At 49.2% G+C, this 65,240-nt stretch overlaps 1 protein-coding gene across 5 annotated transcripts; it reads right to left on the bottom strand.

Annotated features, from left to right (window-relative positions):
* Nucleotides 1-31,384: 31,384 nt before the first annotated feature.
* BRPF3 (bromodomain and PHD finger containing 3) lies at nt 31,385-64,899 on the bottom strand. Of its 5 annotated transcripts, none has more exons than XM_033099061.1 (13): nt 64,881-64,899; nt 59,126-60,581; nt 56,088-56,244; nt 54,579-54,710; nt 52,090-52,218; nt 51,489-51,801; nt 50,530-50,832; nt 48,438-48,944; nt 45,577-45,670; nt 42,044-42,141; nt 39,082-39,179; nt 35,093-35,247; nt 31,385-33,748 (listed from the first exon to the last, which is right to left on the bottom strand). In XM_033099061.1, exons 2-13 carry the CDS (start codon nt 60,574-60,576, stop codon nt 33,565-33,567), a joined length of 3,621 nt encoding a protein of 1,206 aa, XP_032954952.1. In that variant the 5' UTR covers nt 60,577-60,581; nt 64,881-64,899; the 3' UTR covers nt 31,385-33,564. The 5 variants fall into 5 exon arrangements, 4 of the variants coding, with proteins under 4 accessions (XP_032954952.1, XP_032954936.1, XP_032954944.1 ...); XM_033099045.1 differs by lacking the exon at nt 64,881-64,899 and adding an exon at nt 64,537-64,560; XM_033099053.1 differs by lacking the exon at nt 64,881-64,899 and adding an exon at nt 63,540-63,715.
* Between the last annotated feature and the right edge of the window lie 341 nt (nt 64,900-65,240).

The following is a 65,240-nucleotide window of genomic DNA, read 5'->3' as shown; positions in this document are numbered from 1 at the left end:
CTCCTCTCCATCCTCACCATCTTTTCTCCCAGGCCCTTCACTGACCCAGTGACCCTGAGTCAAGTGCCCTCTGACCAAACCCCAAACCTTCAGGCTATCTCCTATGTGTTTGGGAAGAAATCCATCTGAAATCTAGATCATTCTAAGTGTTCATGGCTTCGTGTTGTATATTCTTCCTACTGTGAAATTAGAGGTTTGAGATAGCCCTATTTAACCCCAAGAATGAACAGCTTGGGAGACCAGATATGGAGGCATCAGGATCAAGTCAGGCATGTTTTGGAGCCCAGAGGTGACGGAGGTGGTGTACGGAGACCAGGGTAGCCCCGGGGCACCGGTCACTCCCCCTTGGGAGTTGTGCTGTGTGGCCCTGGAGAGGAGGGTCTTCCTCACAGCCTATGAACTTCACAGCCAAGTAGCAAGTTCACCCCAGACCATCTGGAGGCAGGACCAGAGTTACAATCGAGACGCCAAACCCCCTGCCCAATGGTCAGTCCGGCTCCGTACTCTGTTAGGATGTGATATCACTATGCCTCTCCCATCCCAGGGAGCTCCACCAACTGCTGGCCTCACCGATCCATATTGGAATTCCACAACGAAGGCCATGTCCAGTATGCAGGTAGGAGGGAATTCTGTCTCTTGGGTAGGTAGTTCCAGGTGTAGAATTGCCTCCCTGTGAAAGAGGACTTTTGATTAAATGTGTGTGTAACAGAAAGTGTGTGTATGTGCATGTGTGTGTGTGTGTGTGTGTGTGTGTGTACACACATACATGCAGAGATTTGAGGCTTACCACTGGGGTGGAGGGTGGGGTGTACCAGGGTGGAGTCTAATCAGCGTTTGGAGCACTGAGATCCTGCCTCCTTCCTGGGAAATCAGGTCAGCTACACTGAGTGTGCACCCGGCTCTGTGTCAGGGGCCCTTGGGCACTGTCGTGAGTGGCAGCACTCTCCTGTAACCCAGACACTTCCAGGCCTCTTGGGAACAAGACAAGCAGATGTGAAATAAGCAGAGCACCAGACAAGGTGCTTATAATTAAGTACCAGATTGTGAAGGGCTGCGATTCTTGCCAGAAAAGTTGAGAGAGGAGGGTGAGCAGTGTGGGCTGGAACCATCAGCAAAGCTATGCAGTAGAGCTGTGGGTTGGGGGATTCCAAGAAGCTGTAGAGAAGAGGGAGGGTACTGTGGCAAGGCACAGTGCAAGCTGCTTATAGAGAAGGGCATGGGCATGACGGGTAGTAACACCAGAGGAAGGGCTTTGGATCAGACAGGCATGGGTTAAATCCCAGCTCTGCTATTTACAGGCAACGTGACTTCTGTAACCTCTCCAGGCCTCAGTTTTCCTCATCTATAAAAGGGACAATAATACCTATGCCACATAGAAGTTGTAAAAGTTAAAGATATGACTGTAAAATGCCTGGCATGTGGTATGTCTATTATTATTAAAGGGAAGTGAGGGCCAAGGCTTCTGGAATAGATGGACCAGGGAGATAGAGTGGAACAGAAAAGTGGGGTCGGAAGAGGAAATCTTTATCCATTTTTGACATTCAGGAGGAGCTGGAAGATTCTCAAGCAGGAGAATCCTGAAAGGGCAATGAGACCGGGGCTGGAGAAGGAGGGAGGAGGATAGCTCTGCATCCTCCTAGGGATGTTGGTGGCTGGGTCAGGGCGGTGCCCGAAGGAAGACACATTAATGGTTAATGAAGTGATTGCTGCAGAGACTCTCAGGACCAGGGGACTGTCTGGATGGGCAGGATGAGTCACGGCTGATGCCTCATTTTCAGCTTGAAGGCTGGGAAGGTGGGGCCTCTTTTTGCTGACTTGGGGAAACTGGGTGGAGGAGGAGTTAACTTTAAGATGAGTCTGAGATGACAGCAAGACATTGGAGCTGGGTGGGAGGGGACAGTTGGGGGAGAGACTCCAAAGAGGGGGACAGAGACCCCTGCCATTGAGGCAGCAGAGAAGGGTAAACAGCTGGAGGTGGGCACAGGGTCATGTTGAAGGAAGACAACCTTGGACAAGTATTCTCCTTCCATGTCATCTCACTGCTCCCAGTGAAACAGGAAGCAAGCCCACCTTGCTCTACATGGGCTTTCGGGGTCTCGAGAAGCCTGGGGGCCCCCACCTTTTCAAGGACAGCGCCTTGTCCTGACATGGCCCCTAGCACCCCCTCTCCTCAGGTCTGGCTGTCAGATTAGGCCACGGTCTTCACTGAGAACATATTCTTCAGTTCTGTGGGAACGGAGACAATGGAGACCACAGCAGGTGCAGCACAGTTTCTCTGCAAACAAGCGAACTAGAAATTCATGATTGCAGATGAGAAGGTCCCACAGGAGCTGTTAACGTGTTCACCGAGCGCTGCCCCTGGCAGAGTGCTCTGCGCATCTGACCACAGGGCCACAGGGCTCCCCTGTCCTGTGCCTCGATGTTAAACAATTGAGAAGGTTCATTTCATTTCCCCTTGTTTCTGACATCATACGTAAAGCCCTAAGAACTTCAAGTGGATGACATCATGGAAGGAACACGTTCCAACATTTCTGCATTTGATTTGTAAAGTCCGCTTATAATCCTCTAAAGTGTTTTAAACTAAGTTAACCCTGCTCATATAAATCATCAGCCCCTGAAAAAGTCACGTGCAAGAAACTGAGACTGCTTATCACATACAATTCCGACAGGACAACCCAAAATGAATTTATAAAAGAACGCAGAGTTTCCATAAGTGTAAGATAAGTGAAGCCTCCTAGGGCACATCTCATCCGGATTTCGGGTTAGTCTTTTCATTGATATGCACCACCCTCTGCTTAAATCTTATAAAATGTTTATGTAGAGAAGATGCTGGTTGCTACTTGATGTGAGAGGGTATGAAGGTCACAGCATTGCCCATGAGTAGTCTTGCCGATAATATTTAACCTGAATCTAACTGAGGTCTAACTTCCAGTTTACTTTCAGTGCATACAGAGCATGAAGGAACAAGTAAAATGATGCCCTGGAAAAACAACCAGACAAATTGAAACTTCGGGAAGGGCTGGCAGATACTATTGTTGCTACACAGCTGAGATTCCCAGCCCACTTCCCTACAAATCAGCTGAAAGACCCAATACTCTATTTCCCAGCTTCCCTTGCAGCTAGCTAGAGGTGATTGTGAGACCCAGTTCTGCCTAATGAGAAGTAAGGAGAAATCTGCTGGGTGACTTCTAAGATTTTCCTCCTTGGTAAAAGAAGAAAGGCACATAAAGAGAGCCCCTTTCTCCCCCTCCTCCTTTCTTCCTGCCTGAGATGCTGTCCTGTGAAAACATGGTGTTTGCAGCTCTGGCAGCCCTGTTGCACCCATTAGGGGAAACATAGCAGATACACTGCGTGTATTAGTTATCTATTGCTGTGTCACAAATTACCTAAAAATTAATACCTTACTATAACATTTATTATCTCACACAATTTCTGAGGATTAGGAACCCAGAAACGTCTTAGCTGGGTAGTCCTGGCCCAGGGTCTCTCAGTAGTCAACCTGATACAAGGGTTCTCGTTATTTCAAGGGTCACTGTGGTGGAAGAATCCACTTCCAAACACACTCTCATGGTTGTTGGTCGGCATCAGGTCTTAACTGACCGTTGATAGAAATTTTCAGTGCCTCGCCACATGGGCCTTTCCACTGGGCTGCTCACAAGATGACAGCTTGCCTTTCCCAGATTAAGAGAAGTAAGGGAGTAAAAGAGAGTGAAAGAGAGTGGGGAAGAGAAAGAGAGAGAGAGAGAGAGAGAGAGAGAGAGAGGGAGAGAGAGAGAGAGAGAGAGAGAGAGAGAGAGAGAGCCCAAGATGGAAGCCATAGTCTTTTTATAACTTAACCTCAGCCCTTCTGCCATATTCACACCCCTCTCACATTTACCAGGGCCGAGGCCACACAGACAATCCTGGTAAAATGTGGAAGAGGTGTGCATAACAGAAGGTGGGGATCTTTAAGGGCCGATTTAGAGGCTGGCTACTCGCCAGAAGAGAAAGAAAGAAAGAGCCTGGGTCCTTGAGGAGATTGTGGAGTGACTATACCAACCGCCAAACCATCTGTACCCTTCCTGTTACATCAGGTAATTGAATGTCTTTATTGTTTAAGCCATTGATCATTTGATATTTGCTGCTGAAAACCTCATGATTAATGCAAGGACTATTACATATTTCTAGTAAAATGTAGAAATATCATCTTGATAAGAACAAATAAAATGTCCTTTGCTTTTACTAAAAACAAAAGAAATACTTTAAGGTGTAGTTTGTTATTATAGGCGAAATAATTCTGATTCATGAAGATTCTGAAAAATTTAATCTGAAAAAATTTCAGAAAATTTTTATTATACCTTTAGAACTTGTTTAACAACTATTAGTTTTGTTAGAAGAAAAATAATATTTTTCTCTTACTTATTCCTCCTGAAAAATAAAGTGGGTTCTACTAATTAATTGAACAGCTTCCAATATGCCTTTTGAGGTGTGTGATATAATTTTTGAATACTTGATAAACATATAGGTATATCCTTTGTGGGATACAAGTGTTTACACCTTTTCTAAAAAGTCGGCAATTTTTAAAAATAAGACTTAAGGAGAGAGGAGAAAACTTGACACACCTGAGATGGAGACAGAGCTGGCTGGCATTCTTTCATGTTGTCCTTTTATATGACTTTGAATTCATTCATGCAGTCTAAGTCATGTCTTCTTCTCATTATGACTTGGCTCAAACATACAGTAAAGTATCAAAACTAGAACAGCAAATATCCATGTACCTACCAGGCAGATAGAACAAATCTTAACATTTCATCACATCTAGGTCAAATATTTGTTTGGTTTTCAAAGAAATAAAACATCACAGATAGAGATAAAAAAGAAATGGAGCATCACAGATGGAGGTGAAACCTCCCTGGAACTCTTCCCTAATCTTACCCCCGCCCTCCCTCCCATGGGAAACCATGTCCTAGATTGGAGAGAATCTTTTCCTTCCATGTTTTCATATTTTTGTTATATGAATATGTTTTATTAACAATACACGGTATCGTTTTATAAATATGTTTACGTTTCATGTAAGCAAATGCATTGCTATTACGGAAAATGGTTCCGTAATTTGCCATTTTCGTTCAGTGTTGTGGTACATGGCTCTAGGCTTTTCCATTTTACTCCTTTTGGTAACCTATTATGAGACCATGGGACAATGTATTCATCATTCTCTTACTGATACGTTTGTGTTGTGGGACGTTTGAGTTGTTTCCAATGTTTCACTATAACACACCAACCTCGTATGCAGCTCCCTCTGCATCATACAGGAATTCGTCAGGTCACAAGGTGGGTGTGTCAGTTGTACCCACAAGATTTTAATTTATGGAGGTGAGTAAGTGACGACATGATATGGAGAGATTAATGCCATGGAAAGATTTTGATTACTTCCGTTTCTGGAGACAAGGAGGCGTGCCATGGCACGCAGGGCCATGTGAGGAAGCACCACGTCTGGGCAGGAGGCAGAGGGGATGAGGGGAAAGCATGTCCCAGAGTCTTCACCATGTTTCCTGCGAGAAAGGCAAGGCAGGGCAGAGGAAATGGCTTAGTTTTGCTGGAATCAGCTTAGTGTGGCTGCTTTGAATAATGTCAGCTGGCTCTGGACTATCGGGGTGGTCTCTAGTTGTCTGGTACCTGGCCCTGGATGACTGGGGCAGAACAATATTGACACCTGTAGTATAGGCACCAGGCTGCCTGTAGTATAGGAGCCAGATGAGGAGGAGGTTGAGAGTAGGGCTCTGGATTGGTTAATGTGCATATGAAAAGGATGCTCCCAGCCCTTTTCTGTCTCTAAGAATTGGCTAGCCCGGGGAGGGGTAGGCTCTCCCCAGTCAGGGAGGCCATACATGGCGGAGCATCAAGAATATAGAAAACAAGCAACTATACTTCATGCAGTAGGGCCCTCCTTCAATTTCACTAGGTGTTGTCAAGTTGCTCTCTAGATTGGTCGTGCCAGTTTACACTCCCACTGAGAGTTTATAAGAGATCGACTCGCGTTACTTCTCTTGGTGTTACCAGAATAAAAATATTTGCTGATCTAAGGGATATGAAATGCTATCCCACTATTGTTTAATAGAGATTTTCCTGACTAATTGTGAGGCTGGTATCATTTCATCCATCCATTGGTCATTCCAGTTTCTTCTTCTCTGCATTGCTTGTTCTTAGCCTTATCCAACTCGGGTCGGGTCAGGGTAGTGTTTATCTTTTGTTCATAATGTGTAGATATTAATACGTCTACTAGCTAATATTAATAATGCTGATAATACGAATATTGGCAATTGAATGCATTGCAAATATCCTCTCTCAGTTTGTGGCTTGTTTTTTAACTTTTTTCTTTTTTATTTTATTGGGGAATATTGGGGGACAATGTGTTTCTCTAGGGCCCATCAGTTCCAAGTCATTGTCCTTCAATCTAGTTGTGGAGGGCGCAGCTCAGCTCCAAGTCCAGTCACCATTTTCAATCGTTAGTTGCAGGGGGTGCAGCCCACCATCCCATGCGGGAATTGAACCAACAACATTTTAAGAGCTCACGCTCCAACCAACTGAGCCATCCGGCCACCCCTCCTGCAGCTCAGCAGCAGCTCATTGTCTTCTATCTGGTTGTGGAGGGCACAGCTCACTGGCCCATGTGGGAATCGAACCGACAACCCTATTCAGAGCTCGCGCTCCAAGCAACTGAGCCATCTGGCTGTCCCATCTTTTATCTTTTTAATGATGTTTGTATGGTACAGAAGTTTAAAATGTATCATTCTTTTCCTTTTTGATGAATGTCTTTGTGTCTTAAAGTCATAAAGATGCTCTCCCATGTAAAATAGAGTCTTGGTTCCTTAAATGATTTAACCATCAAGCATAAGCTATTTGTTCAGTCTCCACTGAAAAACCGCAGTCTGGTAGACAATTTGGCACCATCTATTTTAGAATGAATACTTGTAGGACTTTATCCTGCAGAAAATCTCACAGAAGTCCCCCAAAATACAGGCACAGGGTTGTTAAATATACCACCAACTGTAGTAGCAAAAATCTACCAGTAACCTAAATATCTATCAGTGGAAAGCTGGTTAAATGAATTACAGCATAGCAATACAATGTAATTCTCTGTAGTCACAGAAAAGAATAAGGGAGCTCTGGGTGTGCTCATATGGAAAGTCCCCTAAGATGTATTGGTAAGTAGGAAAAAAATAATAAAAAAAACAACAACAAGGATCCAAATACTTAGTATGCTACCATCAATGTCGAAAATGAAAAAGAGATTCCCTACGTATGTGCATGTAAATTTTCAGAAATAAAATTACTGAGGGTAGTTACTTCTAAGGAGGGGGACCAGGGTGGGAGAAAAACCCATTTTTCATTGTCAATCGTTTGTGCTCTTTTCATGTACTGCCATTACAGCAAACAAAGCAGCATTGCTGTGGATGGTCCCATTGGCTATAAGCTGCTATTTGTTTGGGCATTTGAAATATTCTGAGGTGAAGAGGGCCTTTTGTTCCAATAGCTGAGAAGAAATTGAATTATTAGCAATGGGGCAGGAGACGGGGCATCAGCTGGACAGTTTCATTCATTACACGTGCTCTGTAGCCGGCTCTGAAGGCAGAAAGGGCAGTGCTCACAGCAGCACTGGTTGATGAGATTCAGGCTTGCTGTAGTCTGGGGGCTGGGTGGGTAAGAGTAGTGGGGGGAGGTGTCTGTGAACGAAGGGGAAAGGTTGGGAGAAGTGGGGGATGGGGAATTGTTTGTGGGGTGGGAGGACAGAGGACAGAAAGGCAGGGCTGGTCTGAACCAAGAAGTTCCCTCCAGGTCCCTGCCGCCCCAAAACCAGCTGTCTGTGTCCCGTGGGCTGGGACACTCTAGGCTCTGAGCCTCCTTGGGCTGTGTGGCTGTAGGGTAGGAAGAAACTCTGCACCCCTCCCCTAGTGGAGGAGGACAGCCCCACGCCCTGCCTCAAAGCTTCTAAGAGGCAATTCTCTGGAGAGGAAGGAAGAACAGAAAAAAAAAGCCATGCTCAACCTAGGAAAATGCTTATGCAATAAATGAGAATTGAAGGTACCCCGCTGTGGGGACAGAGTCAGGAGTGCAGTTTCCAGGCTCTCGGCCTCACGTGGAAAGGTGCCAGCTCAGGTAGTAAATGGCCATCAACTGTGATTGGATGGCCATCAGCTGTGGCTAGTTGGCCATCAGCTGTAACCAGTGAGCCATTGGCCACTAATATAACTGCTGTGGCTACGCTAGCAGAAAATGGGGGCCATCAAGAAGATGGTGGCTGAGCTAGCAAGAGCGGATTGCAGCTAGCAAGTGAGGTTGATTGGCAGAGAAGCGGATGGCAGGTTGCGGATTATGTGGCTCCTGCTTTCTGTGTCTCCAACCCAGCCGCCAGCGAGAATATAGTGCTATGATTCCCCTATCTATGGCTCCATGGGTGTTCCTGTTTGGCTTCACCATGTCCTGCGTTCCTATGTGGGGAGCAGGACCAGAGACCCCGCATGACACCCTGCATGACACCTGCATTTACCCTTGCTGAGATTTAAGAAGAAAGGAAAGGGACTGGGTCACCATCCCTAGAACAAACACAAAATGTGCCCCAGGGTTATATCCCACTGCCTTTCCCCAGGCAGTACAGAGTATCTGGTTGGGGGGCCGGGTTGTCTGGGTTCAAATCACAGCTAGGTCGATTCCACCTCTGGCAAGTTCCTTTACATCTCTGCACCGTAGTTTTCTTATCTGTAAAATGGGAAAATAATCATATTTATCCATAGGGGGTTGACCTGGCCTATGATAAGAGCTTACAAAGTGCTACCCATTATAATTCTATGTTTATTCATCACATTTTTAAATTCACCACACTGGGCAGCGACCTGGTCAGCACGTGGAGGCCTGATCTGTGTCTGAGGTGGATGCACATTAACCAAGCTCAAGGGCCTGATGAATAAGCTGTAGCGCAGCTCATTCTTATACACTGGCCAGTGCACATAGGTGGATCCATCAACACTTTTTCTTCTCTCTTCTCCCCAGGTGGGAGCCCAGACTACACTCAGAGGCTCCCTGTGGGGGGATGGGAATACTTCTGTGCTCTTATCTATTTCCATGGTTGCTCCCTCTGCCTGACTGTCAGCCCTTAGGGGAAGACACTTTGGTACACATGAGGATCACAATTCATGGCTGTCAAATAAATACTTATTGAATGAGTGAATGATCTTCACGCGTTCCCTGTCACAGCAACTCTGGAAACAACCTAAATGCTCAACAACAGGGAGTTGTTATTAAATTGTGGCCCAGTCAACCCACAAAACTGAGCCGTCATTGAAAAGGATAATTACAGTGACTATATAGAAAGATAGAGAAATGCTTGTGATGTAATCTTAGAAAAACAAAATGGTCTGGACATGGTCGGGATCCATCTTGATGATACTTCAAGTGAAAAGAAAAGGGCGTGTAATACGCTACCAGTCGTATTAAAGGGAGCGGGGCAAAGAATGTAACATTTCACTTGCAGTTGTAAGCGTAAAATACATCTGAATGACACAAAAGAGACTGAAAACCAACGGCCTCTAGAGAGGAGAGATGAGTCACTGACAACACTTTTGTACCTTCTGAATGTTGAAACGTGAGCATGTTTCTGATTCAAAATCAAATCATTTAAGATACTCCCTGGTACATAGCAAAGGAAAATAGATCAATATTTTTTTTTCCTACTATATTCCTCAATTGTAAGGTACTTGCCACCACCCCACTCTGCCACCACACACACATTTTAGTTTCTGATATCAGGATATATCTCACAACCAATGGGCATTTTCACTAGTTCCTTGTGGTTTTTATCTTTTCCCCAAAAGGCTTTTCTTACATTAATGCTGAGTCTTAAAATCGATGGAATTTTAAAATCAAGGAAATATTGCACATAAAAATGTGGCAGGTGAAAGGGACTGTAACAATGAAAACCATTGTGTGTTGGGATTGTGGGGCTCTTTCTTTTTCAAAATGGTCCTTACTGGTATGCTTGCATCATCTTTTCAATAGTTTTTTAAAAACATTTTTCACTGTTTTTAGGAAACAATCAATGATTTTAGAGGAAGACATTCCCCAGCGCCAGGGTCTCGGTAACCTGCTCAGCAGTAAACCCATGCAAATAGCCACTTCTTCAGCTTAGTTTAGCTTACATCATGATCAAACCAAAGCCGTAGGCCCTAAGTCTAGCTGTGGTCACAAGGAAAGACTCATTTTCCTTGGACTTTTCCTGAGATACCCACCTTCCAGGAACAGTTTGTCAAAAACTGACACAACATGGCCACCATAGGTGTTTGTTCCGGCAATTGGTTCAGAACCTCAAGTTTTGGTCCAAACCATTGCAGAATAGTTGTTGAGTTGGAAACATGGGTAAAATCCAATGCCTGCTGGTCTGGCTGCCATAGTAGTAAAATGCATTTGAGTGTTGTGACCAAAATGTAGTCTGGGAACCTTGCTGCTTCCAGTTCAGGGCATGGGGGTGTGCTGAGAATACCCCCGCAGGACCCTGTACTGACACACACTCTGTGGGGAAAAGATTTCTAATCAAATGCATAAATTTAAGGAATATTGTGGGTGAGGCTAGGATACATTGGAGATCCACAATGCAAACCTTCATAAAGGCACTAAAAAGTTCTGTGTGGCAAATTCCATTGGTTTCCAGCTTATCATCCATTCCCACCTTTTTCCTGGCCATTCAAACCCTCATTCTGTTTACCCTGTTCAGGGCAACCATGTCCTTCAGGGCAAGAAAGTCCCAGAAAAATGGGGATTAAAAAAGACCCTGTGGACACAGACAATAGTTTAGTGGTTACCAGCGGGTAAGGGAGGTGGGGGGGTGGGAGATGAGGGTAAGGGGGATCAAATATATGGTGATGGAAGGAGAACTGACTCTGGGTGGTGAACACACAATGGGATTTATAGATGATGTAATACAGAATTGTACACCTGAGATCTATGTAATTTTACTAACAATTGTCACCCCAATAAATTAAAAAGAAAAAGAGGCTGTGAACACAATTCATCAGCCAATAAGACAGAGAATAATCTGCTGGGAATTCTGAGAAAGTCTTTGCTATAAAAAGAGACTAACAAAAATTCTTCATTCAGTAATAGCTGAGCAGCTCCTATTAAACCACAAACATTCCACATGGCAAAATTATGAAAAGCAACTATGAGGACATTGGAGAGTGTTCAAAACACACAGATAATGAAGCGATGTCAACCCTTGAAAGAAAAGAGTAACACTGGATACATTTTTTATTTTTTGTAGTTGTTTTTTGTCTGAGCGAAGGCCCTAGTCAGAGTCACGTGGGGGTGGTTATAAGATAGAAGCCTACAGTTGGACTGGTGTGAAAAGAGGGCAGAGGTCTGGTGACCACATGGTTGGAAAGTAAGGAAAGAAATCCTGGAAAGGATAAGAAACCACGAAAGTGGAGCCCCAAACTCTGTGTAGACGCTACTCAAATCTCTGAACCCCACATATGTAGGAAAACTCTTAAGTAGCACATGTAAGGCTAAAAGATCTAAACTGAGATTTCAGCTCTCATTTACCAGAGAGGAGACAGTATATGCAGTTTGAGAGTTCAGCCGTTAACCGCCTGCTACAACAAATAAACACACAAAAAAAATACTCTTCAGAAGAACAAAAGGAATCCAGAGTCTCTACAACATAGCATTTGCAATGTTCAGGATACAATACAAAGGCACTTGACATTGAAAGAAACAGGAAAATGTGACCAATACAGAAGTGAAAGTTAATCAATGGAGACCAACCTCAAAATAACCAAAATGTTAGAATTATTAGGTTGGTGTAAACATAATTGGGGGTTTGCAATTATTTTTAACCTTTTAAACCACAATGACTTTTGCACCAACCTACTAGCAAAAATTTTAAAGCAGCTATTATAACTATGTTCAAGAATATAAAGAAATTATGCTTGCAATGAATGATAAGATAGGAAATCTCAGCAGAGAAACAGAAACTATAAAAAGACCATAATGGAAATTTTAGAACTGAAAAATACAACTTCTGAAAAAAAGACTAAAAGAATAAACAGCCAATGTTTTGTCTTTGGTCATCATAAGAATGTTATGCATATTTTTACATAGTCATCTTCTGATCATGAGGATAGCTAGCCTGAGAAAGAGCCCATGTACCACGTATGGCAAAGCAAGAAGATGGAAAGGACCTGGGTCCTTAACGATATCATTGAGCCACTGGATTAGCCAGCCTAGGAGCTTTCCTGCCAGGCTTCTTACATTGGGAGGGGGAAATATAGTCCTTATTTAAGCAATTTCTATGTGGGTTTTATGTTACTTACACAAGAAAGAAAATGTCATAATTTATAATGTTCTGCAGTAAAGAACTTGGCTTAATTTTGTTTGAGCCAAGGTTCACCAAATTTATGTAAACACATCTTTTTAAACTAATATCCACTGAAATGTCAAGCACACTTAAGGAAAGTCCTGTGTAGACCCTAGTTTCTACCTCCTAAATCGGTGCCATTCAATTATATCACCTGTAGAATATTAAAGGCCATAAGCTGTTTTGATCATAAAACATGAGGGATTGAAGCCTGCCAGGAATCTACTATCAGAAAAGTTCATGTTTGCAAAGTGTTACAAACCCTTGTTACTCAAAGTGTGGTGTGTGAACCAGCAACATCTCATACCCCAGACCTACTGAATCTAAGATATGCCTTTTAACAAGATGAACTCCCAGGGGATTCTCACACACGCGCGTGCGCGCACACACACACACACACACACACACACACACGAGAATTTGAGAAGAACTGCTGGGACGTATCAACTGCAATATAGATGTTAGCTGCCTTATTATTAATGGGGAAAAAATTCATAACAATTTCTCAGTCTGTTCTTAGAGACTGTCATATAATCATCTCATTTGATTTTTCACAGCAATATTGAGAGTTAGAGTTTTTAAACCCTTGTTTATAGAAGAGGAAATGAAATTCAGAGAAGTAAAGAGACATTTATTATATTAGTTCTGTTAGTCCTACAGTTGGGGGAATGTTGCCAATTCATTGTTCAGATACTCCTAGTTTTTGATGATGCAGACATTTGATGTCTAGCCAAACTGGGAGGTAAGCCCCTTTTGAACACCCTTTTCTAGTCTCTGCTGTGATTGTGTTCCTCTCTCAATGCCCAGGACTGTCTGATCCTTCAGGAGGAGAGAGATGACAGAGCCCAGAGAAGTCTCAACCCCTGTGGGAGCCTGAGCCCAAGGCTGAGGGCTAAGTAAACCCAAATAGCCAGGATAATGGATTCCTGGTCTGGGAAGCCAGACAGGTCCTTCCATCAGCCCTGCAAGGGCTTTTGAATTCCACACCGGTTAGAATGGCCCATTCCAGTCAGAGGACCAAGGCCAGGATGAGAATAGGCTGTGACTGAAAATAATTGGGGATTAGTAAGAAAAGAACAGAAGCAGTTATTTCTCAGAAACTATAAAGTGTTATTTAAATCTAAGAGTTTATTTTTTAAAACAATTCATGATGTTGGATTATTTACTTGTTTTACTATTTAATGTTACTTTTTTGTTTTGTTTTTTTAGCTGTTTGATAAAGGGTTGTGACTTTTTTTTTTTTTAGAAAAGATGAGGAAACATTGCTTTCTAGCTCAGTAACAGTATCTACAATGTAAGTCCCATATTCAGACCATATGAGCTCAGAACAGGAGCAGCGTACTCTAACTGTAAACACCCTAAAATAAAAAAGACAGTCCCAAAGGCTAAGCTTGCAAGGTGAAAATAGCCATAATATGTACTAAGTCCTTCCTGAGTCAGGTGATCCAGTTTGCATTTTTAATGTTAAAATTCTCATATGCAATGATAGAATCATTTTGGAAAGCAGTTTGGCTATTTATCAAGAATCATAGCAGTTATGTCTTAGGTGAGGCTGACCATTTTCAATTTTTCTTTGAATCAATGCTTGTACTTCTGGAAATGTATCCTAAGGAAATCTAAGGCATAGTGAAACCTCTAGCCAAAAGAACTCACTACAGCACTATTTTAAATATCCAAGCATTGGAAACCCATAGCACCTGAGAGTAAGGGAACAGTTAAATAACCTACAATACATCCACCTAATAATATATTAAGCAGCCATATTTTACATGATGTTTACATTTAAAGTATATTTGGTATTGAACTGGATTGTCCTCTATTGCCATCTAATACTACATGAAAATGGTTGAAACAATGTTAAAAATAAATATTGTAAGGCAAAGACTATTTGTAACATACTAGCTATAAAATGTGGTGTCAGATATATTAGGAAGGGCCAAGACTATCATCAAAAGCCCAGCCATACTTCCAGTCCTGCCCTCTCCACGAAGCCGAAGCCCCTGAACTCCTCAGCCTTCCCTCCCTCCCCCCCTCCCCCCCTCCCCCCCCTCCCTCCCCCCCTCCCCCCCCTCCCCCCCTCCCCCCCCTCCCTCCCCACGGCCCTACCACACATGGGCCCTTGGCATAGGCTGCCTTGTAGTTGGTGTCGTCATTCAGCATGTGTCTCTCCCACTGGGATCCTTGACATCAGAGACTGAGTTTTTAGACCCCTTTTATTCTGCACAGCACATAGCTCAATGCCTGTACCCAATCAATCATCAAGTCCTGTTGATTCCCCGTCCCAGCTTTCCTCAGCTCTGCGCCTTCCTCTCTATCCCTTCCATTAAGGCCTGTGCTTAGGACCTCCTCATCTCTCCAGGGGATTCCTGCAACATCGTAGCTACACAGCAATACCATATCAGTTAGGGTACTTTCAGCAAGTACCGTGTTTCCCCGAAAATAAGACCTAACCAGAAAATAAGCCCTAGCATGATTTTTTCAGGATGACATCCCCTGAACATAAGCCCTAATGCATCTTTTGGGGCAAACATTAATATAAGACCCGATCTTCTTTTCGGGGAAACACGGTAACAGAAAACTCAGTGTGGAGTAGCCTAAACACTGAGGAAAGTCTATTCTATTTATTTGGGAGAAAAACCCTTCCCAGAAAGCCCTCCAGAAGACTCTCCCTCTGGGTCCACCGGCCAGCATTGGGTCACACATCCATGCCTTAACTATAGGGGAGGCTGGGAAAATCATCACAGGGCATTTTCATTCTCTGTAGTGGGATGCAGGCTTTGCCAGAGGAAGGAGGGAAGGTGAAGGGCAGTTTCTATTAGGAGAGGGAACCAATAATGCCTCCTTCAACCTCCCTGCTTGAGTCTCCTCACCTCTTTGATCTACTCCCAACATTGCCGTTACTCATTCATTCATTCATTCATTCAATAATTCATCCATTGGATTAGTCAGGTTCAGCTAGCTTATGTTCCAGTAACAAACACCTTCAACTACCAGTAGCTTGGAATAACAGGGTTAATTTTTACTGGCCGGGGATGCAGTGGGAAGAGATAGCATAGAGATCTGCACCAGCTCTTACCTGCTTCCGCCTGAAATTGACATGTATCAATTCTGCCCACATTTTATTGGCTAAAGCAAGTCGCAGAGCCACACCTGACTTCAAAAGGTCATATAAGTGAGATCATCCTTTGTGCAGGGTGAGTATGTTTAACAAATATTTACTGAGCATTGACTATAAGCTAAGTGAGGCACTGGAGGTGTATTGGTATGAAAAACAAAGTATCTGTTCTGAAAGCATTTACAGTCTAGGAGGAATAATCTTCCCCTTCCTTTAGTGCCCTCATGCTACTATATAAAGACTTCAATTGTACCATCTCTTGCATTTTTATTGCATTAAAAGAAAAACAAAACTTGGCTGTCTGCCTAAACAGGCTGTAAAACTTTACAGATGTCTTACCTCCACTTACAAACAATGCCTAGAATAGTGCCTCACTCTGGTAGAAACTTAATAAATGTTTGTTGAATGATGTATGAGATAGGATGTGCTCTGCTACAAGGTACAGGAAGCCCAGCTGACAGTGGCTTGAAGAAGCAGAGTTTGTATTTTCCTGGAGCGAGAAGTCTAACAGCCAGCAGCTGCTGCGGTTGGTTTCTCTGTTAAACATTGTCAGGCAGGACCCGGGCTCTTTCCAGCCTTATGCTGCGATACGCGTGGCTTGTTGGCTTTTCCTGCTCGTGACTGGACCTCGTGGTCAGACTGCTGCCACTGCTCCGCATAACGTCTCCATATTTAAGGTGGGAAGAAATACAAGGGGCAGTGGCAGCAGCTTTCCTCTGGGGACTGTCTCTGGAAGCACCCAGTAGTGCACATCTTGGGGCCACAACATGGAGCAGAGGGCCACTCCAAGCTTGGAGTGAGGCTAAGAAAGAGATATCTGGATTTCCAGTCTCTGTGGTAGGAGATGGCAAGGAAAGGGCTGGAAGTGTTTGGGTAGCCAACCGAAAAGCTTCCCCGCAAATGAAGACTATGTGCTCAGTAAATATTTACCGGTGGAAGTTCATATTCTTATGATCTGGTTCTTTATTGATTTTTAATAACGTACAAAGGACCCTCATCATTGTTGTGACTAACCAGTATTGAGTGCACCTTCTGTTTGTGCTGGGCACGATGCCAAGCAAGTTATATGAATTTTCTCATTCACACTTCGCAATACCTATGACAGAGGTATCATCAGTCTCTGTTTTACATATGAAGAAATGGAATCCCAGAGTAGTTAAGCAACTTGTTCAACTTGTTCACTTACCAGCTAGTAAGTAACGAAACAGGGGTTTGAACTCCAGGGTCTGACCCAGAGCCCATGTTCCTATCCTAGAACTTTAGGGGTAGAAGGAAACAGAGAGTTCATCAGACCCAAGCCCTTTATTTTCATGGTGCCGAGGCCCAGAGATGGGAGGTAACCAGCTGAAGGTCACACAGCAAGCCCAAGTTAGACGCAGGCCCAGGACCCAGGAGTCCTGACTCCCAGGCCACAGATCTTTCTATCACACTGACCTATCTCTGGTTAGAAATCTCACATTAGTTCACTGACCTTTCAAAGGACAAATGGCCAAACGTGGGATCCTGTGGACAATTCAGTTTAAAAAGAAATGTATTTGACTTAAGGTTAGAACAAGTCATTTCCTTTTTTGGAATCAAAACTTGATGATTAGTTGGCTCTAACTCTTTTACTCATCTCAGTGGAGACTCCAGCCTGTGCATTTTTCAGTTCTTCAGAGATAAGAGGAAGGAAGGAATGCAAAGGTCCAACAGCTTCAGTTGGGACTTACCAAGATTACTTCAAACTCCAAGCTCCTGACTCAGAAATGCCGTATTTGTGGTGTTTAACCACGTCCTGTATCACAGCTTTGGGAAGCCTCTTGAGGGAGTAGAACATCGGCAGGCTGTGGGGTCCCTTGAGCTCGGCCCATTGTGAGAATGAAGTGAAGATAATGGACAGAAAGCACCTGGTGGCTGGGACTCGGTAAACGTCAGTCCCCTTTCCCTTGTCCTCGGCTACTTCCAGCCAGCACCGTATTTAACACGCAGTGCCTACCTTGCCCACACCCGTCCTGTCTCAGAGCCTCAAGTTCCTTTGTCAGCAGAACTGAAAAAGTTTGCTTAAACTGAAAGTTATTTTGGTGCAGCATTTAAGATCTTAGAGAGCAAAGGTATAAGCATAGACTTGTGAATCACACAGGGGTTTGAATTTTGGCTCCATCAGTCCCTAACTATGTCGTAGTTGTGTAACCTCCTGTGTCTCAGTTTCCCTCGCAATCCAGTGGGGTTAATAACAGTACCCACCTCAGAGGGTTGTTTGGGGATTCGATGCAACATGTGTGCAGGGAGCTGAGAACTGTGTGTCACCCGATGAGCACATCCTACAGGTTCGCTGGAGGCTTGTCAGGTCCTTCAGTCTCTTCAGTTTTTCATCTGAGTTTTAGTGCAGGTTAGACAAAACATTTTCTTGGCTTCTTTGAAGAGTAATGACAATTTGGGCAAATGACTGCATGTGACAGCAGAGTGAGGTGGTGTCACAGGCAGTAGTGGAGAGTCCAAGACTCTCTGGGGCGGGAAACCTGGGTTCGAGTCCAGGCTGTGCCACCAGCACCCATACGCCCTGCTTTCTCTAGGCTGCAATTCCATGCTTGTAAAATTTGGGGGTTGGAAGAGGTGACCGGTTAAATCATTCCTGGCTTTAGATGTCCTCGCTAATCACGGCCAGCTAATCATCTTCTTGGAAGCCTTACGTAACCAAGACTGACAACAGGTTAGTAAAGGTTCAGAATCCTGTAATTTTGGTTTGAGAATGAAGAACTCTTTCGAGATCTCCTGGACCAAGGAGAGCCAGTTAGGAAGGCATAGCAGCCTTGAGGAGTCACCAGCCTGTCGGCCTCATCTGGCCTTCCCACTCTCCTCTAGCCCACCTTGGACACAGGGTGACTTCCATCCGCCACCATTTCCCCCAGATACTACCGTAAACGAGCTCTCAGATCCTTCCCCACATTCTGAAATCCATCCAACAAACATGTACATTCACTAAACGTGCGCCCACCATGCACCAGGCACTTTTTGGGGATGTGGACAGAAGACGCAGCCCCTGCCTCCTGGGCTGACGTTCTAGTGGGGACAGACTGAAGCAAAACAAACAAGTAGGAGCTGGAGCAGAGCAGGCGGAGCAGCGGCGAGATGGATTGAACTGGTTTTGCAGAGTGAGTACAATTTAGCAAGCTCAAGGTGTGGGTGAGAATGTGGAGCTGTAATAACTAACCGTGGAGTAGAGCCTGGGAAGGGCGGGGGGAGGGCCTTGGAGGGGGCAATGAAAGGTGGCAAGGTCAGGGGCCGTGTGGGTGAAGGCTTGAAGGAATGGAACAAGCTGGAAAGCGGTCTGAATGTGGGGTCTTTGGAGGCTCTGGAGCTTGACTGTGGGCCAGAGTAGCTGAACCTCGGGAGACAAGTCAAGGAGCCAGGAGGCCAGGGCATTGGTGGATCAGGCAAGTGGACAGTGAAAGCACGGAGCATGGCACAGGATGAGCTGCAGAGGGGCCACTGAGGTGGGCGCTAAGACCCTCAGGGAGTTCGTAAAGCAGCGATAGGCAGCAGGGACAGCAGTGAGTGCCGGAGGCTGGGAAAACATATTTAATCATGCAATTCAATGTTACATTTTGGGGAAAACCTCTTTTGTTGGTATGATAAGAACTACAGAAAGGGAGAGAGCTAGTTGATGTCAGGTAAAGCAGGTCTGAGCCTTAAGTTGAGAAATACCCGGGAGTACCTCGTTTCACCTCGGATCAAAGTGGCTGGCCAAGGGCCGAGAGCTCTTTGTACAGTCAGATGCGGCCCTAAGCTGGTGGGAAGGCATTTCGTTTTCTAGGAGTGAAGGAACTTCCTGTCATCTCTGAAATACCAAGGAGGTAGGCCTGAAATTCAGAGGCCTGAAATAATACTGTGATGATAATTTATTAGTCTCGTCTATCGAAAGCCATTGACTGAGAGGCAATGTGTAGAGGGGATAAGAACGTGGGCTCTGCCTGGGTTTATCCCAGCTCTGCTCCTTAGTATCATTTAACCTCATCTGTACAACTGGGGGAAGAACAGCGCCTACCCCTTCCATTTCTGAGAAGTAAATGAGTGGAAACGTGTAGAGACAGTTGCCTGGCCTGTGTAAGGACTCAAAAACTGTTGGCCAGATATTCTAATCTTTTTCATCTTTGCTCGCAACCCCCCCAAACAAACAAACAAACAAACAAACAGAAAACACAAGCAAAAACAGGCTTCAAAGGCCCTGTGCTGTTAGCATTTCCGTGTGAGCCAGAGAATAAAGCTGAGACGTGGGTTTTCCCTCTGCTAATTGCAGTTCAACAGCCACTGGGAGGCAGTGTGGCCCAGGGAGAGGGGGGCTGTCCTGGGAGTCAGAAGCCCTGGGTTTCCCGTCCTCCTCAGCCTATCAGGCTAAGGCCAGGTATGGCCAAAGACAAGGCAGGGTGTCTCTGAACCTCAGCTTGCCCACCTGTGAAGTGGGAACGATCATTCCACCAGGCCTAGTGGAATGACAAGGTGGTCTTGAGGACCAAATGAGGAGACATTCCATTAGGTAAACTCACTGAGAAAGTGTGTGCAGCTCACTGGTGTTGAGTGTCTGCCTACTGTGTGCAGGGCAGTGGTTCAGAATGTGGCCTGCCCCCTCCCCAGAGAAGTACCCAGAAGACAGGTGTGATAAAAAAAATACAGTGAATATTTAAGTAAAAAAAATTTATTCCAGTAAAAGACACTGCCATGAATCCCCCTCAAATACTCCCCCTCGCTTCGAACACACTCATCCCATCCTTCTTGCCACTTTCTGAAGCAGTTCTGGGACTCCTCTTTCGTGAGTATCTTTACTTCATCCTCCATCATGACAACGCTCCGTGTCACACATTGCTTCTGGTATACGGCAATTTCTGTCAAACAAAAATATTATGGTGTCCTCATCCGCCTTATTCCCGGATCTGGCACCGTGCGACTTCTGGCTCTTCCCCAAAGTCAAAATGATTCAAGACATCGAGGCAGCCACGACAGCACAACAATATCACCAAGTATCTGTTTGAACCTTTTGATGTGAAACGTGGAAATGCAGTATGTGTGGAAGGATGAGGAGAGAGAGGGACGCTGTGTGTGGGCGCTAGAACCACATATGGGCATGATCCCAGGTCTACCACGTTCCGGCACGTGATCTTGCACGAGTTACTCAGCCTCTCTGCAGCTCAGTTTCTGCATGAAAGGGGCGTGATAACATAATACCTGCAACCCACTTGGACCATTGGAAGATTGCCACCAATGAATTTAAAGCACTTAGTTGGAAAATGGTTGCTGCAGCTGTTTAACCAGCGAGGGCTCCCCACTCTCCAGATCAGCTTCCAAACTTCCCAGAGGGCACAGTTTATCTTTTCCTTTTACATGCAATGCCCCAGGCACCCAGCCCATGGGAGTCCCTGCACCTTCAGGATACCAGGTCAAAGAAGAGTGTGTGGGGGAGAAGAGGTGGGTTTTGTTGCATCTCAGTCAAATGCAACAAAATACATTTGCTATCTCCCAGAGAAAAAACCTTGCAGACCAGCAGCTGGGCTGTCTGGAAACCAGGCCCAGCTCTACTGAACCCCACATCCCTTCACCTTGAGCTGCACCTCCTTACTCTGTTGAAAAGGTGTGCATCTGAATTACTGGTGCAAGTCAGTTGTTTGGGCCCACCCTAGGACCTCACTTTGCCCACTGAGGCCTCCAAGATGGAGCTCCAGCCAAACCTCTGGCACTCAGTCCCATGAACTCTCACCCCGTCTCTCCCCAAACTACTCACCAGTCTTCGGGCACATCCAAACCTTTCTACCTTCCCCCTCCACACTTGTGATTTTGAGGATATCTCCCTCAAGAGAGAGATTTCCTCACTTGCCTAAATGATGCCTGGTTAGACACAGCTAAAATATCTGCTCCCCCAGAAGCTCCTCCAATGTGGCTTCCTTCCCCTTCCTCCTGTTGGTTCAGAGGAAAGCGTTGGGGCGGGGGGCGGGCATCATCACCTGGGAGAAAAGATGGTGTGCTGAAACAAGGCAGGGCAGATCTGCTTCCCACCTTGGGGAACTTGGGGAATTAAAGGCATTGGCTGGAAATAGACAGGCACAGGGCCACCGGGGAGAAAAACTGTCTTCCGTTTTCATCTAAACATCTCAGGAGGTTCCTGTGTAAGAAACCTGCATATGGCCTCCCCACGTACAGATGTGCTTTAACATCTATGTACAAAGCTATGCACTGCAGAATTGACTGTAAAAGACTGGAGCCAACTCGATGTCTATCAATAAGGAACTGGTTAAATCAGTCAGATTTTCATATGATGGAACACTCTCCAGCCCAAGAAAGGAGGAAGACACATGTAAAAGAATGAAACTGGACCCCTGGGCAAAGGACCTGAATAGACATTTCTCCAAAGAAGATATACGGAAGGCCAACAGGTACATGAAAAGATACTCTACTAGCCATTAGGGAAATGCAAATTAAAACCACAATGAGATATCACCTCACACTTGTGAGAATGGCCATCATCAAAAAGACAAGAGATACTGGCAAACATGTGGAACAAAGGGAACCCTTGTACACCGTTAGTGGGATTGTAAATTGGTGCAGCCATGATGGAAAACAGTATGGAGGTTTCTCAAAAAATTAAAAATTGAACTACCTATGATCTAGCAATCCCACTTCTGGGACTATATCCAAAGGAAACAGAAACATTCAAAAAGCTATGTGCACCCCAGGTTCATAGCAGTATTATTTACAACTTTTTTGATATCAGAAGGATTATTCATTATGTATTTGTACCAACTGGACAAACAGTTAACCAAGTTTACTATTTGGAAGTTCTGAAAAGGCTGCGTGAAAAAGTTAGACGACCTGAACTTTTCACCAACAATTCATGGCTCTTGCATCACAACAATGCACCAGCTCACTCAGCACTGTCTGTGAGGGAGTTTTTAGCCAGTAAACAAATAACTGTATTGGAACACCCTCCCTACTCACCTGATCTGGCCCCGAATGACTTCTTTCTTTACCTGAAGATAAAGGAAATATTGAAAGGAAGACATTTTGATGACATTCAGGACATCAAAGGTAATGCGACGATAGCTCTGACGGTCATTCCAGAAAAAGAGTTCCAAAATTGGTTTGAAGGGTGGACTAGGCGCTGGCATCAGTGCATAGCTTCCCAAGGGGAGTACTTTGAAGGTGACCATAGTGATATTCAGCAATGAGGTATGTAGCACTTTGTCTAGGATGAGTTCGCAAACTTAATTGTCCACCTTGTGTGTATGTATAAAGTGGAATATTATTCAGCCAACAAAAAACGAGGGAATCCTACCATTTGTAATAATATGGATATACCTTGAAAGCCCAATGCTAAGTGACCTAAATCAGGCAGAGAAAGACAAATAACAGTATGATCTCACTATATGTGGAATCTTAAAAAAAACAAAAACAAACAAAAGAACTCATAGAAAAAGAGATCAGATTTATTACCAGAAGTGGGGCGAGGGAGAATCTGATGAAAGTGGTGAAAAGGTACAAACCCCCAGGTATAAGCATTAGAAATAAAATGTACAGCACGGTGACCAGAGCTAACACTGCTGTAGGCAGGATATATAGGAAAGCTGTTACGAGAGTAAATCCTAAGAGTTCTCATCACAAGGAGAAATGTTTTTCTTTTTTTCCCCTTTCTTTAATTGTCCTTGTATCTATATGAGGTGATGGATGCTAGCCAAACCTACCGTGATAATCATTTCACAATAGATGTAAATCAAACCACCGTGCTGTACACCTTAAACTTACGCAGTGATGGACGTTGGTTATTTCTCAGTAAAACTGGGGGGGAAAGGAGGAGAAAGTCCTCATCGCTCTGATACGGAACAATCACCAAAATAAATTGTAAGTAAAAAATACAATGTGCATAATCAGGGAAATGAAGATATAAACCACTATGATTTCACACATACTATTCTGTAAAATTTTAAAACCTGATCATTCCACGTGTCAGTGAGGATATGGAGGAAAGGGAACTCTGAAAATGCTGACAGGTGTGTGCCTGGGCATAACCACCCTGGAAAACAGTTTGGCGTTTATCTCCTGCAGGTGGCAATGCATTCTTTAGGACCTGCAAGTATCCGAGGGAAGCCCTTACCACCCCAAACTGTACATACCAGAACAGTCACAGGAGCGCTGTTCCTAGAAGCCAAAATTGGAAGCAGCCCACATGTCCTGAAATAGTACAGTGATAAATGAGCTGTGTTATCTTCATACAGTGGAATTCCGTACCGGAGTGAATATGAGAGAACCACAGCCATGCGTCCCAGCATGACCGAGTCTCAGGACCATCATCGTCAGGGGGATAAGAGCAAGTTGTAGAACACGGCACGGGATACACTTTCTTCTCTTCGAAAACCAAACAGGGGAAACACCACACAGTATTTATCGTGTGGTGATAGAAACCTGTGGCAGGACTATAACGAAGAAAAGGGCACGATAAGCATAACACTCAGGATAGGATGCAGGGGAAGAAGAGGTGGGTGGGGAAGGGCCTCGCAGAGGATTTCCGAAGCTCTGCTTCTGTGTCTAGGACAGGGGCTGGGTACTGGGTGGCTGACTGGATCATGGGTTTTTAAAATTATATGTATTGTATAACTACTATTTTTGTATCTAGGCAATATTTAATAAAGATAATTTTTAAAAATGAAGCCTAGGCCCGTGTGAACAGTGTGTTATGTTTGTATGCAAAAGGGGACACACACACTGATACTAAAGTATCTCTGGAAGGTCATATATGCAACTGGTAAAACTGGTTGCCTCTGGGAGAGGAACTGGGGGGCCGTGGGGAGGGGACTGGGAACTAGGAGGAGGGAGATGCTCCTGAATTTAAAAATTTTGAACCACATAAACCAATTGAAATTAAAAAACAAAAATATTTGAAGAGAGAGGCTTAAAGAAGGAGAAAGAGAGGACACGGAGAAAGGGAAGGGAAGGCGTGAGGGAAGAGGGAGGAGAGGGAGGAGGGAGACAGAACGAGGACTGGCTGGGCTCTGGCCGCCAAAACCCAGATGTGCCCAGAACCGCAGCGGAGCCAGAAGCCCAGGAAAGCCTGCGTCCTCATCTCACAGCTCAGCTCGGGCCTAGACCCAGACCAGTCTTGCGCCCAAGGCAGGCCAGCTTCAAACCATTGCCTGAGTGAACTCTGGCTCTGCAATCTTTTGTTTCCAGAGCTTTGTTTCCCAAAAAGGCTCCCTTGGGTCTCTTTCTCTGACCTTGCCTTCTTATCTCAGACCTTCTTTCTCCCCACTGGTGACCTGAGCACTTCCTTGGAAGTCACTGCAGAGTTTTCTGAGCCTTCGTCCTCGATGACTCTGAAATGTGCATCTGTGTCACCAAGGTCAGCCAACAGCAAATAGGTCCTTTTCATCCCCTTTTTAATCCTCCCCTCAAAGATCCAGTGTCATTTGCTACGCTGCCTCATCAAAACCTGTTCGCACATTCTTTATTCACACTGGAATACCAATAACTCAAAGGAAAGCTGGGTCACAGGCTTGTCCTGTGGACCATGGCCTTGAGAGGGAAACCATGATGTGCTAATGGAATTTCAGGCATCAGCCAGGGGACAGAAGGATTCAGACCCGTGTGCAGTGGTGGGTGCCTTTGCCCAGCCGGTACTCAGGATGCCTGAGGTCTGAAATGTTGACATCTTGGGTCCGTACAAAAGAAGGGGCCCCTGAGGCTGTGTTCAGACCCCCAGAACCCAAGGGCCAGAGGGGAGGAGGAAGGGCCAGGGAGGGGTGCACTACTCTGAGCTAAGAAATCTTATTCCCCAAAGAGCCAGTGCAGGGCTCTGGCGGCACAGGCATATGGAGATGGGAGGTAAGCCGGCTCTCCCACCTCACCCGACCCCTCAAAGGGGAGCTCCCTAGGTGAAGCAAGTAGTCTTATAAAGGAAGAGAGAAGCCTGGCTGTATAATGGAGCTTAGCGGAAGCCATTCCACTAGCAGGTCTGGCGCAAACACCATGGGCTGGAGAGAGTAAGTGTTGGCGTGGATGTGGACCCCTGGTCTCTCTCATATGCTGCTGGCAGGGTGTAATTATACAGCCAGCGGAAAACCGTTTGGTAGAGTCTACTAAAGCTGTCCTGTGACCTAGTAATTCTGCTCCTGGAGATACACTGAAGAGAAACGCATGCTGTGTCCACCAAACGCCACGCACGAGAATGTGCACAGCAGTGTTACTCACGACAGCCCCAAACCTGAAGCCACCCACGCCCGCCAGCAGCAGAATAGGTAAACAAACCCCAGTGTGTTTACGCAGTGGGATGCTACTCAGCAATAACAAAACCCAAACTACAGCAACACGCACAACAGGAATGGAGCTCAAAGGCATGATGTTGAATGAAAGAAGCCAGACCCAAAAGAGCACGTACCGTATGCTTCCATTTATACGACATTCAAAAACAGGCAACACTGCTGTACGGCCACTCCCCTGGGAGGGGGCGATATTGACTAGGAAGGAACATGGGGAACTTTCTAGGGCAATGGAAATGTTCTATATTTTGATCTGGGTGGGGGTTTCATGGATGGATACACATGTAAAAATTCATGGAGCTTCAGCTTACGTGTTGTGTACCTTAATTACTGTATGTAAAGTTGTATCTAAAGCAGCAACAGTGTTCAAGGTCTAAAGCTCCACTGCTCCTGCCCCCGGACCTGACTATGTGGCTGCTGGTCTCGCCCTTGGAATGACCTTGCATGCCAGGTGCTGGTGGCTATAACTGCGGGCAAAGAGCAGGAGCGTCTCAAGATGGAGAAGAAATTATATGGCCGTTTGGGGGTCTCTTCGCTCACAGATGTTTGAACAAGGGACAGAGTTTGATCTAGGACTTATTTCCATGGAAATGCACCCTCAGTACCAAAGTTCTTGGGATGGAGATACACAGCTCTCACTCAAGTCCAACTGCGGGAGACTACCAATATTTTAGCAAAACAAAAGAGAGAAAAGCAAAACAATAACACGCACAGTTTGGCTTGGGCCACTTTACCATACACAACAAGTGAGGAAAAGCCAAACGTGGGTGGAGATGGTGGTGGGCCTTGTTTCAGCCATGCCAAGAACTTCTGCAGTGATGACAGACAACTAACAGCCTCTCAGAGCGGCTGATTACTCAGCCACCCATACAAGAAACTAAAATACGCAATCTATCCAGAAAAAGAGACGGTAAGGAATTACATTAAAATGGTGGAAATAGTTGTTCCTGGGTGGTTAGAATAAACTTAGTTTCTTCTTTGCACTTTCTAAAAAAAAAAAAAATCTCCCAAATTAGATAGCAACAAATAAATTGTATAATCTTTCATGACCAGCTCAAATAAAATCCTTCAGGGTCTTTCTGAACTGCAAAGCTCGGGGAGAGGCCCTCCCTGAGCCCCCTGCATCTTTGCCCAGCAGGAACCATCAACATTGCACCCCCAAGACTGCCTCTCTGTCCCCAACAGGGGCCAATACAAAGGAGAAGGGAAGAGGAAGGAATGCAGACACTGCTTCAGAATGGGGGGGAGTTAGACTGACACCTGCCACCTCCAACCAGCAAGCAAGGAACACACAATGTTCTTTGAAGTAACAACACAACCACCCTTCTGAAATTTGGGGACAATTCGCTTTTTAAAAAATTGAGGTATAATTGACACACAACGTTTTATTAGTTTCAGGTGTGCACCATGATTTGCCGTTTGTATATATTGCAAAATGATCACCGTAATAAATCTAGTTAACGTTTGTCACCTTACGTATGGATTTTGTTCTGGTGATGAGCATTAAGATTTACTACTCTCTGAGCCACTTTCAAATATGCAATACAGCATTATTAACGACAGACAATTAGCTTTTTCCATTCCATGTAGACTGTGAGTCTCAGCCCTCTTAACAATATTAAAATTGTAGCAAATACTAACATATGAAGCTCAGACAACTAAGTTCGCGAACATTCCACCGTGCAGTTACACAGTGAAAAGTTTGCGAACTTAATTGTCTGACATTTCGTATATAGAAATATAAATAATACATTAACATGTTTAATACGTATATAGATTTCTTTTCTTTCCACCCCTAGGGCCCTCTGCCACCCTTGAAGGGAAAAGGCAAGCAGAGGGGAACCTTCCCCCCGCACCCTCCGTGCCAAGGTGGAATGGAAGCAGCCCTCCAGTTCTGGCCGAGCAGACACACACCTCTCCAGCTCCTCTTCCCCACCACAAAATGAGGCAGAAACTTCTGTCTCCGCCCAAGACCCCCTTCCCTCGTGCCAGCTCTGACTGGCTGCAGCTGGCAGGGCCACACGTTCACACTCATTGCAGAGCCAGGGGTGGACTTGGCCCCCACATTCCATCTCCCTCAGCACCCCTCCCAGAGCCTGGCAGTTTCCCCACTCATCTCCTCTTCTCTCAAAGTCAAAGCTCACAACCTAACCAGGTCAGGAGAGTCCATCTGAAAGGCAAACCCCACTCAAGTGTTAACAGAAACGGATACATTAACGGGAGTGACCAACAGGTGTTTGGCAATTGCTTTCGGTGGTATTTTAGAACTTTTTAGGGAAATGAGAGTTTCTGTTCTGGTCAGAGTACCCCCATGTGCTCCTAGATCATGGCATTTTAGACGTGCGTATATACATTTTCATCACGGCATTGATATAATTAAAAACTCTGCTCACTTGGAGAGCTCTGAGTATGTGTGCCTGCAGAGAGCAGAAAATGCTGGGTTCTGGTCCAGCATTGCCTTTTCCTGCTCTGTGAGGCTGAACGTCTGACCCGCCTCGGGGAGATGAGTCAGTGGGCCTAAAAGGCCCTTGAACCTTGTCATTCTGTGAGGCCATCCGGGACCAGACCCCTCTGCAGGCAGTCTCCATCCTCAGCCTCTAAACATAAGGGGCTTTCCTCAGGCCGGCCCTCCCCCTCTCCTTGGCCATTCTCGTAGCTGCCCTGCTGGGCTCCAGTTCCCCACATTTCCGTCCTCCGCTCCCACCCTCCTCTTGATCTCCAGGCCCAGTTCCATCGGCCTCCTGGGAGCTTTTCTCAGATGTCCTGTAGGCAAACTCAGCAAAGACTAAACTCTGTCTCCTTCCCTCAAACCCTTTACGGATCCCTCCAGCCACCCACCAATCCGGTGGTAACAGTCCTTCTTTTTATTGGGGAAGGGGAACAGGACTTTATTGGGGAACAATGTGTACTTCCAGGCCTTTTTTCCAAGTCAAGTTGTTGTCCTTTCAATCTTAGTTGTGGAGGGTGCCGTTCAGCTTCAAGTTGTTGTCCTTTCAGTCTTAGTTGTGGAGGGTGCAGCTCAGCTTCAGGTCCAGTTGCTGTTTCTAGTTGCAGGGGGCGCAGCCCACCATCCCTAGCGGGACTCGAGGAATCGAACTGGCAACCTTGTGGTTGAAAGCCCACTGGCCCATGTGGGACTCGAACCGACAGCCTTCGGAGTTAGGGGCACGGAGCTCTAACCGCCTGAGCCACCGGGCCAGCCCCCACATTCCTTCTTTTTGATTCTGACGTCTAATTAGTTGCCAAGTTCCAGGCGAGTTCTCCTCCTGTCTAATCCTTCCATGGATGCTGCCACTTCCCATACTAATGCCTCACCCTGGCTTCGGGGTCTTCTATTAAGGCAGTTTTCGAGGGGCTCAGAAAGGTCGAAGACATACTTGAAGTCACACAGGCAGTGACAGGGTTCATAATCCTGACACACTTCCAGGCCACCTCAGTGGCTTCCAGATGGAATGGTGGTTCGTCATTAGTTGGAATATGCTCCATACCTCCCTGGGCTCTGCCTTAGCTTAATCCCCTTCCTTCATCTACCGGAGGCGCCCAAAAAATGTATACACGTCTCATATTCGCCTTTTGTTATCGGTATATATTGAGTATTACAATTTTAATAGTTTTTTCCTGTATTAAAATGTGTCTACATTTTTTTGGCACCCTCTGTGTTTACACTGCCTTCTCTTTTTATCCTCGCCTGCTAAATTCCTGCCCATCGGGTCATCTTTCCTCTACTGTGTTTGCAAGATGTTTTATAGGGAGAGCATGTAATTTTGCTCTAAATTGCCTTCGCAATTCAAAATATAAATTTATAAATGGGGATTTTTAACCTCATTTTTTCAAGACTTGAACTAATTGCTTCATTCTTCTGAAAGCTTTTGTTATCCCAACCAAGCCTGATGTCTCTCTCCCAAACTCCTCCGCTCGCTGGCTCGGGAGCCTCAGACCTGCCTCGGCGGCGTTGTCAGCAATGTAAGCACCCTGGAGTGTAGCTCTGCATTCCCAGCGTAACTCAGGACCTTCGGTACTGCGTTCAGGTCATACCAAACCAAACCGAGAACGTTCTCACTTTGGGGACTTCAGTGACAAGAATTTCAAAGGTCCTGAGGAGGTATCAGGAGACACCTGTGTGTTTTGGCCATACCACTGAGACAGCACAGGAGCCAGGCAGGGACAGAGAGATGGGAGAGGGGAGGGGCGGAGATGGGAAAGCTGCCCTAGGGCCCGAAACCCCGCAGTTCCTTTGTCCCTGGGAACGCTCCCTCTGATTCTGCTCTTTAAGATGTGCCTTTCCAGAAATGATGGAGCCACAGCCACTGAGAGAGAGGAAGAAAGGCACAGAACAGGCCAGCACAGCCCTGAAATGTGTGGAGCCCATGAGAAAAGCCTGGGACAGATCCTTGTCCCAGGATTCTGCCACCATTTCTTGCCTGGCTGAACTTGGACAGGTCTTTCAATCTTGGTCAGTTTCCTCATCTGCAACATGAAGACCCGATAGGCTCAAGGACCCCTCATGGGGACAGACAATGCGAATGACACATGAGCATCCTAGAGTCGAATTCTGCAAGCTTGGTTGTCGTGTCCCACGCGACTAGGGTTGTGGGGAGCGAGGAGGGCGGCGCAGGGTTAAGAAGACAGTAGCCATGAATAGAGTGAAGAGGGGCAGGGGGACAGGGGGACGTGCAGCCTCAAGGACTGAGCCCCAAATCGGGCCTACACATAGCTTTCATTAGTTAGGTGAGGAAGTAAAGGAGATAAAGCTTGTCAATCTCAAGATCTGTGAATCCCACACATCCTAACAGGAAACTGATTCAAGCCAATCACCCTTGCCTGCAGGCAGCTGAACCGTAAGTCTCAGGATGTATGTGCTTCCCCAAGGGACAAAACCTTTATACATATGAATAGATGGAGAGCACATCATTGAATCTCTTCCCTTGGAGGTTGTGGGAAGGAATGCAGCCACAGAGGCAGACGCTCTCCTTAGCCTGGGGAAGGTGGGGGGCTGTGCCCACCTCTGTGAACCCCGTGGGTTTTCCTGTTGGTCCCCACGTGGCTCCGCCTGGCTTAGGTTGTCTTCCCCCGCCCCTGTGGGGACTCTTACCCATCATTGCCTGACCAGCCATCCCCTGGGGCCAAACAGGGAGACTTAAGGTGTAAACACAAAGGTGAAACAAAGTCCCTGAAAGGATTCGTCTCACACTCTCCTTTCTTTAGGGGCAGGTACAAGGGGACAGATGGGTAGCCTGCTGCACGGCAACAGTTGGTAAACAGGTTCCCAGGTTCCGGCCAGGATGTCCCCAGGGCCACTTCTGCCACGAAATGAGGAGCAGAGGAGCAGATACGCCCAAAAGAACAGCCACAGGGAAGCCGAGGCGTGGGAGGTGGGCTGGCCCTTCCAGCGCTCCCAGAAGGCAGTGCTGTTTGGGAGGGAAGGGCATCAGGGACCATCGTCATATTCCTCCCAGGGATCCAAGAGACAGACAGGCAAAGAGACAGAGCCCTATCCAGCTGGGAGCCTGCAACAGCTAAACAACCCCATTCTTCAGGGCCCCTGGCCTTTCAAGGAGGGAGTGGGCTGTCGGAAATTAGGAAGCGAGGGGCCCCCACTGATGACACCAAACACAACACAGCAACTGCTGCCCATTAGAACATTTATTTCTCAGAGAGAAAATAAGTTTCAGACAGTCATATTATAGTAGGTAAAATTAACTTCTGTATTCTTTACAAGCATAGAGTTTTCTCTGTTTATTACCTCTCTTATACCATCTGTTATAAACAATTCTAGAAAGCAAATAAAGTCACTTTCTACAATAAATAGAGCATCGTGTGCTTCACAGCAGACGCGACTGAGACACGCAGGCCCCATGCCACAGCAGGATCTGAGCCGTTTCCCGTTCTAAAAGAGCAGTTCTAAAAATGAGACTCAGAGAGAGACTGAAAGATTCAAGGAGACTGGGGGCGGGGGGGGGGGGAGAGAGAGAGAGAGAGAGAGAGAGAGAGAGAGAGAGAGAGAGAGAGAGAGAGAGAGAAAGAGGAGAGACAGAGAAAGTGTTGGGGGGAAGAGACAGACCCAGAGAGAGAATAGAGAAAGCCCCGAGATCTTACAACACAGGTTGAGACAAAGGTCACAGAGTCCACAGCCGACCGACTACCTGGGGAGAGGGGGTGCATTGGCTCCTTTAAATAAACCACACTGTGTGCATTTAAAATACTCAGTCACACAATGGAGGACTCCAGTAATGGAAACTATAGGCCTGAATAATTTAGAACAGTATTTTACAATTATATACACCATGTCCTTCCCTAGCCACATGCTGTATTGTATTTTTAGTATTGTACAAAATCCAAAACCCCATCCTTTATGTTGGAGAGTTTTGTTGGTTCCCTTTAAAACTCTGGCTCTTGTCCCAAATTGTATAAGAAGTTGTGGTGGTTGGTTGGTTGTATTTTTAAAAACTTGTGTGTAAAAATGGCAGTGATCTCCCCAGTGACTTGTTTTGTCCAAAACTCCCCTATGAAAAATTTAAAACAATTAAAAAGAACATCAGGTTAAAAAACAACATGGTAATCAGTGGCCTGCGACCTGGCCCTGCAACTTTGGTGCTTAAGAGGTGAAAAGAAACATCCAGAGAACGGACATCGAAGCCTCTGAAAGTTGTGGTGGTTTGTCAGTCAACATTCCCCGTTTCACAGTTTTTTTTTTCCTTCCGTTTTTGAGAAGGTGATGGTGGGGAGGGGGTTGAAGGGAAAGGAGGAAGGGGGCAGAGGGTTTGACATCAAAGTGCTGGGCTCCTGGAGTTGGGAAGTGGGAGCAGCAGAGGCTGGGCAGGGCAGAGCACCACGCCGCCCATGGTGGATAGGGGGAGGAGGGTGGAGAGGAGGGATGAAGAGGCAGACCCGGCTCCACCCCACCCACCCTCAAATCCCAGTGGACAGACGGACACTCACACATCCAGCCTGGTCTGCTGACAGGAGCCGGCTCAGCCTCAGCCCGCCTCTGGGCAAGACAGGGCGAGGGCAGGAGGGACTCCACCGCAATCCCAGGGGGCAATCCCTCACGGCGCGGCCTCAGCTGGTGTCTGCACATGCACAGGGCAGGTCGGGCTGGGGTAAGGTGGGGGGCAGGGTGTGTGTGCTGGTGGAGGGGTCACCGAGGGGTAGGCTGGCCTCTGTTCCGCCCTGAGGGGCCAGGCGGAGGCACCCACCTAGCGTAGCAGCTGGCCTCAAAGGGAATGAGACATCAAAACAAAAAGACCAGTTTGGTGATGGTTTCTGTCAGTTTGGCACAAGAGAAAGTCAAGGAAGGGAACACAGGAAAAACACTGGGTAGAGGAGAATATGGGGCGGGGAGGAAGGGTGACAATGGGTGAGGGAGGAGAGGAGAGAAGATGAGCTCGGTGAGATTCCCCGTGGGACCCGAGTATCCACAGCACCTCTGGGGTCAGTGGCAGAGCCTCGCTTGCCCTGAGGTGTAGTTAATTGGGGGTGGGGGACGGGGCCGGGCACACCTGTGAGAAAGAGCCCAGGACTCCTCGCCTTCCGGGGCCCATCTCCTCAGCTGGGCCTCACAGCTGTTTCTACTTCTAACTGGTTCTACAGTGGACGAGCCCCTGAGGAGCTCAGGTGGGAGTTTTTGGCACATAGCAGGCCCGCCAGTGGAACCATGCAATTGGTAAAAACTGGGCCTTGCCCTCGGAAAGGACACAGCCCAGCTCTGGCCTGCTAGGAAAGGGGGAAGCTGCCGGCCATACGTCTGGCTGGGGCAGAGAGAAGCTCTTCTGTGTCCCTCGGGCCCCCTCCTACAGATAGCTGGAGGCGACAAAGGAGTGGGGCCCCCGAACCCGGCTCAGGTGGATCATTGCGCGGTCGTAGGCCACCTGCACCGACTTGCGAATGCTGGTCTTGCGACCTTCCAGCATCTTGAGCTTGTCCACGGTGTCCTCCACACCCAGGGGCAGGACTTTGTCCCTCGGAAGCCACTGCCTAGAATACAAGCGCCGTAAGAGACGTAGGCCGTGGTGGACCCCTCCCACGAGGGGGCTGCTCAGGGCCCATTGCCCAGGACCAGGAGCCAAGGGGGAGGGACAGGCAGAGAGCAGCAGGCGGACACCCCAGACTGGAGGCCACCATGGGCCCTTCCCGGGGCCCCAGGGTGCTGTCTGCTTGGGGGCCATCAGGACCAGGAGCCAAGGGAGCCCACGTGCTGCCCTTGGGGCCTGGCTGAACCATCAGAGGCTGGGCCTTGTCTGCCCTGGAGAATCAGGGAGCTACAGCGAGGAAGTGGGGCTGAGGCCATGCATCAACGAACCGATCTTGGGTGGGGCCTCCACCTGGTTTTTAAAAAAAAATATCCCCAGGTGAATCTACAAGTGGCTAAGAGCCCAGGCTTCAGGGCTGGGTCTTGGTTTGTATCCCAGTTCCGACTATGGGGCCTTGGCTTTCTGAGCCTCAGCTTCCTCATCTGCAAAATGGACTGGGAGGGGATCAATGAATATTTAAATAAGGATTAAATGAGATCACATGTAATTTACATAAGGACACAGTAAACACTTAAGAAATGGTAGCTATTATTATTATTATTAATGATCATTTCCACTAGCTGGTCCTACATCTTTATTCCGTGGGAGCAGAGGTGAAAGAACTCTCCTGCTGGTGCTAAGACAAACCGCAAGGTGCTCATAAACAGGAGCAAGCAGGCGCCTAGCCGGGCCGGCAGGGCCCAGAACCCCGCCCCCAGGACTGACACATCCCAGCAGCCACGGGACGTGCTGGCAGCTGACAGGCTCTGGGTGAGTTCCCTCCAGGAATCACCCTCCACCAAGGGAGCTGCCTGGCCCAAGGCCACGCCCCTCCCAGGGCAGCCAGCATTCAGTGACTAGTTGATGGGAGAGGGGAGGTACAAAGGCACAGCCCCCCTTTCTGACACTGATAAGGAGCCCCCCGGCCCCCCCACAGGATCAGCTGAGGCCTCAGGAGCAAGTGCACTGCGGTTCAACCTTTCCTTCTGCCCAACGCTGCGTCCCTCATCCCACAGCTCTCCCCAGAAAGCCTTCTGAATCCAATTTCCATCTCAGAGACACGTGTCCCAGGGACTCTGCTCTTGGTTATTAATACCACGATTCATCAGTGTTGTTAGAGACACGCATTACTGGAACTTGGCACGCGCAGGGCAGCTGCCGGCAAGTAACCCTCCCCTCCCCTGGGTGGACGCAGGGTGACCGAGCCCACAGCCCCCGCATGTCTCTCCAGCGTGTGGGCACTTGCTCAGCCTCCCGCCGGGCCCCAGCCTGCGCCCTGGCACAACCGCCCGCAGCAGCACCCACTCACCAGGTGCGCTTGTTGTCAAAAAAGAGGACAAGGAAGAGCTTCTCGCCAGCCTCGGCCTGTTTCTGCTCTCCCAGCTTCAGCACATCCAGCGGCGGCACAGGGATGGGGACGCCATTGTGCAGCAGGCCCTCCCGAGGCATCTTGGGGTCGATGATCTGAGGTGGGAAGGAGCCGGCACTCAGCTGGGGGTGGGCGGGGCGAGCAGGGCAGCACTGACCCCCCACAAGCAATGCGGGGCTCCGCGAGGCCACCCCCACGTGATGAGGGGCTGACCTCCTCCATGACTGCAGTGCCCCGCATGGAAATCCTGACTATTTCCCGCTCGCTGTCCCAATCCCTGGCCCTGCCCAACCAGTCAGTGCTTTAGATGAGGGAGCCTGCGCCACGACACGTCAGGGCCCAGAGCTGAAACGGAAGGCATCGGAAAACCAGCCTGGGGGAAGTCAGAACTTGGAGCGGCGTCTCTGACATCCGGGTCAGACAGGCAAACTCCTTCCTCGCAGTGTCCCTTAGGGGAGAGAGGACACCTTTGCTTTCCTGTCCATTTCCCCGGGGGCCCTTTGCGATGCACTCCCAATGCTCAGGGGCCTTCCCAGACAGCACAGCTTTGGAGAAGGTTCTGCATCAGCCCCTCCCCTGGGTTCTGTCAGACTGTCATTCTTCCTGCTGCATGGACCAGGTATACTTGTGACACCTCCACAGTAAGACCCGAGAGAAGCTAGAAGACGGAGCTTGGCGGGTTGCTGAGGGAAGGATGATGTGGCAGGAAACTGGGGGAACGAGTCCTCCAGGTTGTTTCGCCACAAGGCCAAGGCTCAGCCAACTGCCTGGTGGCACCAACACAGTAACTCTCCGGTCAGCGAAGCGCCTAGTCATTCACACATCACCACCTCATTTCAGCCTCTTGCTGACATTCAGAAGCCTTCCGACAGGTATGAGCTGACGGGAAATGCCAAGCACAGGAGGAAGAGAGGAGGAAGCTGGTTGAGGCCAGTGCCGGGACTAAAACCAGGCATTTGCACAAGGTTGGGGCCTCTGCTGCCCACAGCCCCCTGCACAGCCCCTCTTCCAGAGCAGCCGGCCGATAACCTGTACGTGCTAAGGCCAGAGAGACACACTGAGCAAGCGGCTTTCTCTAGAGATGGAGCAATCTTCATTTCTACACCCTGTCTCTGGGGGTCTCTTCTCATAATAATCTGCTCTATTATTTCCCTTTGGGTGTCTGCCAGCCTCCCTCCAGCTCTCTCAAGACAAGCAGTTGGAAGCAGGTGCTCTGGTTACGAGTTTACACTAAGGAAGAACCACGCCTACCCTGCCCTGCTGTGTGATTTGGTCAAAACTCTATCTCCCAGCCTGTTTGTCCCTCCTGGGCGGGACTGCAGCTAAGGGCCTGCTCAAAACCACCACACAAGCCCCCAGAGCTTCCTCCATCACCAAACAAGACAGTGGGCCTCCTCCGATGTTTTCTCTGCACAAGCTTGCTGGTTCATGCCTTGCATGTGGGGCAGATAGTGAAAAATGTCCCCGCAGGGCAGCGGCAAGGTGGGTAAGTCTGCCACTTAAGGAGAACGCTCCTCCCTTCTTAAAGAGGCAAATGTGTCCCAAAATAATAAATAATGGTCCATTCACTCAAATGTTATACAGATGTGAAACAACATGAAAATAAAGCTTGTGATAAACTTTAACATGTATAATAAATGTGTACATACACTATTACGGATACAATTTATAAACAATAAATAGAAGGAATAATATATGCTTATAGTCGACATGTTAGACTGGTGGGGATCTGTGTTGCTTTTCTCTATTTTTCCCAAACTACTATAATGCAGATACCTTACTTTTATAGAAAAACAAAAACCATTTTTTTTAAAGAATAAGAACCTCCCCCCTCAAATTTAAAAGCTGTGCATTCACTATGGATGCAAGTATAGTCAACCCTTGAACAGAGCAGTGAGGGGCACTGACTGCAGTGGAAAATCTATGTATAACTTTTGACTCCCCAGAAACCTGACTACAGTTGTCCCATGGTATCCATGGGGGATTGGTTCCAGGGCCCCCATGGTTACCAAAATCCGTGGATGTTCCAGTCCCCTCTATAAAATGGCACAGACCAAGTATGGAGTCAGCTCTCTGTATCCGCGGATGTGAAAGCTGGGGGTGTGGAGGGCCAACTGTGTATTTATTGAAAAAAATCCACGAATAAGTGGACCCACACAGTGCAAACCGTGTTCTTCAAGGGCCAGCTGTACATATTTAAGCACAGGAAAATGACTGGAACAGCGTAAACCAAAATAAAAACACAGGTTGTATTCAGGTGATTGGGTTTTCTGGTGGTGGCTGAATTTCTTTTATCATGAAATAAAATGTATGATTAAGAAGATAATTAAAAAGAAAGAAAGAAAGACTAGTTTCAGACTGGCTGTTTTGCGTTGTGAGATTTAAAACAACCAAAACTGAAACCTGCACAGCCTTCACCACTTCTTCAGCGACTAAGCCTGAGCCTTGTGAAGACAGCCCCGGGCCCAACCCCCTTGGCAATGGATGAGAGCATGGGTTCCCCCACTTGCGACTGCTGAGGAAGAAGTGAGGCAGGCAATGTGGACTCCAGGATGGCTCTAGCAGGCTCTATAACCTTTTGGAGCTATAGTTTCCTCACCTGTCCAAAAAGGATCAGAGTTCTTTCCCTCCTTACCATAAGAGGCGGCTGTTAGACTGGCCAGAGCCACAGACATGCACGAGCTGGGAGCAGCCCAGAGCTCTGTGTGCGTCAGGAGGTTGGGGGCGGGTTCTCAAACCTGGCTACAGGTGCCTCTGGGAAGCTTTTGAAAACATACTCATGGGCTGGTCTGCTCTCAGAGTCTGTGTTGGTAGTTGGGAGCCTCAGTACCTGCATGGCTTAAAAACTTCCCCTGGATGGTTCTGACATGCCGCAAAGGTCAGAATCAGCGTGTTCCAGGGCCGGATGGACAGCACCTCCCCGATACAGAAAGCGCTCTAAGAAGTAACAATCAAGGTGGTAAGAATGGAATTTTCAGCTACTGCTGCCGGGAGTCTCCACCAGGACTAACTTTCTAAAGGGCACCTGGGCAACGTGCAGCAGGAGTTTGCACGGCCGCTGCCCCACGAAGGCGCACCTAAGAACACCCTATAAAGAAACAATTATAAGCCCAAAGGCAGAGCTATACTGATGTCTACTGCTGCCTGTTTATCATAGAGAAAAATGCCAAACAATTTAAATGACCAACTAGGGAATGATTAAAATAAGGTAAGTCCATGCATACAACTAAAGACAACGCAGTCATTAAAGTGACGTTGGTGAAGAATGTTTAATGGCACAAGACATGCATGTTTACGGTGTGCTGGTAAGTGAAAGGGAGGCTAAACGGAGTGTGGTCTCATATGTGCATATTTATGCATCCAACAAAAAAAGAAAGGCTGACTGGATTTGCACCAAGAGGTCACTTCTGAGTAGACGTGACTGTGGATGATTTTGAACTTGGTGGCTCAGAACACAGGTATCACACATTTTAAGCCCTGAGCTCAAATTGCAACCCTGCCACTTAATAGCTAGGTGACCATGGGTAACAAACACATAGGGCCTCAGGTTTTTTTCCCTACAAGATGAAAACAACCACACCTTCCTCAGTATTTCAAGAACTTAGCATGACAGATGTTTAATAAAACATCTAAGCATGATGAGCAGCTTTTAAAACTCTCTACAATGAACACACATTACTTTTATGCACTAGCAAATCAATCCATCAATCCCTAAGAGCCCTCCCTAGTCTGTCTCCCTGAGCTGGGAGCCTTGCTGGTTTGACCAACCCAAGGCTGGGGCAAAACCTCCCTCCCTTCTGCAGCTGAAGGCGCCCTGACTCCCACCAACTCTGCTGGCTTGATCCAATCAGATAAGCCCCCGAGGCAAGGCGGGGGCCAGAACCGCCCAGGGGAGGGAGGGAGGGTGGCAGCATCTGGGGCAGACTCACCAAGGCAGGGTAGGAGGGATAGCCTCGGCACTTGGCCCACACCAGCTCCAGGGGCTCCAGGTCTCCACGGTCTTCAAAGGGCATCAGGAGGCTTCTGCCTGGGGGTGGGGGAGGGGAGGAGACAGTGCCCAAAGGGGACATGGAATGGTGCCCAGGAGGCCTGCATGTGGCCTCCTTTTGACTGAGCAATGAGTCAGCAACACCCCCTCCATATTTTCTCTTCCCTGCCCCTTCCTGAGAAGTTCTCACCCTAGATCAGGGCTTGTTCTGTAAAGGGCCAAAGAGTAAGTATTTTAGGTTCTGTGGGCCATGGTCTCTGTTACAACTATTCAACTCCGCTTTGTAGTAGGAAAGCAGCCATAGACAATCTGTAAATGAATGAGTGTGGCTGTGTCCCAATAAAACTTTAGTTTTGGACACTGCAATTTGAAATTTCTTATCATTTTCACGTTACGAAATATTCATTTGATTTTTCAATCATCTGAAAATGTAAAAACCATTCTTAGCGCGTGAGTCCTACAAAAACAGGCATAGGCTCTAGTCTGGCGACCTCTGGACTAGAACCCTAGGGTGGGGTTCCTTGGAAGAATGTCACTGCTTCATCACCCGGGCCCCGGGGAGAAGGACCATAACCCAGCTTGGGCAGAGCCACAGCCAGCTCTCCGGGCCTCCCCAAGTCAGGAGGCCTCGCGATGAAGGCTTCACAGAAAACGATGCCTGACAGACATCCCGGTAAAACCACTTGCTAAATGACTTCTTTTCTGACAGGGCCACACCTGGCCACCCAGGTCACCTGGATGCACAACACTCAGCAGAGCCAAGCAGGCCTGCGGGTCCTTTACGTGCCTGCTTTTGTCAAACCTCACACTGGGTGTCCTGCCCGGGACAGGCACCATGCCTCTTCAGCTTCCTTTGTTCTGTACCCAATGCACTAACAAGCACCCCTGAAGGGGTGCTTCACAAATGCTTCTGAACCCACAGAGGGGCCTCCTCTTCCCCCCACCCCGCACCTCTATAAACTGGGAATGGGGAGGTGACCACACTCAACCAAGGAAAAAGGCCCAAATCTCAGAGTAGAAATTATGTTTCTAAGGAAACATTACCACCCTCATTTATAGTTTTTAAAAAATGTACTGCTAATCACGAGGCATTGTTTTCTACCTACTGAATCAATAGCAGTAACAACAAAAAGATAAAATCCAATCCTGAAGAGGCAGGCTGCGGGAAAATTGGTGCAATCGTATGCCGCTGAGGCAACTGCAGCCCAGCCCGATCCTTCCAGAATGTAATTTGGTGGTTATGTCTCAAGAGCCGTAAAAAAATAAAATAAAATGTATGAACCATCTGCTCCAGTAAATTCCTTCCCTGGGAACTTGTCTAAGAAAAATAACTTTAAAAACGTATAAAACGATTTTGAACAAAAACATGGGTTCATTACATGATGTAAAATGTTAAAGTTGAAAATAACCAAATGTCTAACAATAGAACAGTTAAGTAAATTATAATGCATTGATTGAAAGGTATGTTATTGTAGTAATGAGATATATAAAGATTATGTCAATACGAAAAAAGTATGAGATGACATTGAAAAAGGAATACAAAAGAGCATGTGTTTTAGATCAGCATTTTGTTAAAAAAACGTGCCTGAAATAAACAGAAAGCAACACAGAGAAATGAAGACAATTGTGTTAGGGTGATGGAATGGTGGGAGGTCAATTTCCTTCAACATCATTTTAATAAGTATGTGGTTTTTAAAATAAGAACAAAATGTCACCACCAGAGCACACAGCATGTACCACCCCGTCCTGGTTTTGTTAGATGCTGTACAAATGCATCCAGACATAAGGCTTGCCTCCTGGACGCTACAGTTAGACAGCAATGACACACGCACGCGTGCATTCATTCATACACATACCGGGAAAAAGCGGATGCTAAGGAAAGATCAGCAGCTGAGAAAAGGAAGGAGGGAAAGAGAAGCCCTGAAGCCTGTGCGTTGATGAAAGCTTCAAAGACAGGGCCAGACAGTGCACGCCGGCCAAGGGAGGGCTGGAGAGAGTGCTCAGAGGACAGCCCGCCCTGCACCTGCTCCACCTGGGCACCACCCAGCGCTCTCCTCTGGCCCTGCCCTGCCCTTTATTCCCTTGGTCTAAGGAGACAAGACCCAAGTATTTCATGGTTTGGACCAGCTGGAGTAGAATGTGTCACGAGGGGAAGGCTGAAGGCACCGGATCACATGAAATGGCAGGGTTATGTGTGAGAGTCGGTGATCCAGGCTATCACTGATGACGCCAGTGCGGGCAGACTGACGGTATCTCTCGAGATTACAAGTGCTCATTTCCTTCAATAAGGCAACTCCAAATCTACAGATATACTCCCCATGGATACAAAATCATCTATGTCCAAGGCTGCTCACAGCAACTCTGACTGTAATAAAGAGGTGAAAATAACCTACATGTCCAACTGTACATGATGGCACTCCTGTATAATGGGACGTTTGGCAGACGATAAAAAGCACAGAAAGCTCTCTACAATATATTATTAACTGAACACAAAAAGCATGGTTTAGAGGAACATGTGTACACTAGACTTCTCTAGTCACTCTGAAATACACACAGAGGTTTTGGCTTGTATATGTATGGATTACATCTGAAAAGACACAAAAGAAATTTCTAACAGTGGTTGTTCTAGGGACAGGATCCCTGGCTTTTCATTAGGTATCCTTTTGTACCTTTCTGGTTTTTGTTACCATGGGCCTGTATTACCAATTCAAACTGAAGATGAATTAAAAGAAAAACAAAAACTCTGAATGACATGGGTGGGACGACCACCTCCCTGCCCCACGCCCCAGGGTTTGGAGGAGCTCAAGGTCTGGCTGGCTGCAGCCCACAGAGCCGGATCTTTGCAAAGCCTGCGCCCACCCCCACCCCTACCCCCACTGATCCACCTGTACACCACTCCTCACCTGAACCACTGTAGTCAGAGTCTCCGTTCACACCTTCCAGGAAGGGCACTCGAGACAGGGCTGGCTTCCCACGGCTGCGTTTGGGGGGTATTAGACCACTGCATGGAGAGGGGGCGACATGAGCAATTTCAACAACTCACACCCCCACTATTGTTCTCCCATGGCTGACAGGAGTGGGGCTGCAAAAACCCTTCAAGGAGAATGGTTTCTCACCTTTCCCTAAAAACTCACACTAGCCATGCTACACTTCTGACCAGAAAGTTCCCACAAGGCTTTGAGAAACCATTGCATTTATGTGGAAGAGCTGAACCTGGAAAGAGATGCCTGCTCCACTGCTTGGGGACCTTGGCCTTCATCCAGAGGAAAGGTCACCTCAGGCACGTGTGAATCCTTTCCAAGTTTAAACGGTGGGGCTGTGCGAAGGGCCCATTCTCACATATGCCCAGAATTCTTGGCCATGGGATTCACATGGCTTGTTTTTTAGAAACCAATGTGTCTTTTAGAGGTACAAAAATCTGCCTGTTTCTCAAATTTTCCATAAGGACATGTCTTACTTCTTTAGTTAGAAAAGGCATTTCTCAATCAGAAAAAAAAAAAAAAGTCCACTTCTCACTTCCACTTTACGTGTGTAAAATTTTTCTTAGATAGAGATGGATTTTTTTTTTTAACAGGGCTACTGCAAGAAGGTGAAAAAATATATTAAAGACTAGAAGGTAATAAGCAAAACAGAATGTTTTGAGATCACTGGAACACCAATGTAATGAGATCACTGGAACCCACCTAGGCCTCAGTATTTTTAAATAGCTCCCCATGCAATTCTAATGGACAACTGTAGCTGGGAGCTCTGGGCAAGAATGATGTGGCTAGGCCCTTCTTTCCATCCAAACTTTAAAAAACATTACCACTATATAATTTTTTTTAACCTGTCTTTTTAAAAGACAGGTCAATAATGTGCTTTTAAGAAATGTTTAAGAAACCTCTGGTGGGGGTAAGAGGCGGCCGGGGTTAGGACTGGTTGGAAAGCAGGATACTCCTGTTTTACTACGGCATAACTGATTTTATCACGGTCTCACACAGGACACCTGCATGGCCAGAACACAGTGATTCGTAATCCTTCGGTAACTAGCAGGTTGGGAGCCTTTTTCCTGTTAGTCAAAATTAGGACCTATTTGGGAAAACACAAGTACCACCCAGTTCACATTTAGGATTCAGTTCCCACTCAGCCCTCGAAAATCTGTCACTGGGCTTAGAGACTCTGAGGCCTTATAAACAGGTAAAGTACTAGTGGTTTTATGAGGAAAGCCTCTCTCCGTTCACAATGTGGATCTGGGAAGACATCTTTAAATACAACAGAAGAGAGTTAAGAGGTTAAACTGCGTAGCCAGACCACCTGGGTTCAGCACCTGGCTCTTCTAGTCAGTGGTTCTGTGACCTTGAACCAGTTACTTAACCTCTGAGGCTCATGTCCCCAGGTGTTGCAGTGAGGATTTAATGGATTAATACACAGAAAGCACTCAGTACAGCACTCAACAAACGGCAGTTCTACAATAACTATTACACGAAGAACAATAAGTTTTAGTGTCTCACTTCAAATGCTACAAACTACTAATGTTGTACCATCCCGTGATGAGCTCTGTGAAGGATAAACTCAATACAATGGGATACAACACCAAAACTAGGCCTGTGTGTTCCTGTTTCACCGAAAAAAGCCCAGCGACTCGACCCCGGCCCGCATTTCAGCCCTCTCTCCATTACCCAGACCTGGGCACACACCCCGACCTGTAACTGTTGTTTACTGGTTTACCAGTCATCTCTCCTCTAGAAGACAAGCTCCTTGAGAACAGGCACCCTGTGAGCGCTGAGAACAGTGCCTGGCTCACGGCAGGTGCTCAATTAATAACTGAATGCGTGACCCAAAGACAGACAGAGCAGCCCTAACAAGCTCAGAAAATCACCAGGACAGATACACCAAGGGGCCGGTAGGGAGAGGGGTACGATTAGTGACCAGAAGTTTTCTCGAGGTTCTTTCTAATTCTGGGATTATTATAGGATTCTACTCGAATTAATAGAGTTTCCTTTATGTTCTTATCACCACTGTAGGAAAAAAAAAGAAAAAAAAACCTCTTCAGTTGAAGCCCCTGCATCTCTGGTTTTAAACCTTGAAATTCCACTGACAACCACTAAGTTCAAGAGGAAGCGCCTTCCAAGGACCTGGTTTCCACCCGAGTGGGCCCCAGGGCATCAGTGCATAACTAGAGCCCGGCCTGGCTCGCTTCTGGCTCAGAGCTGGGTAGAGCGCCCTTCACAGAGGGAAGAAGAGCCCAACACCCTTCGACCTTTAGTCGAGGCCTAGGAGGGTGTTTGGGACCCCCTCCAATCCCATCCCGAGCGAACTCACTGGCTTTCCAGGCACCAGGTCTTAGAAGGGAGTCGGGAACTCCCACCCAGGACCAGGCGGGACGCATCTTACAAGATTCTGAAATCTCTGCTTCTCTCTATGCCTGGTAACTGTTCTTTCCCATCTACTCCACCTGTATCTCTAGAGGCTGCAACATGGAGGGAGTCAGATAGAGCAATTTCGAGCCTTGGTGGAGAGGAATACCTCAAAGGAACCACCAAAAGCTGGCCCTGCCATAGCGGGGGACCAGTCCAGGCAAGGGGCAGCTGGCCGCCTCCCATAGCCCCCCAGGAGCCCGGCAGCCAGGGTAGAGTGAGCACCTAACAGAACACACAGCCAACCTGCCCTAAAGGTGCTTTAAACAGACACAATCTTTTCGTGCTGCCCTGGGTCCTTTCGTCCCCTCCTCAGAACCAGGACCCACTCAGCAGCCATGCGCAGGGAGCATGAGGTCAGCCTTCAGGACAGGTCATTTTGCCTCTGTGGCACTGCGGTCTCCCATTTGCAGGAGTCCCACACTCCCTGCTGTCTTGCAGCACATACAGCACACAGCGGCATTTAATAAACTCTTGCACTTGGAAGAAACTGTAAGGTTCTGGTCTCAGAAATCCTCCCTTTGGGTAAAAGAAAGGGAAAAGAAACCCATCCCTTCCCAGCTCACAGACTGTAGAAGACCTGGGGCCCTTGTCTAATAAAAGACAATCCAGATTTCCTATCAGCTCATTTTTATCCCCACACCACACCGCTGGAGGGGCCATTGCTATGATGCCCCAAAGGACAAAGGGCGAAACCCTGTCTGTGACCAGCTGGGTTATGTGCATGGGTCGGGGGGTGAGTGGGGGTTTGGCTCAAACGTTAACCTCACTGGGCAATCCAGATTTGCTGTCACCACCGTCCAGAGCCAAATTCAGCTCCACAAACCAAGGGAAGCTTCAGTGCCACGCCTGCCCTCCTAGTCTGATCAGGTCTAGTGCCAAGGGTCATGCTGTTTCCTAGGAGCTGCCCGAGTTACAGACCGGAGGCCTCAGGAAACAGCAGGCGAGAGAAAAATCTGAGATAAGCAGGAGGTTCAATCGGACAATAAAGGGAGAAGTAGTGGGGCGGCCAACAGAGCTTTGGGGACAAGTGTTCTTACCTGCAAGCTTCAGACGCCAGTCCACCACCGAGACCCAAACTACATTCCGAATCAGACCCGCTTTCCGTGTGTTTTCCAAAGCCGTTGGTCACACCTGCCAAGGACACGTAGAGTGAGCCTGAGCGCACAAACCCCGCCATTCCCCGCACTCACGCTGCAATGCGGGAGCCGCTAGGGAGGGCGCAGTGAGGATGTGTGGAAAGAATGGCTGTGCCTTCCCCTGTGGAAAATGGGTCTCAGGCGGTAGGATCTGATAAAGGTATGGGGGAAACGGTGGTGGTGGCAGGGAGCAATGAGTAGACGCCGCATTTTCCTTCCCATATTCTGGTTTTACTTTAAGGAAAACACAGCACACAGCTCACTCAAGTTATTGTCATTTGGCTACAAAGGGAAACACCAAGACTTCCCCGCTCGGATGGCTCACAAGTCCTAGATGTGGTTCTCATTTCAAGCCTCAATTATCAGGGAGTCTCCTCTGCCTCTTGGGGAGCCCACCCGCCTGGCCCCTTCAGATAAACACTCGCACACCCTGTGCATCACACAGATGGCAGCAGCGAGCTTCATGCTTTTGGGATGGTGTCAGGGGAGGCTGGGGCAGGATAAGGGCTGGCAGCCACACCCGGAGATATGTGGCAGGGCTCGTCAGAGGAGCATGGCAGCGCTTTTCAGAACAAAAGCAGACCAGACCCGCCTGGGCCAGCGAGTCAGAATTCCCCAGGTTCTAGACTGGGCTCTGAAATGCAGGCCCCTTCCTCGTTAAGCCTTGGCCTCCCCTTCTGTGAAGTGAACGTAATACCTTCTTATTTACGGAGAATGCTATTAAGTATGAATGAGAGAAGGTTTGTTTACAGCAGGGAGCCGTTTGGAGGCAGACGAAGATGACCTGGTCGTCCCAAGGACGGACTCTCATCTACTGTGCAGGCTGCAGCTCTCCTCTCTCTCTGCCCAATTCTTAACCACAGGCCAGAGTCCTGCAGCCTGGGAGCTGAGTGAAGACCTCTCGGTCAAGACACTCTGGCCAGAAAACTGGGAGGCAAGTCACACCGTTGGAGCAGGTGTCTGAGCCAAGATACGTGGACTCTGACCTGGCTCCGCCTCTAACATCGTGACCTCAATTTAAATCTCCAAAGCCAGCTGTGCCTGAGGGGCCTCATCTGTAAGGGTCACCGCCTGTCTTTGTGGGACTCAGGAAAGCTGTGCAGAAGCCTTCCTGAGCGCCAGGCAGCTGGGCTGCAGGGGGAGGACCAGGTGCCAGCAGTGTCCCCAAGCAGTATGCCCTCTCAGGTTCGATGAGCCTGATGTCCAGACCTGTCACCCAATAGCAGGACCGTGCCCTGTTAGTGCCGTGTCCTCAGTGCTGCCTGGCTGTGCCTGATACAGCTCAGAGGATGACGATCACCGCTCCCACCTGCCGCTACGTACCAGTGCCTCATGCAGACTATTGCCAGTCCTTAGAGCCCTGCCAAGCAGGTACCATCAGCCCCACGTTACAAAGAAGGAAACGGACTGGATCCACAGCTGGTAAAAAGACGGATCTGAACTCAGCTCTAAGTCCAGGCCTCAAGCTCCTGACTCTCTACACCAACCTACCACCCTAACACAGAGAAGCGTGGCCCAGACAGGAAGGGAGGGTATTGCTACAAACAGTGTGAGGAAGGCGAGAGAAAAGCATGTGCTGGCCACACAGTCCACAGCCACCGCACAGGGACAGGAGCAGCCGGTCCAGCGCAGGCCCCGCCCCCCCCAAGCGAGCTGGCCTTCCGTGTCCCACCACGAGGCAGCCACTGTCTGGCAACGGAGGGCCTGCACATCCAGGCCCCCCGGCCCCCCGAGCCTTGGCTCCTGACACTCGGGGAGCCCCTCTCCACACTGTCCCTCCCAGGGACTCTGTCCTCGTTTCCACAAACCCGGACCTGAGTCCTTGTCCCGTCTACTCCTTTCTATTCGGCCTCGGCCCTCAGAACAGCTTAGGCGTCACCTTCCGAGGAAGCCCTCCCAACACGCCCAGCAGCTGTTGGCTGACACATAACCATGTACTGCCCAGCACTGTGACATGTCTGCGGCTCAGGAGACCAGCCAGTCTCCTCATGACACTGAAGTCTTCCGGAGCTGAACTGGGTCTGATTTATTCCCGTCCAGTGAGCAGCTGGTGCTGGACATGTACGTGATAAGGATTCTTTAGAGAGTGAGCCTCCATTACCTACTTCTGGGACTCCATCTCCTACCAGCCCCTGGCTCGCTCTGCTGCATCCGCTGTTCCTCAGCCACCAGGCGTGTTCCCAGGGCCTGTGCACTTGCTAGTCTATCTTTATGGAACGTTCCTCCCCCAGATGCCCCAATACCTCACACCTTCAACTACTTTAGATCTTTACTCAAATGTGATCTCATAGGCGTCCAGGGGCCACCCTCTCTAATAGCACCCAATACCCCCATCCCCCTTCCCTGCTGGATTTTTCTGCATCTCTTCTGACACAAGATACAATTCACTCATTTGTTTTCAGTCTATCTCCCCTCCAAAGGAGATTATGTTCCCCCCAGTACCTAGAATAATGCCTGATATAAATATCTGATGAACAGACGAACCAAAGAACCAAAACGAAGACAGGACCCATTTTACCACATACAGCTTGGAATCTCCCTCAGGGCCAAAGAGAGCCCCAGACACAAACCAGCCCTGTCAAAATACTTGCTCAAGGCCGATTTCCCCAGGCCACGACTCGTGCCAGGCCCAGCTGCGAGCTACGGAGCCCTCAACGCTACAACTGGCATCTGCAGGGGCCATTTGGGAGGCGGGCGCTGGCTGGCCAGGCAAAGCAGGAAAGCAGAAGCGAAGTCACGAGACAAGTCACAGGTGGGGTCACCTGTCTCTTCCTCCTGCGGGGGGGACCTCTCCCCTTCACTCTCACTACAGCTCCTGCTCCTCGGCCGCTTCCGGGAGTGCTGCTCCTCCTCGATGCTGGCGGGAGAGGCGGGAGAGCCCACGGTGCCGCGGTCGTCGCCATTCTCCAGGGCCCCTTCCGGGCTCCTCGGCAGCTGAACCCCATTCTTGGCCTTCTTGAAGAGGACGGAGGTGCGGCGGCCCACGCCGCTGAGGGAGGCGCCGGCCGGCGTGTCAGGGGCCACCAGGGGCAGTCTGTGGACGCCATTGTCACTGAGCAGGCACTGCAAGGGCTCGCTCCCTAGCTGCAGGGGGGATTTTTCTAAGAGCTCGTCTTCTTCTACCTTTCTGGGCTTTAGGAATCGGCCTGGAGGTTTGCTATCATTGATGGGTTTCAGGGTGGGGGGATCCGGAGGGGATTCTTGCTCAGACAAGGAAGGCGCAGGCCCAGTGGGCTCCAGGGTTGGTGGCGGAGGCAGTTTGGAGTCGTCTGTTACAGAAAAAGAGAACCTGCTTGAACATTTTAGAAAAAGTCTGGCCCTACAAGCCAGAGAAGGACACTGATTACCAAGAACAAAAGCACGGGCTTTTATAAGGCTTGAAAAGTACCCCAGGTTCAGGGCTGAGGTAAAGAGAATGCAGGCCTAAGTTTTATCAAGACTAGTCGTTCTCCACTGAGGCTTTGGATTAGGATCACTTAGGAAGTTTCTTGAAAATTTCAGTGACAAAGTCCCATCCCAGACCAAGTGCAACCAAACCTGCAAAGATGGGGTATTTTTTTTTTTAAGCTTACCAGGTAAGTCTGGTAACGTGAGGAATCCAGACCACTGCTCTACACACACGGAAGCTGAAAGTCCCGGTTAATCAATTAGGTAAGTGTCAGCTCATAGATTCGGGGTCTACAAGTCTCATTAGACTCGAGTGTCTTCCTTGTGCTTTGTTTCATGTCACCCAAGTGAAGCAAGTAGGACAAGCAGAAGAAACGCTCAGACGTGGAAAAGCGAGACCAAGTAAGTCAAAACCGGTGGTTCCCAAACGTGTCTGCTCACCTACCACCCTGACACTATAAACTTGAGCCTTCCAAGCCACATCCCAGACTTCCCTAATCTGCATCTCTGGGAGGAAAGCCCTGGGAATTCTGTTGGGAAACTCTGTAGGAGAAGCTGTGGCAGTCAGGCCACGGGGCGTGACTGCTCCCGCAGTCCTGCAGTGGGGACACTAGTGGCATGCTGCCTGCCACATGGGGAGTCGGGAAGAATCACAACGGATACGAGGCCCTCTAATGCCACTTGTGACCTCTTAGCTATGTCCCCATTCCCTGCCAACCTAAAATAAAATGGGCCATTTCTTGCAATGTGGCCCCCTGTCCTCTGGAGATAACTCCCAACCTTTTGAACTGTGGGCTGACATGCGCTCCCGAGCCATAGGCTCAGATCCAAGGACGGGTAGGAGGGAGACAATTGTGTCCCCAGTGAAGCGGGGAGAATGGGAAGCAGCTCAGCTTTAAGGTGCCAGCTGTCTTCTGCAGTCTGGCCTTTCTGCTTGGGATGGGCCCGTGGGCTTGGCCAGCCGGGGTCAAAGCCATGAAGTAGCTTGAGAACTCAGACCATCTTTAGGGTCTTCTTTTCTATGCCCCACGCCACAACCTGAGCTGCTCTGAGAGCCTCTCTACCTGATGGTGTAAGGTGAGCTGAGCTTTAACAGGTATGTGCAATACGACCATGTCAGAACTACTTCTTTACTGGTTAGTAAACAGCCGCTGGGCCCCAGCGTCTGAAACTCTGAACCTGTCCACAATCCAGCAACTAAATCTCTACATCGGTGTCCCCAGGAGTCCTCTACTGCCATGGTCAATAGCGATTCTAACTGACAAATTCTGGTCTCTCCTGACTGTTAAATGCTGTCACTATCATCCCTGGGTGTACATGACGCGTGACCCCTCCCAGGGCTTCTGCTTGCCCACAAAGGTCAGACCTAACTAAACTCAGGCAATGATGCTTCTATGGGGTTTCAGCTGAAGCCTTCCTCCCTTACCCTGCTCCCCAGCACCCTGCCTGCTTGTGACGGTCTCTCACCTCTGTCCCCATCGTCTTCTGGCTCCTCCTGCGGGGCCTGTTCCAGCACAGCAGCATCCCCCTGGGGCCCTGCTGGCAGCTCCCCATTGGACACAGTCTTGTTCAGGGAGGGCGGCGGTGGCGGTGGCGGCTGTGCCAGCTTCTGCCGAAGAGCATTGATCTCCCGGCGCAGCAGGCGGACGCGGCGGGTCCGGGCCCCACTGGACCGCATGGCACTCACCAGGTCCAGTTTCTCCAGCAGCTCCTTCAGCTGCACCTCCGGGGACAAATGGGCCCGGTTCTCTGGTATGAGGATGTTGTCCACTGCCAGGGAGAAGGGAGGACACAAGGGGCTGAAGGACCTGCCCGGCCCAAGGCAAGGGGAATGGGCGGACTCCTTCGGCTGCCAAATGGTCTCCTGGAATGCCTGGGCTAGTGGCTTCCAGCAGCGTTACTGCAGGTCTGCGCCGTGGCACCACGGCTGCCCGGAGGGCGGCCACAGGGACAAGGTCAGAATGTGGGAAACATCTGCAGGAAGCAGTTCGCAGTCACGATTACGGGCTCCACGGAGCAGGCACGAGGCAGCTTGGCAACCCCCCAGCCCGAGGGACTACGGGTGTCAGCATCGAGACGCAGAGAGCAGGGGCAGGCACAGCACGGGGCTCAGAGGCGATTCCGTGTTCCGGGCCTCTCCCTGCGCTCTTCTGAAGGAGCCCAACATACACCAGCTCCAATGCCACACAGGGGTCTGGGCGAGGAAGACCCCGGCGAGGCCTCCGCTTCTCAGACAGCTGGAAGTGCTACCATTCAAGAAGCGCTCAGGAAACAAGTTCAAATGACTCCTTGAAAGTACTGTAGCCACAAGCAGGTGTATTCCAGCCTGGGCCTCCTCCCAGCTTTGCCCCAAAGCCCGCCCCGATCCCTGGCTCTGGGCTCTGTCCCTGGGTCTCCTCCCCTCCCCACCCGTCCAGGCTTCTCACCGTCTTCCCAGGAGAAGCGGTAAAAGTCCTCCAGTTTGGGTGAGTCCGGCAGGTGGGTGCCCCTGTCGGGGTCGTAGCCGATGCTGTCGGCCTGCCGCCGTGCGTGCCGCAGGACGGCCCCTCCCAGGTCTCGCAGGCGGACAGCTGCTCGGTGGAAAATCGTGTCTTTAGCGTTATACTTCATGCAGTTGGTAACTATAAGATTAAAGTCCTCCTCAAAGGCCTCCAGGGTGAAGTACAGGTGGGACTCCAGCTTCCGCCTCATGGTGGAAAAATCCATTGGCTTGGAGATGAATTCCAGGTAATCTGGAACCTAAACATATAAAACCTGTACAATTACAACAACCATTTACTAGCCAAAAAGGCGCACCCTTCACCGGCACTGCTGCCTCCCCGTTTCCTGCAGTGGCCACGCCGAGCTCATCCGAGCCCAGGGCCCCGGCCCACCCTGACCCACTGCTCCCTCACCAGGGGCAGGTCTGTTCGCCCTGCTGACACCCCAGGGTTTGTACACCCCAGCCGCATGCCCCTCCTGGCCTCCTCAGACCGTTGCCAGGTCAAGACGAGCTCAGTGCTCAGGAAGGGGGGGTGGGGTACTTGCCTCACTCAGGTTGACAGGCTCGGCAAAGATGTGTGCGGGGTCCTTCTCCTGCAGCAAGTCCAGGGTTGTCCTCAGCAGAACGTTAAACGGCATCAGCTCCAGCTCCATGGCAGCCTGCTGCACCTTGACCTGCGGGGAGGTGGGGAGAGATCAGGACACCCCCACTCCGCCCCTGCAGAGCGCCATGGAACCTTGGCTTGAAAGCTTGTCTTTCACCAATCGTGTCTAACAAATTTTCACAGGATATTAACCTGACCAGTTTATGAGGTGCTGTCACCCGACCCACAGCCTCGAAATAATGACACCGACAGCTACGACGACGTGGATGTTTCCTGTGTGTCAAGCAACATACTGAAACTTAGAGGAGTAATAACTATACAGCTGACCCTTGAACAACACAGCTTTGAACTGAGCAGGTCCACTGGTCCGCAGACTTTTTTTCGATAAATACTGTAAACGTATTTTCACTTCCTTATGATTTTCTTAAGAACATTTGCTTTTCTCTAGTTTACTTTATTGTGAGGACAGAGTATGTAATACACATAATGTACAAAAATGTATGTTAATTGACGATGTATGTTACCTGCAAGGCTTCTGGACAACAGTGAGCTATTAGCAGTTAAGTTTTTGGGGAGTCAAAAGTTACAGGTGGATTTTAAATCGCACAGGGGGACAGTGCCCCTAATACCCACATTGTTCAAGGGTCAAACGTAATAATAGTTAACACTTTGTAGTCCTCGCTATGCGCCAAGTAACATTCTAAGCATTTTACGTAAATAAGTGAGTACATGAGGTAGGTGCAGGTGAGACAGTTTACAAAGAGGGAACTGAAACACAGAGAGACTAAGGAACTGACTGTCCAAGGTCACACAGCTAACGAAGGGGACAGTCTGGCTCCACAATGTGTGCCGTTGACGGCTATGCCACACTCACTGCCTCTCTGATTACACGACCTCAGTTCATCCTGAAGGAGAAACTTACTATCCCCATCTCACAAATATGGAATCTGAGGTTTGGGAAGCGCATCAGGAGTTGTTAGTAACCCAACATCCCCTGGCTGGAAAAGAACAGAGACAAGGTCTGAACCCGGGGTTCAGACCAAGGAGCACACTGATGATATAAAATGTTCCTGCGGCCAGAATTCCCACCTAGTGTGTTGAGATATTGATCCCACCGGCCCTTGGGGCGTCTGGGTTAGCCTGGGGTGACCAGACCTCCAGGCTCACCCCCTCAGGCAGCAAGCAGCCACACATATTCATAGTAGTATGCTGTGCAAATGTTATATTCTGTGTGTGCCCTCATGAAGACTGGGAAGCCATGATTAGATTATGAAAAGTTCCCGCCTCTTGGCTACAACAAATCGGGCCTACCTCCTTCATTCTCCCTTTCATTTCTGTGAAAGAGAGGCTGGAAGGAAAGCTCAGCTGTGGAACCAGGCCTGGCGTGGCCGACAGTTTGAATCCATGGAGAAGGTCCTAAGATGTTCTCCATCGCCACCCATGCTAAGTATGACAAGAGCTGCCCAATCTCTTGGTGGAAACTCAGGCTACAGGCCTACAAGAAAAGGGCTCCTGCTGGGGCTGAACAGTGACGTGGGAGTTCAGAGAAAGAGAGAAAGGACCATCTTTAACCCAGGCCTCTGAAGCGTCCGAGTGACAGCTGCTCTTCCTGGACCAGAGAGAACAGTTTTGGCTCATCATCCAGTCAATTAACATTTGCTCTCTGCCACGTGCAGGGTGCAGGGAAGCAAAGAGTTACCCATAACGATGAGGATGGTAGCGACTGACACTAGAAACCCTACTGTGTGCCAGGCACTGTCCTATGCTCTTTATAGATACAAGTCACCTAAATCTACAACCTTAGGAGAGGTTCTATTATTACTCCCATTTTACAGTCGAGGAAACTGAGGTATAAGGAGATTAGGCAACTTACTCAATGTCACACAAGTAGTAAGTGGCAGATCCAGGATTTGAACCCAGGCAGTTTGGTGCCACAGTTCATATTCCTTACCCCTATGTGATACTACCTATCTCAACACTCCCCACGCTCAGAGGCTTAGAATCTCCTTGAATAGAGACTGGGAAATTTAAATGCTTCAGGACCGTAAGTGTTTAAGTGCCTAGTAAGAACATTTAGAAGCTCCCAGGCCAGAGGTGATGCCTCCCTACCCCCCCGAATGGCCTGAGCAGCTTTCTAAAACACTCAAGGCCAGGCCCCCCGCCCCCCAGAGTCTCTGAGTCATCCTCTCCACGGTTGAGCTCAGGCGGATGATATGAAGCTTATGCTTGAGGCCAGCAGAAGCCGCACTCCCAGTAAAAGCCATCAGCAGCACCACACCCAACACAGAGCAGGCGGGCCGTGGGGCCCATCGGGCTGGGCAGGAAGGGGCGAAAGCTGACGCCAGGCAAAGGCTCCAGGTCTCCTGATAACACACTGATGGTGGAAGAAAAAGTTCTTGAACAAGAGCCCTGGGGCTCGGAGCTCCTCACCTGCTCCCGCTTGAGTTTCTCTCTTTTCCGAATCAGCTCAATCAGCAGCCGCGCGCGCTCCAGGTCGTGCCGGAGCTTCTGCCAGTATTTCAGCTCTTCCTTCACTGCACTCGTTTTCTCATCCTGCTCTCGCTGCAGAAGGGAAGGAAAAGGGAGAAGGGAGGAGCTAGGGACCACCTTCCCACCCAAAGTCTTCTCCCTGTTCGAGCCTCACGGGACCTCACGGCAGGTAAGCGCCCCAACCCCTTTCTTGACCACAGTCCCTGAGAGCCCTCCACCCTCTCTTCACCCCATTCCTGCCTCCTGTGCTTCCCCGACCTTATAACAGTGTTTTTTCACTGCAGCACAAGCACCATGGCTGAGGTGAGATCTAGACAGCTTCCCCCTACCCTTGGGGACACCAGAGAGCAGCTGCGCCCCTCAGGGCTGGAAAGACTTTCAGAAAGAAACTAACAGACACCTCAGGGTGGAAAGCATTTCACCCTAGAGTTTCAATTTTAGAAAACAAGGTGTGCTTACCACAAGCTTGTACTAACTGACTTGAACGTACTTTAAAACACCATCACCACCACCACCACCACCAAAAACATGATTCCAGCCCTAGCAGCGGTCAGTGTGGTCGGGGAAGGAAGAGGCTCAGGGTTTGACGCACAGGGCATACCGGCAGTAGCATCAAGACAACAAAAACTGATCAGTAGGCTGAATGTACAATGCTGAGAGGATATGAAATAGAGAAGATCAGAGTGGGTGGGGTAAGGCCAGGGAAGGCTTCCAGGGGGAGGCAGTCTTACCAGGTTTTCACATGTAGTGATGGACCTGGATGAACAAAGAGCAAGGAAGGCCTCCTTTGGAACCAAAGGGACCACACATACAGACGTGCACTTCAGGACGTCAGTTACCAAAGGCAAAAGGGAAATCAGGGGGCACCTTAGCCATGTGGAGCTCTGCTTCCTGTCTGGAGAGGCAGAGTGGGAATATTTAAAGGTAGACGTCACGGAGCAGGTGAAGAGGGTGCGGGAACTAAAAATGTTTAGAAAGTCTCTCAGGAACCTTCTCAGCAACCACTACACATGGAGCATCTCCAGCTGCTAGTGGCTACAGGACACCACGACGGGGCAGGCTGTGCGCTACGACTTAGATGGTACATTTTCTACGAAACGTTGGTTGGCAGAGGACAGTGTAGTGTTTTGAGGAAAGCGCATGTTTTCCTGATTCACAATATGGCTGCCTGGCTCTCTCTCAGCCCACTTCTTCCTTCCTGCCACATCTAAAGGGTTTCCCGCCACGTACAGAAAGTGGGGTTTGCTCTCCACTCTCCCCTAGAATGTGCTCCAGAGTCAAGCCTCTCCCATCCAGGCGCTGCTGTCTGACGTGAAGAGCTCTGTGGGGTGGGAGGTTGTTCTGGAGGTAAACGACCTATAGGCAAAAGCTCCAGCGGGTTTGGGAGGTTGACAACACCACCACTCCACCTCCGTCACCCTACCACTTTCACATCGCCGTTTCACCCACCTGCTCGGCGTTCCTTTGGGACTGCAGGTGGGAGTGTAGGCGCCGGATGAGGGGGACGCCATTCCGTGCCTGCCGTTTCAACAGCCAGTAGTTGTGAAGCCGCTGCATGAACTGGTTTTTCCTCTGAAAGGAGAGACCACTACAGATCTTGTTCAACCTTGAGTAGAGGCACAGGGAGTGAAAGACAGGGTCAGTGGGCAGCCAGATGACGGCCTCCTCGCCAGACCCGGGTTCATTTCTGAACCTTACAGAGGAAGACAGACTCAAGTGGCCAAACGCCTCACCTCAGGGAAGGCTTGAGAAGGACAGCAAAGGTAAGCAGCTCAGATTCAGCGTATTACACTGGACCTCCCCGCTCCTGCTTTGCAATCCTCCAAGAACCCTCTCCCAGAAACCCATTTCCTATGGTCCTGGACTCCTGAGAAACAGGCCTGTGTCCCAACACCCCCCGTCTCCTCTCGATAAAGGCAGCGAAAGAGAACAGGAACTTGAGTAAGCTTTGGACAATGTGGTCACTATTTCCTGTGGCTGAAGGTCCCACCAGACCAGGGAGTAGTAGTCCATGGCCAAGCTGGAAGGAAAACTAGTAGGAGTACAGCAGGCTACGCCTTTCCGAGCCAAAAGCAACCCCTTGGAGTTGTCTGACCTCTGGGTTTTCATGGAAAACCTCAGCAGCCTAAAAATGTTTCCTTTTGAATCAAATTTTTTTTAAAAAAATGGATCTCAAGGTACAAGAGGATGGAGAATCTGAAAACTTAACTGGCTGAACTACCCTAAAAGAGAAGTCTTAAGGTCAGGATTTAAGCCAGTAAGTGTGGGGGGAAGGGAAGGGGGTAGGCAGGGAACTGAGAGCCCACAATCTCTATCCTAACACTAAAAGGTGGCTGACATCATGCCCATGTTATGAAAGATGGAAAGGCAGCTTAGGAACAGAGACTGAATAAAGCGTCCGAGTCACTGAGGCAGCTAATAAGGTGGGGGGCTGCGTGGGCTTTGCCTCCACGATCTCACTGCTATACCTCGCTGTGCTCCCTAAGTGGGCATCTACCGGGTAAGCAAGGCCTCAGGGCTCCTGCGGTGTTGTCACCGCTTTTCTCTTCATCTCCCTGCACTGAAAGATAAGCGTGGCTCAACAAGAAGGTAGAACCTAAGGAGGAGGGCATCTTGGACTGGACATTGCTCACCTGGGCCTGCGCCTTCCCCCGGTCAGACATTCCTGCTCCAAAGCCAAGCTTACAAAATCAAGGCCTGGCCTTTCCCCAAAGGACAGATCCCCCACCAATGCCCATGCCAAGCACACCTGCCCAGATGCAGGCAGCCCCCCGCCCGCCCTACAACCTCTTGGCCATGGAGGGTCCCAAGAGCATTTGTGCAGGTAGGAGAAAGAATAATAATAAAAAAATAGCAGCAGCAGCAGCCACTATTTATTGAGCGCTTACTATTTGCCAGGCACTGTGCTAAGTGCTTTACTTGTATTATCTCATTTATTTCTCACAACAACCCTGTGAGGTAGGTTCATTTACAGATAAATACACTAAGGCTTAAAGAAGTTACATAACTTGCCAACAGTCACACAGGTAGTTAGTGATAGAAGCAGGATTCAAATGCAGGTCTGTCTGGTTCTTAGCCAGCATGCTGTGCTGTCCCCTTGCAAGAGACAGACATCGACGAGAACAAACTGACAAAGTCAAGCTCAGGACACAACCGCCCTCTAGATGGGGACTAAGCACTCACCCACTCACCTCAGGGAAGGGGGTCGTCTAGGACAGCTCCGTGCCTAGAAGATACATTTTCAATTCGACTGAATTCTAACTCAAGCCATGGTTTGCAACAAGAACCTCTCCCTCCTGACCTTGTCTGCTCGTGTCTTCTTCCCAGACTGACAAATCTGGTTGCCTGTTCCCTTCATAGAACTCACTCCCAACTACTCTCCAGGACTCCTTTCTCCCTATCCTTCTCATCCAGAGAGATAGACAGCAGGTACAGAACCAACGGGCGTCATGAACCTCAGCTTGTGGTCGAGTCTGCTGCTTTTCACCTGGTTGCAGCCCTTAGAACAGGACTTGGCATATAGTAAGTGCTCAATAAATATTTCATTGAATGAATAAAGGAGTGAACAACTTTACCTCCCGTGGCCGCAGTTTCTTCATCTGGGGGTGTGGGAGAAGGTGCAAGGACTACATTAGATGAATAATCTCCAAGATTCCTTCCTGCTCTACCACTGTATACTTATTAATGCACATCACCCTTGAGATGAGCCTCTGCTGGAAAATCTTCCATCTCTTGCTTCTCTGCCAACTTCCCATCCCTCCAACAGCTCCAGCTACCTACCTCTCCGATGGTTTAACAGGTACACTGGTCTCTCTACACACTCAGTAGGGGTCAAGGAGGCTTAGTTACACAGCGGAACTGAGTGATCCTCTTTCCCCTAAATCTACAAGCTTTTCAAGAGGAGAAATAGCATGGCCTCCCCACCCCACCACCCCTTCACACAATGTCCCCAGGATTCCCAGGACCAAACTTTCGGGACAGCAGAAACCCATACAGACCCCTTAAAATAGCTGTTCGCATTTGGAAGTAGTTTTATCACTGTAGAGATTTTGGAAACAAATGTGGGGAGTGTTTGAGGTTGTCACAAAGACCAGGCAATGAGGGAGGGGATGCAACTGGCACTTACAAAAAGTAGAGATGCTAAACATCTAGAAATGCATGGAACAGTCCTAACAATGATGAATCACCTGTCCAAAATGCCACTTGTGCCCCTGTTGAAAAATACTGCCTTAGATATCCTGTCACCTGAGTTCCTAAGCAACTTGAAGTGTTTGTCTCACCTTGAACCAAAGGAAATACATTGTTCTGAGGACAAATCAAAATCGCAAACCAGGCCAAGCGAGCCCAGGGTCCAAAGGAGAAATTTGAGGGCACAGAAGAGGATAGACGTTCACCAACAGGGTTTGGGGAAGGAGGCCTGGCCCTGGGCCAAAACCAGCCCAAGAAGAAACCATGAGTCCCTAGGGAGCCCTCCTAGGCAGGCTCACCTGTAAGAGGGTATCTGTGGGACAGTGACCAAAGGGACAGTGGAGGGTGTGTCTCGACCCATTTCTTCCGGCTCCTTCTTGATCTTTTGCTTCAAAGTCATCTTGCTCTTCTTGGACGCTCCCTTGAGGGGGCCACCTACTCCACCTTGGCCTTCATCTTCCTCCTCCTCTTCCACCTCTTCCTTCTCTTCGTCCTCCCCACAGCCCTCCTTCAGTGCTTCCTCCTCCCCAGCCTCACTGAGGCTTCCCGGGGAGTCGCCCTTCCTCCTAGCGGTGGCAGCCCCCGGCGGCGAGTGGGCCTCGCAGAAGGCGGTCTTGCGCACTGTGAAGATGGTGCCATTGAGGCTGGTCTCACGCATGGGTTCGATCTTCATGAAGAGCCCGGCCCGCTGCGCACACGTCACATGGAAGGCGGTGTAGCAGTTTACCTTATGGCACTGGATGGCTGCGCCCAGCCCCTTCTGCTTGCATATATAGCAGGTTAGTTTCCAGCGGGCAGGTGGGATGTTGTCGATGCCCTCGATGGGCTCCAGGAACACGGTGTTAGCGAAGCAGACTTCAGGGATCCAGATGGCACACACCACGTGGGCCCAGTGCCCGTCGCTGGTCTGTTTGAAGGCGCCGCCTTTATTGGGGCAGAGGATGCAATCCACAGGCCGGGAGGGAGACTGCAGGCAGCAGCGGCAGAGCCACTGCCCCTCGGGGATGTACGGGACGCCGTAGCATTCCTGGTGGACCGCCAAGTTGCAGATGTCACAGAAGAGAATGACGTTGCTATTGTGGCATTCGTCATCCAGGCACACGCAGCAGAAAGCGTCTTCATCAATGAGTGACTGCTGGGCCCCACTGCTGCGGCTCTCCAAGTATGACTCCTTCTCTAGCCGGTCCACCAGCAGCTCAAAGGTGTCCGCTGACACCAAACTGTGCCCATCTAGTCGCCGCTTCTCATTCACCATGTCCAGCCAGGCGAGGTCCTCCTCATCCATGTCATACTCCACCTCTGCATCCAGGTCTTCAGGCGGCTTCTCCATGTAGCGGTAGTAGGCAGCGGGCAGCGGGGGCGCTGCGGCCTGACTGCCCGAGTCCACCACGCGGAAGCTGGGCTGCGGGAGGTGGAAGGAGGCGCCCGATGCATGCTTGGAGCACGACTCCTTCTTCTTGCCCTTGGATGAGGGTTTTTTGGACTTGCCAGGGAACTGGGGCTGCTCACTGTTTTCCTTGTTACTATTGCATTCAGTGATATCCTGCGCAGTCAGCTCATCCTCCGTGATGATCTTCAGTGGGTCATAGATGCTGATACGATGCAGGCGGCCATCAATGTCCACCTCAACAATCCGCTGGGCCTGGGCATAGGTCAGGGTCTCCCGGGTGGGTGAGCACTTGAGACTGTAGGGGGATGGGGAACGCCGGCCCTCGGCATTCTGCCGTGACTTCCGGCGAGGCTTCCTCATGGCACCTGGGAAAAAACAGGACAAGTCTAAGAGAGAAAGCCAGGAGACCGTGAGCTCGATGCACTCATTCACCCTTCCATCTGACTTAGCAGCCACCGAGAGGACTGGCTGCTCCCTCTGTCTGAACAGCCTGCCCCTCAGGTGTCCCCATGGCTTGCTTCTTCACCTCCTTATGTCTTTCCACAAACTTCACTTCTCAGTGAGACCTTCCCTGACCACTCTATCGAAAATGGTAAATCCCTTTCCCCAGCAATCTTTCATCCTGCTTTATTTTTCATTGCATCACTAAAAATGGTGATGTTTTACTGTGCTATGTAATTTACCTACTTATCATGTATGTTTGCTTCTTTCCACTAGAATGTAAGCTCCATGAGGGGAGGGATTTTTACCTGTCTTGTTCACTGCTATATCCCCAGCACCAGGAATGGTGCCTGGCTCCTAAGTAAGCCCTCAATAAGTATTAGTTGAATGAAAAGAGAAATCAAACACATGTGATCCCTGCCCTCCAGGAGCTCTGTTTGATTGAAGGGACAGAAAAGTAAACAGAGCATTACAATGCGACATGGGGAGTGATCTAATGTTTTAGTAATGTACATAAGGCTGTGGGACAGCTAACAAAGGAAAAGGACGGGGTGGTTAAGGCTTCGGAAAAAAGAACGGCATCCACTTCCAAGCTCTGGACATGAACAGTGGCCCCATCAAAGGATCAAAAATTCACAGGTCCAGGGCCCTCTACGAACCCATCACACCATGATCAGAAACCCTAAGCCCTGATTATGCCTGCGGGGAAGGGGTGAAAGCACATGACATGTCTATTTCATGCAGTCTAAGGACTTCAAACTATAGTATTCAGTGTTTTCTCTGCAAAAGGCAGCATTCAGGATGCACTGGCTAGTGTATCTTTAAGCAGAAGCTCTGGAACTGGCCCCAGTGGCGTGAAGTTCTAACTGTCCTATTCGGGAGCACCATTAGACCTAAGGCCAAGGTAACTGGGGCCATATCTGAGGTGAACTCTCAGTGCACTGTTATCTCAGAAGTCCCTCTCTCCCCAAATACTTAATGTAGTCTACCCTTGTGCAGCAAAGAGAAAGCCCTCAAGTTTCCCACATCGTTCTCTAGATGGAGGAAACTATAATAAGCTCAAAGGACCTGTGGTAGGCAGTTACTGAGGCCACGACTAAGCGGAAAGAACTTTGGGGATATGGTGCCCTGAAGTACGGACAGAGAAGAGACGTGAAAGGGTATGACTTGGGAAAGGATCTCAAGGAAGAAAAAGTCTGTCACCTTGCTTGCAGGATCTATCATCTTTATAAAGCGGAGATGGTGATGATTAGCACACTCTTACAAACTACAAAGCCCTTTTATGGTTAATATTTCTCACAACTGGTTTGGCAGGCAGAATAGACATTATCATCTCCATTTTATAGATGAAGAAACAAAAGCTCAGAAAGGTACCCGCTAAGTGACAAAGCTACAATTTAAACCCAGGTCTTCTGACCTGTTCACCTCATCTCACGAGGCAGTAAGGCCACCACAGACATGCCATGGGCTGGTACAAAAAGAGGTTCTGGGGCAATCTACGTTCTACTCTTGGCCCTGTGTGACCTGAAGAAAGTCACTTCATCTCCCTGTGCCTCCAATACTCCATCAGTAAAATCTACCTCTTACGGTTGCTATTTGTATTAACATCCTTATTTAAAAGTCCTTCCAATCCCCAAGTGTGACTGAGATAAACAGAACACACCATGGCTGAGGAGCAGTGTCAGGGAGGCACACACCCCCTTTGGAGCCAAAGGAAACAGAATCACCACAGCCATTCAGGTTCCAGAGGCCCTTGGCCACCACACGCCTGACAAACGCCAACTCCCGGGGAAGGGCCGGAGCCAAAAGTCCTGCTTCATGGCCCCACCCCCTCAAGGGCATGGAGACCCTAGCGGAGGTGTGAAAATCCACCTCAATGCTAACTTGAAATAGTTTAGAGAGGCCGTGGCCCCCTCCTTTGTTAAAGCCACTGTATCTCCTTCCTCCCTCCCTGCCACCTCCCCAGCAGCTCAGGTATCTCTCCACCAAGCAGCAAGTATCTAGGGAGACCTCTTCTCTCCTACCCAAACCTCTAGTCTCTGGGGGGCAAACTCTGAGGAAAAAGGGCTGCTGCTGAGGAAAATGAAATGCGTTTTGCCCACAAGGAGCTTACCGTCTAGTTTTTTGGCGGGAGTTCCTCATCCCACACAACCCTTCCCACATACTCCGCACATCCAAATATTTCTAACACCCCCAGAGGTCTTCCTGGCATCCCCTGAGCCCCCACTCTCCCACCCGACCCGGGTCCGTGAAGAATGAGGAGTTTCTGCAATTAAACTGTACCCCCTGCACCTCACACAAGATACTCATGAGACAAGGACCCCAGCCAAGGCTCCCGTCCCCTTTACTGGGGCACCTCTTCCAGAAGAATCTTGACCCTTCGGAGGAGAAAGGAGGGAAATAACACCACCTCCACAAAGGGGAGGGGGCGAGCGCGCCAGAGACAGACTGACGCGATGTCCGACCCTCCGACAGAGAAAGCTAGCGCCAGCGAACGAGCGGGGCAGAGAGGCGAGCGCCCATTGGCCATCTCACATGCCCGTCAGGAGGAACCGGGGGTGGAAAGGGACGTTCAGGGGGTGGAATTCACCTCAGGCCTGACCAATCGGAGAGAGTGGCGGGGGCGGGGCTCGGAGGCTCAGCTTCCAGGGCCGGGGGGAACAAGATGGCGGCTGCGGGAGGGGGTCTTCGCTTTTCAGCTCCCCCCTCACCCGCCTTTTTCTTCCCCGCCGCCGCCCTCGCTCCGGGGGAGTGCTTTGGCACGGCCCCCGCCCCGCTCGGGAAGCCCCCCGTTTCCCTCCCCCACCCGCGCAGTCCCTGATCCCCGTAGGCCCCGCTGCCCCCGCCCCCGCTCTGTCCGGCCCCGCTGCCGCCCCCATTACCTCAGCCGCCGGCCGGGCCCCACCGTTCGGGGCCCCTGGGCGCGGATGGGGCGGCCGTCGAGCAGGTCGACGCGCCCCGGGGAGCGGAGCGCGGCCTCCTCCCGCGCTGGCCTCCGCGGCCACAGCCGTGCCCCCTCCCGGCCCGCGCTGGGGGCCCGGCCGCCGCCACCGCTCCCGGGGGAGGAGGGGGAATGGAGCCGCCGCCGCCGCCGCTGCCGCCACGGAGCCCGGCCGAGGGGAGGGAGGGATCAGCCCCCAGGCAGGATCCGCCCCTCCGGCCTCCCCCCGCCACCTCCACCCCTTCCCTCGCTCCCTCCCTGGGTCCGCGGGCTCTCCCGCTGAACGGGAGCGAGAGCGCGAAAGAGGGGGAAAACGGGAAAAAATCCCCCCGCCCCTGCCCGGCGCGGCGGCGGCGGCGGCGGCGGCGGCCGGGGCGGCGCGGAGAAGAGCGCGGAGCTGCCGCCGCCACGGGGCACCCTCCCCGTCTCGGCCTCACGGTGGCGGTGCGGACGCGGCCGGGGCGCGGAGCAACGACGGGGTCTGCGCCGGCCGCGGCCCGGACTCACCCCGGCCCAGCCCGCCGCGGGGCGAACCCCACAAGAGAGCTGGGGACGTTCGGGTCTAGTTGGGAAAGACGGGGGTCCTGAAGTCTTTAGAGTGGTCATCGTCCCCTCCCCCTATGCCGGCGGGGGTGGTGGCTAAGGTTTGGGTCAACAACCCCATCCCAGAGTTAGAGGGCCCCTCCAAAGGTTAAGCCAGGACGGTCACTGAAGCCAAAACCGATCTCCGATCTGTAGTTTCTTGGGGTGCAGGTGCCTGCACTACTCCCAGAAAGTCGTCCTTTCCCCCCCTCCACGCCCCCCTGCTCAGGTCCCGAGGACAAAGGTCTAGCGATGTCCATCCCCTCCCCCAGTGAGGACAGCCCGGAAAGACCTTCCTCTGTCGTGTACAGGTGAGGGGCATGTTCCCCACGAGACATCCTTCATAAGAAACGGACCTGACCGCATTGTGCCATCCTCTCCCTTCTGTGTTTAAAAAGAGTAAACAGAAAAGTTTGACAGTCTACTTAAGGACGTCTGGTAACTCCTTTATCACTGTAGACGTGGGGAAACACTCCTTAAACTTGATTTGGCTAGGAGTCGGTTAATTTAATGCAATAAGCGGCTTTCTAATGCTTGACAAATGGCAACTTCAGGCTTTCAGATGTAGTAGACTGGCTTTTGTTAAATTTAAAATGAGAAGAGGGTTCCTTTTACCTATACATTGGAAAGCTTACCTCATGGCTGAAGTCTTAAGCAGCAATATTTAATGATGTTTATAAATGACGTGTGGATACACTACCTTTGTGAAGGTGAATGACATTTTCAAAGAGTTTCCTCTGCCCACGCTGGTGGTGTAGTGTAGTGAGACTTGCACAATTTCTTGCCACAGGATCTAGAGTCAGAGGATGAAGGATAACGTCTTAGGAACCAAGTCTTCCAAATGTAAAACGGAATGCACTGCTGCTTTTAAAATATAGATGTTCATTATCCTAGGAATTTAAATACATCGTGTTTTGAATTTGAAACTTTGATAAAAGTAAGGAAGCTAATTTGTATTACAAAGATGTTTTCCTTGATTACACGGTAGCACCTTCTGGCAAAGTGATAGCAAAAATTCTTCTGTTAACCAATTTTTAAAAAGAAAAGGGAGTGGCTGGTG

Source organism: Rhinolophus ferrumequinum, chromosome 3, assembly GCF_004115265.2.
Source record: "Rhinolophus ferrumequinum isolate MPI-CBG mRhiFer1 chromosome 3, mRhiFer1_v1.p, whole genome shotgun sequence".
Classification (NCBI taxonomy): domain Eukaryota; kingdom Metazoa; phylum Chordata; class Mammalia; order Chiroptera; family Rhinolophidae; genus Rhinolophus; species Rhinolophus ferrumequinum.
The sequence above is the reverse complement of the archived record's forward strand: the minus strand, read 5'-3'. Positions and strand labels throughout refer to the sequence as shown.

Excerpts from the sequence above, each read along its gene's own strand:
- BRPF3 (XM_033099045.1), bottom strand. Across the intron at positions 51,802-52,089 it reads AGCCTGTCAACCTGAGTGAG|GTTCCAGATTACCTGGAATT; the intron begins GCAAGTACCCCA and ends TTATATGTTTAG. Across the intron at positions 48,945-50,529 it reads AGAAGACGATGGGGACAGAG|ACGACTCCAAACTGCCTCCG; the intron begins GTGAGAGACCGT and ends TTTCTGTAACAG.